Source organism: Dermacentor andersoni, chromosome 1 (genome assembly GCF_023375885.2).
Source record: "Dermacentor andersoni chromosome 1, qqDerAnde1_hic_scaffold, whole genome shotgun sequence".
NCBI classification, from domain to species: domain Eukaryota; kingdom Metazoa; phylum Arthropoda; class Arachnida; order Ixodida; family Ixodidae; genus Dermacentor; species Dermacentor andersoni.
In genome coordinates, this window is record NC_092814.1 from 167,410,199 (window position 1) to 167,482,287 (window position 72,089).

The window sequence follows — 72,089 nt, forward strand, 5'->3', positions numbered from 1 at the left end:
ATGGTGCGGAACTGCTATGCTACAAGCGCGTGCAACTTCCAGTGCTGCTGAGGCCATGTTGTTGATTACTCGCGTAAAAACGTACTTGAAAACGTTTCGTAATGAGAAGCGAGTCAACTCTCTATCTGGAAAACACTATGCTTACTTCACAAAGTTTTACACCAGTGAGAAAATATTGGTATCGATGGAGCGCTTTTCGCTATTGACCAAACAATTTTCGCTTCCACAATTGGCAGGTGCGTGTTCTGTCTAACGTCCAGACTAGGATCGAATTCGTAATGCTTTTTCTTCGTAAAAACCATGTTTCCTTGCCAGGCTCCCTCGAAAAATATTACGCTGACTACCGCAATGAGCCAGCGCCTTCTTCGATGCAGTGAAGAGCAGACATATCGTGCGGACTCCTTAGTGAATACTGGCCATGCGCTTGTATTCACTAGCGGTGTTACGATCGGCCAGGGGGGGGGGGGGGGGGGGCAGCGACCTTCAAACCTCTCTCCGATTTCCTGAGATGAATTGCCTAAGCTTTGTGAAATTAACGGTACATCCATCAGTCAGAGCAGTGGCGACACCATGGTGTGACACGTTTGACGGAAAACAGCGTGGTTGGTGGATGCTACCGGTCCCCCGACCACGAGGTTGAGACAAAGACACTCCCTGGAAAGTGCATTGTGGCCACATTTCGATACGGCCACAGCAAGTCGCTCAAACTAAAGCCCCTCCATCCACGCGCCACCGCTGCTTTTGGTCGGCGAAAATGTGTTTGGAGGGGCTTAAGCTCAGACCACCGTCCCAAGAAGCAGCCAACTGTGGGCCATTCCATGAGCCGAGAAGCGTCAATTGAGACAAGCGTGAACCCTCCTATAAACGTGTGTCTCCTCCTTCCTCTTGGGCAGTGAGCGGTGTGCGCCCGAGGGTACTTCTCTGATTGTGTTCACTGTACAAACCTGTCGGAGTGATTATGCGCACCCTCGCCCTCAAGACTTCGGACGCTCCGGTTGGAGGAAGATGTCCCTGCAAATTACCCTGACCTAGGGATATAGGGAGGACAAAAGGGACTTAAGGGGACTTTTTCGGCTCCTCTGGGGTGCTTCAATTCAGTCATGCTCGAATGTACTCTGGTGTGCTGGCGTGTCCCGACGTGCTCTCGTGGTGTGCTCTCCAGAAAGATGTAGTGTGGTCTGACCTGTAGCTCATGCTACGAGAACGATGTACTGCGCTCCATGCTTCGGCCTGTGCGAGTATTCCTTGACATGAGAACCATCTTGAAATACAGCGCAACGGGACGGCACAACAGAAAGGTAAACGAACACTGACGCAGCGGAAGACGAACATTGCCCCTCTGGTCGTCTTCCTTTCTGTTGCGCCGCCCCGTTGCGCTGTACTTCAAGATGGTTCTCATGTCAAAATACCAACTAGCCCAGCATTTAACTCTTTTGAGTATTACTTGTTCTCTAAATAAGTTTGCCTCTCCCATGTAAATAAATCCCCTGTTCCGTTTATCCAAGCTCTGTACCTCTTATCCCCTAAAGAAGCCACTCTCATCAAGTAGGCTCGGACGACGGCGTGGGCGCGCTTAGCCTCCGTGTGACGCCCCGGTAGCGTAGGCCAGCTACCTGTTACGAGACGCACCGGCGGCGTATACAGGCTTGAGAGCGACCCTTTGTGTGACCCCAGACTCCGAGGCCACGACCCCCGAATCCTACAGCGGCAAATTTTAGGCTATATCGGTACGTAACAACCTGCGCTAAGTTGGTGCCGTTGCTGAGTTATTAAAACAACCTGGATTTGGAACCTTGGCCGGCATTCACAAAAAAACCTCTTACACTAGAATTGTCCCTAAGAAAAAGTTCCAGCCATCGCTGATGCCGTACATACTATTAGTGAAGGCAGCTCCATTGGCAAAGAGCATGCACTTGCGAATTATAAGCTTCGTGTATTCAGTCCCTGATTTCGAACTCAACCGGCATCGCAAAATACTCGAATTTTCATTACCATTTCCATAACTCAGCCAAAGAGCCTCTTATTACTTTATGAAATATTTTACGAGAATAACTTTTCCGTTATGCCAGTAAATTATGCTCTTGAAGAAAGCTACGACAACTTTCGGCGTTCGGTTGAGCCAGGAGTAACATCGAGACCTAAGTTGTTACTTCCTCACCAATTGGAGGCAGTATATCTTCGACGTCAAACGAACGTATCACCGACCCACTGATCGTTGCTCTGATAACTGTGTTCCTTCACAGACCGTGCAGCATATATTGCTTGAATGCAACGTGCATCGCGAGGAAAGATCTTGTTTTGAGCGCCAAATGGGCATCATTCCTCACGCTCCCTTATCGTTTAGTGGCATCTCAGGCTCTTAGGTATATCGTGTCCTGCCCTTGGATACCACGGCAGGCCTTGAATTTCCTGTTCTCGAAGCTTTCTAAAGTTGACCATTGCGCAAACCTATAAGTGAAGCTCGCTTCATGTTACCTGAATGCGTGAAATATTAGCCATCATCTCGTCTATAAATATCAATATGAGAGTTATTGGCGCATTGCATTTTTCTGTATTTTATTTTTTTTCTTTCACTGTTCTAAAATAGTTATTCCTTCGACCCCTTCCATACATGCAGAGTAGCACGTCTGCGGTCATACACACGTCTGCAAAGCATACCTACCTTCCAGTAAAGAACTCCCTCTGTCTATCTTTCTGCATTAATTGTTGGAGAGACACGGATAGAAAACAGAGACTAACAATTCGCCGTCTTTATGGGTTCGCTTAAAATGCTTACTGCGTTGAATACAGCTTGCTTGGAACTGCCGAAAGTATTCTCTCTCGGTCGTTGATTTGGGTTTGATGTTGAACATAGTATAAGCTACGTTGTCCCGCAGAAATGAAATGAATGGAGGGAAAAGTGAAGACAACATGAGAGCAATGCGCAGCTCTAGCAACCAAGACAAGGAGCAGGATATAAATGCAACTAATACCTTTAAATGACTGACGACAACGGAGGGTTAAACATTAAATGAACAAATGAGGTACTACAGAAGAGGAGCTTTAGAAGGAGGAGAAATAATGAACGCATTTTTTTCTCTCTCTTTTCTTTAGCATCTCCTTGTGGAGAAACACGACGGATGTGGAACGAAGACAGCGCATGTGGCTCAACGCGCCTTCCGTGATTGCGGAAGAATTGGAAAACGAAAACAACGTGAGTACTTCACCTCAAAGGAGGTGACAAAATGTTAAAAGAAATAAAACACAGAATCGATGAAAGCAATATTGTGTCCAATGAATGCCCAATTGTGTACCGCACTTAGCAAACACTAACTAAAGCCTACACGCAACAGCAGCCGCATGTTTTCCCTGATTTGTTCCTGTACTACTTGGTGTGATGTTTCTGTGTTCATATATCATATTCAACGGATACTCATTAAAATGGTCGGCTCGGATAAATTAAAAAAAAAACATTGTCTATCTACAAACAAAACGCGAACAGGCGTGAAACCTGTGCCAACGAAATGTGCAAGAAATACCTTCGATATAATCTACTTAGGCATGCCTTATCCATTGGCTAGACAATTCCCCACAAACTTCTTTATTGCTTCATTTGCAAGAAAGGGGTAATTCCTATCTCTCTGCTTATTGTCAAACCCGAAATGAAAGCTGGGTACGCGTTCACGAATATATCCTTATCCTTCAGCTGCATTACTACGGGCTCATCAGTCTTGGCACACCCCCGCAACAATTCAAGGTCATCTTTGACACCGGTTCCGCGAACCTCTGGGTGCCATCGAGCAACTGCCCCGATACGCAAGACGGCTGCAGTAAGTACGCCGTCATAATCTTTTGTCTATTCCATAGTTGGTCGGAGTATCAGGACCGCGCTGCGTCACTTTTAAGCCAAGCCCCAGCCCTTCACATTCTTTTTGTTAATTGATTATAAAATATTTTGCGCACGTAACCGCTTAAATAATCCAGATATTACTCTTTGGTACCAGATATTACTATTTGGTATACGAGTGCATTTAAGGCACAGCACGAACATGCTCAATTACTCGCATGGAAATACTCTCTCGAGCAGCAGGTTTCCTGCTGCATTCACAAACCGTGCAGCTTAAGTAAATAACACTCAATAACAAATATTACGTGAAACTTCAATCCGTTTATATGTCACTTTTTTTTTGTCGCATTTGCTATAAGCGTGTTGCCCAATTTAGCCTAAGCTCAATCCCCCGAGCACTGGCAGCGGCTGGACGAGCCCGACGCTTTGTATAATCATCCCTCAGCTTTCGGCCCAGCCGTGTTCACGGTACCATTTCTAAGCAGCTGTATACATGTTAAGCTGCTTGGCAACAAGTAATAAACTTCTCACCGTCGTGGGGATCAAGCTGTGCCAGCAACAGACGTGCTAGCTTTGCAACGTGTCTTGAATGCAAGCTATAACATACGGACTGTAGCACGCTGCCCAGACGGCGTGGGTTTCTGTTGCACACTTGCCGTACACCGAGCTATGCCTGAAATATTGCAGTGTAGCCCGTATTTTCAGTACAGCACGCAGAAGCGTATGAATATTGCAAATTTGCAATTTTCTCCTCTGCATTTCATGCTTTTTAGGAAATTTGGGAGCAAAGAAGGCCCTGAATGGGGTGTTAAGGAATAAGGCTTTTTAAACATCCGAATAAATCTACTCACCCAGGATTCGCCTTATGAACAACAACAACAACAACAACAACAACAACAACAACAACAACAACAACAACAACAACAACAACAACAACAACAACAACAACAACAACAACAACAACAACAACAACAACAACAACAACAACAACAACAACAACAACAACAAAATATCAGGCGCGACGTCGTTATTTGAGAGGCTGGCAAACGGATGAATGGCGCACTTTTTCTGTTCTTCATTAGGAGGAAAGATTCAACACGTGCACTTGTGTTTGCTCTATGGGACTTAAGAACATCGTAGAAGATAACAAAAAAGAAAGAACAATCCAAGCATGAGTGCAGTTATACTTTTATGACGATTACCACCAACAGTTAATTATGTTCACGGGGCCTAGAGGCAGTAAGGAAACCGTTGGGATAGTTAACTAGAGTTAAAGCAATATGTTCGTCGATAGTAACTAAGCTTTGAAGACGTACTTCTTTTATTGGTCGCAGATAATCAAACTTCGCACTGCGATTACCTCACTGTCTTCGTAAAAGTGCATTATCCTGTAACTGACATATCCATCTCAGAGAGAAGAGAGAGAGAGAGAGAAAAGCTTAACTATATAGCTATACAGCCGGGCAAGGAGGTCTAAAAGTAACCGCTATGTCTTCTTTTCTTTGCGTCAACTATAGAGAACAAGAGAAAGTACAACAGCGCTCAGTCGAGCACTTACAAGAAGGACGGCCGCAAATTCCGTATCGAGTACGGAAGCGGTATTGTGGAGGGCATCTACAGCACCGACGTTCTAAGCGTGGGAAATGGCAAGGTTAACGCACAGACCTTTGCCGAGGCCACAAAGGCACAGGGTGCCATCTTCAAAGCAGCCAAGTTTGACGGGCTTTTGGGTCTCGGTTACCCAGCTCTCGCCGAAGACAACGTCGTACCAGTGTTCGACAACATGATTAAGCAGAACCTGCTGCCCCTGCCGGTCTTCTCCGTCTACCTCAACCGAAACCCCAAGGCCAGTCCCGGAGGAGAGATCTACTTCGGTGGCATCGACTCCAAGCGCTACACGGGAGCCATTACCTACACCAGTGTCACCAAGAAGAGCTACTGGCAGTTCAAAATGCAAGGGTACGTGCAAACAATGCATAGTGATGGCAGCCTGCAGATCCGCTCGAATATTACACGCGCAGAATCAGGCACTACAATACTTTATCCCTCACTCAGGGCCAACTGCATTAATTTCTTTCACCGATATGACGAGTTTTCGCTGAAACTGGTTAATAACTTTTTGAGTTGACTGTCGCTGACACGTTTTTATATAAAAAAAGAGAAGAAATAAAAATAATTATGCAAATACAACCCACACGTTGGAATCTATGAGAAGCAAAGCTTTCGTGAAGTGCCTAATTAAGGGATATACAACTGACTGTATTCTGCGCAGCGTTTTGGCCCATAGCGATTACGCGCCTGACAAGATTACAAGCAAGATAGCAAAACGCGGATACTCCACCACGTGACCGACGTGAACATGCATTATTCTGTCACGCTGTAGTGATGGTGAACTGCAGTCACAAAACCAACTGTTTATTCGGTGAACCTGTTCCCAGCAAAAACAAGTAACACTCAGCACAATTATAGCAGCGAGCAAACTCCTCAATGGTCGAAATCTGAAGTCCGGATCAGACGCGTCGGCTTTTATACACGACTCATTGAACCTATGAGCGCAATCGCTGGTGCTCGCACAAGTTCTAGAATATACACCAGTATTCTCGTCGCGGTCGTAATCTGATTGATGAAAGCTCGGCGACAACATAAACAACAAAGAGAACCAGCGATAACACTCGAGAAACTTCCGATACAGAAAGGCGCGTCTTGCTCTGGGCGATAAATTTATCATTATTTAGGTGATGAAACACGGTCACCGGAAAAGATAATTAAGTACGCGTGGCAATGCTCCCCCCCCCCCCTCTAAAAAAATGCGTGCAGCAACTCCTCTGGGAGTTGTCTAAGTATGCGTAAGCATTGTGCCACTTGCTCATCTCCACGCACTACGGTGTCATTATCAATGTTATGAAACTTGATCCGACCGGTATAAACGACAGCGCTGCGGCGAACCGCGGCGCAAGGTGAATAGATGGGGCGAGGAATCTACTGCAGGTGACGGCGCCAGGTGCGCTGATGACGTTACGATCATTATAAGCCGTTATTGCTCTTTAATACCTTATTAATCCGCGTCGACCCATTATCAACCGTGACCAACCGTACTCTGGCGGCGGCTGCGTACCGCGCGGGCGCGCAGACCTTTGTCTTGAAAGGGATCTGCTATTGCGACCCAGTGCGGCGAGTGCAGATAGGTTCGTGGGCGTTGTGTTCTCGCCGCTTAGTTCGCGTTGAAGCGAGAGGCAGCACGAAGGCGAATTACTCGCTTCTGCGGGCCCATCTAGAAAGCGATCCCCTTACGTGACAGAGGGACGGAGGGACGGATGTTCTTTCTCGTTGGATAGGCATAGGAATGCGTACGCATTTAAAAAGCCTCGTCCTGAAGCTGCATGCCGAACACGAAAGCGAAAACACAAAAGCCCACGTAGAAAAGAAAAATGACAAAGCCATAAAGTCCCAGAGGTCGTTAGCGCTGGCAGAATGGCTTAAAGCGCACAACATGGACTACCTCAGGTTGTGTGCGGCGCCACTGTGATTGCGCAATGCCGTCCGTTACGGCCTTATAGTCCAGAGCGCAAATACGCAGGATGATTTTGTGAGCTACGAAATAGGCGCCGCAAAAGCTGTACACTAAATCATCGTCGGCGTATCGGAGCCCAAACCCAAACACGATCACCAGAAAATATAAATAAGTTCGCGTGGCCATACTGTCTCCGGGATCTGCCCACTTTGTTATGCCTATCTCTAGGGTCGGTGCATCGACTACAGGGGGCATATCGTGGATATACTGCAATTGTAAACTGCGCAAATTACTCGGCGACATATCCAGCAAGCAGAGGCGCCACATCCTGGGAATGTAGGCCTAGAAAGGTTTAATTTAACAAGGCAATTTTTCTCTTGATGACGCATAGTTGTTGCAGTGAGGATACTTAGGTACCGTTTGTTGTATGCGTAATTCCGTAGAAAACAAGGCCACAAGCCAGCACATCTGTAGGAGTAGTAAAGACGGGAATAGTGTGCAGTGCGTGAGCTACACGACAAGACAGCGGCAGCGGCAGCGGAAAGGCCAAGGAAGAGGCAAAGAAAGTTTCGCTTTGAAAGTACGACCTGGAGGTGCCTATTCACGCGGCTCGTGGAACGGGCGGTGGTAGGCACGCGATGCCGTTTGAGCGACAGAGGAGAATAAAAAAATAAATAAAGAGAAAGCTTACAAGAACTACTGCAATTGAAATATGTTTACGCGTCTTGTATAGAACACCGCTGTCGGTTCCTTGTGGAATATTTTTACCCATGTAGAATAACTGCAGCGAGTTCGACAGCATTCATATCACATGGACGCCTGACGGCAGTCTCAAAGATGCACCATTCCTTTGTGTTGAATCGCTAACGACTTTGATATAGCATATCAAGTTTCTCTCGGTGTTTAACACAATTTAACATTTTAGCCTCAGAACTTCCCCAAGTAATTTGGGCCTTAGTCCCGGTTGTGCAAAAAAGGTCTACTGTACTTCTGTTTCCAAAGATGTTGAGAAATAGGCGCCAGTCAGCGTGTTATTACTTAAAATGGGAATGGGACAAGTAGGGCAGAAAGGAAGAGTTTAATGGCATGCACGAACCTTGGGAGGCATTCGAGATAAGGTAGCGCGCGCGTCATCTCGGAAGCCACGGAATGAACCGGGATCCTGACCTTCATACGTGTGCTGAAGCGCTATAATATAAAGCTACTCCAATCTGCTTCCATTCCTTTTCCTTGGTTAGCCTTCCGCAATTGGTCCAACGTTGTGGGGGCAATGTACGCACTTCGGCTGTATCACGACATGTCACGAAAACTCTGAGAACTCTCATCTCGAGGTGACGTGTACGCACGAATTTTGCGTGAATAGGTTGAACGAAAGAAAATCAGTTATTTCCGATTAGACTTGCACGATTGGTGAAAATGCTTTTTTTTATGTTTTCGGCTGCCTGCCACGCCACGTCACGTCACAAAATTGCGGAAACTCACCCCATCAAAGTGACCTGTACAAACTAAAGATGCATAAATATGCCGAACAAAACTGAACTTTTTTTTAGAATAGCCGGAGACTGGGCGAACTTGAACCCGCTCCGAAAGGACTAGAAGATGGCTGTTCAGTCAATGCTCCGGCACTGTGCACTCGGAGCTGCCGGCGAGAATTGATTTCTTTCCGCTAAATACAAATTTTGCGTGGCGGTTTAACGTAACCTCGGTACGTCTACGGCATCACTCTGCCAAATCTTCGATGGGCACTTGTATTGGCGGCATTTCTAACAGCCCGTTGCACACCGCAGTAATCATCGACGAGCCACCAGAATCTAAGCAAGGGGAAGCGGGCCGATCGGAGACGCCGGAACCGCTCTGTTCACCTGGTTAACTACGTTCACTGTGCTAGCTCGGCCCCATTGAAACTCTCTCCTCTTTTGCGCGCTCCTCGCTTCTCGTCAGTCATCCAAGTAAAAAAAAAAAAAAAAAAAAAACTGTGGCGGTAGGCAATACTGATCACTTTGAAAACAAGCAAAAGTGACCTTAAACTAAGGAGATCACTTGATTGGGTAGTTAAAACAACGTTGCGGGCCACCGCCCGGGCTTGCGTCGGCGGTTACGTAAATTTGACGCCAGGCGATTCGAACAAAAGGCAGTTTTAGAATAGCGTTTGTCGCTGTACGTACGTTAAACGTAAGCATCTTTGCGGGACGTTATGGTGCGCGTCCTTTCAAGTCTTTTAGTTTACTTTACGGAAACATAAACGTAACGAAAACGTTATAAAACAGGGCGCCGTCTGGTGCCTCATACCAAACGTATCCAAGCCAAGACGTTCCATTAGCAACCATCCTGCTGTTGCTATATGGACGCATCTCGTTAGGCGTACGGGCGCCAGAATCGCCGAACGATCTCAGAAAATGGACGCGCTATGCGCTCATGACTAACCTTTCAGGTGGGTTTAGAGAAAGCGAAAGCTCATTACAATAGTTACTGGCGATCAACGCGAGTGAGAGCGTAGCCATCACGAGAATTCACGCTGAAGCCATGGGTGCCGTCATGCTCAAAAATGCTCTTTCTTAGCGTCCGTAAACATTATGGACGTTAAACTTGCCAAATAACGTATGTTACCATAGCGCACGTAAACCGCAGAAACCCAATAAGGAAGGAAGGAAGGAAAAAGTGGAGAAGGAAAGGCAGGGAGGTTAACCAGTTTGGCTCAACCGGTTTGCTACCCTACACATGGGAGCGGGAGGGGATGAAACATGGGGAGGAGAGAGAGAGAAAGCACATAGCACAGCACACGCATTATCAGTTACAGTCCGTCACTCTTGCGTGGTACGTGACATCACTGTCACAGCCGCTTGTCCAAGCCCGTCTCTTTCAAAAACCGAAGTAGTCCCTTTGCCGCCTTCAGCTGCGACGTCTTCTGCCGGCGACATGTGAAAACAGTTTAAACTGACAATGGTCTATCGTCAAGGTTCACTAGAACGGAAGCCAGGGACTGTCTCTGAACATTATATTCAGGACAGTCACACAGAATGTGTTCTAGCGTCTCCTCGCAAAGACAGGCATTGCAGAGAGCGTTGTCGGCCATTCCAATGCGACATGAGTAAGATACTATGAAGGCCACCCCTAGCCATAAGCTTTTCTTTACGTACGTAATGCTTTTACGTTCGGTTGCAAACGCTATACTGAAACTGTCTAAAGTCAGAATGAAATAACGTTACGCTTTAGCCCTCCATGCCGGTCAACCGGCGCTACTGAACGAACGACAGTTCTTTCTGACTAGCACCTTACGTACTACTATGAATGTTGTGCAGGGAATATAGCTTGGGTTTCATGCTTTCATGCATATTGACCCTCCCCCTCCCTCCCCTTTCACTGTCTTTTTGTTCCACCGACAGCATGCAAGTGAAAAAGGACAAGAACTTCTGCGCTGGAGGGTGCGACGCTGTGGTTGACACGGGCAGCTCTTTCATTGAAGGCCCCAAGGACGAGATTGAGCGGCTGAACGCTTACCTGAGAGCCAAGGAGGAGCCTAGTGGAGAGGTGTGCACCCGTCTGACTTTGATTAACCACCCGCCGTGGTTGCTTAGAGGCTATGTTGTCTGACTGCTAAGTACAAGGTCGCGGGATCGAATTCCGGCCAAGGAGGCCGCATGTCGAGGGGGCGAAATGCGAAAACACCCGTGCACTTAGATTCAGGTGCACGTTAATGAACCCCAGGTGGTCCAAATTTCCGGAGTCCCCTACTACGGCGTGCCTCATAATTAGAACGTGGTTCTGGCACGTAATACCCGATAATTTAATTTAACTTAGAGTGACCAGATCAAAACTAGCAAACAATGGGGCTGATTCCACGGAGGTTTCCGTCATGATGAGTCAAGAGTGTGCTAAAACGGCGAGAATTGAAAAAACATTTTCTGTTACTATTGCAGTTTACCTTTACCTAATAGGTCACCGTCGAGTCGGCCAGAATTTACCGACTACTTGCCATCGAGTTGAAGGACGTACGCTGTAGATGGGCTTTTGTTAGCGCACCCTTTTTGTAAAATAATAGAAAAAGCCTTTTCCAATATTATAAGTTTTGGAGACATCTCTGAATGGTCGTCATAGGGTGCAACAATGAAGAGAAGCTTGTAAGCACAAGCAACGTGGCTAAATGGCCTGGCCATGGAGGCATTTCTTCCTATATCCCGAGAAAGTGATACGTCGCCCTGATCATCGTGCGTCTTACCTGATAGCCTCTCGCTATGCAATAATGTAGACGCCATATTTAAACTTGACAGGTGTTTTGTGGACGACACTGCAAGAAATATGAAAACACGAAAGTTAAAATTCATGATGTATCTCACTAATGACCCAAGAAAACAATTTTTTTCTTTGTGGCAATAAGCACGGCTTCCGAATTGTTTAGCCAGGTGGGATCCTTGCTAAAAAAATAAATCCACGATCTTATTATGAGCATGCCGTAGTGGGAAACTTCGGATTAATTCTGACCACCTGGGGTTCCTTAACGTGCACCCAATGGACGGTGCACGCACGTTTTCGCTTCTATGGGAATGCGGCCGCCGAGGCCGGAATTTGAACCCGTGCCCTCAATGTTAGCAGCGTAACACCGTAGCCACTACGCTACCATGAAGGCTTGCGGTCACTGTTGAGGCTACGAGAAACACCAAAGGGGACGGAACTGGAACTGGAAAAAAAAAAAAACAAGTGGGTCGTTTGGTTACGACGTACATCGACACGAAACTAAATTTTGAAGACCAATTAGTGTTGTCTGATGCGGGAAAATTTTTCTTTTTTTTGCGGATACCGACTCCGAAAAAATTTCGCTAAGATGCCAATGACACCATTACTGGATCATAGCCGGTATAATGTAGCGATTCCTTCCGCTAGATTCTAGTTTCCTTTCTTATCATACACCGCTCACGACGAGTCAATCGTTGCGATAACGTAGGCGGAGCGTAGTTTCAACCACTGATGAAGCGTGAAAAGGAGAAGAATTGCAATAAAGTCGTTACATTGTCCTGGCGTATAGATTGTAAAATGCACTAGCCTTTTTCCTCACGACAAACTAAGGGAAGACCGACATTTTGCTCAAGCTGTTGCTTTTGAGGACCAAATTTTAAAGCTTAATGCGAAGCTTCCTTTTCCTTCTTCTACGGCTTTCACACTGATGTTGCGGCTTCTGGCTGCTTTCTTGCCGAACAGCCCTTGCCGAATGCGTAGGTCATACTGAATGTAATGTCCTCGTCCCGCTACCGTCGTCATAAAACCGTCGTCCCTGCTGATTGCTGGCTGATGGCTGCAATCTTGGACTATTGGCCGGTACTGGACATGGTGCAAACAAACACCGGATATAGTGCAAATCGAGGCGACCCGCTGCGGCAGGGGATTCACGTAAGCGCGGATGTGGGTTGCAACACCAACTTCGTTGTCATGCCATCGTCGTCATTTTATCGTCTTTGTGCCATTCTCATCATTCTTTAGTCGTCATGTTATCGTCAACCTTCCGCCGTTTTCGCTCTCTCGCTGTCACTGCGTTGCCATATATTCGTCATCCCGTGGCCACCATCGAGCCGTCGTCGTCATACCGTCATCGTTGTGTTGTTCCAACGCCATGAATCCATCATTGCGTTGTCATCAAAGAGTCACCGTCATGCCGCCGTAGGCGTTCCATCGTTGCAATTTTGTCGTAGTGATTGCACATTCATCTTCTCAGTGTCGTCATGTCTTTGTCGTCATGCCGTCGTCGTCATTCAATCACCGGCGCTTCTTCGTCATACAGCAATCTTCATGCCATAGAGTTTTTCACTAGAACACCTAGAGGGAAAGCTGGCGCCACCGTCTATGGTAGTTTCCTAAGGGGAGGTGTGCCGTCATGGGAATGACGGGATATGTGTCTGCGAGGCTTGTGTTGGCTGGTGTTGTAAGAGGCTTCGTCTAAAACGTGGATATGGCTACACGAATAACGCGTTCCTCAAGTAAAATCTTCATGAAACGTTTCCATTCACTGATATTGCATTTCCCGTGAAGTTTACTCACCTGCAATGCATAACCAAACGAAGAAAAGCAAGAACAGATGACAAACTGTTCTAAAGTTAGCCCAAATCTTGTCGTCTGTCCTCCAACTTTATCGGCCCGCTGATACTTTTGACGTTTCGTATAATTGTACATACAATAACAAGTTCCCATAGTTAAACAAAACATGTTTTTCTGTAATAATAAAGATAAAACAGCTTTTTACGTGCTGTTTTAGTAGAAAATTAATCATTGTGGCAGACGGAACGATGCTTGCATGACTCTCCGAGAACGATGTCAATCTGAAGTCACAATATACCGGCATTCCCACGCATACCACAGCACAGCAGCGCCAGATTTCCCTCTAAGTAATATAGTGAGAAACTCTATGCTTCATGCCATCGTGGTCATTCCGTCATCGTCATTCGTCCATCGTCATGCGTGCCATGTGCTTGATCGAGCGCAATACGTTTATTTCACAATTTTGAGCCACGTGGTTCCAGTGAACATGTGCCCAACTGGGTCGTGTGGTCTCACCTGCAAATGGTCGTTAAGCCGGAGTAGCGTTCTTCACAAACACCAATGAAAGCTTCGCTTGAACCGATTCCCACAACGCGTGGAATACGCAGATCTTTTAAAGTATCAATCGGCCAGGTATGACTGACGCCAGAACGGAGAGCTGTATTTTAATTTCGGCCCGTTAGATTTTTTTAACGTTCATATAAATTAGGTACACGAGAATTTTCTATTGACATAATGTAAGAAGAGAGGTCGGCACCATTACGTGGTACAAGCTACTCATCGCCCCTTGGCAAACACAATGAAGTTACGAAATGTGTCGAAAAACATTCAATAAAGTCAGAGAGCATGAACACAACGTTCTGCACATGAGTCCAAGAAGTAATTAAAAATAAGCTTGCACCCCAGTTTCATAATGAAACACAAGTACTTCTAATTGTCCGAAAGCACATGCAAGAAGGAAGGAAGGAAACCAATAGGTGAAAGGTAGAGAGGTTAACCAAATGAAGTGTCCGGTTGGCTACTCTGCACAGGGGGATCGGGTAAGGGGCAGAAAAGATAGAAAATACAAAAGCACAGTTGTACAGGCGAGTGCGCAAAACGTAAGTACACCTACATAACATAAGACATAACTACTTGACATCACGACAAGCTTAGACTTACAGCACACACATGTTCTTTAGAGGACACTAAATTTTAGTTTAATCTTAGCGGTCTCTTCTAAGAAAACTTGCATAAGGAAGTGAACCTGCGATCTCCTGATCAGCACAGAGCAACTATTCCCTGAGGCAACACATTGCGTCTGATATTGGTCCACACGACAATGATGGTAAGAGTACTGAGCATGCTATATTAATTTTTTGCATTCATCTGTATGGTTACAAGGCTCTAGCTTTTGCAGTGTTGCACGATTCCACAATTTTGGCGGTTTAGGCGAAGTTAGGACACAGCCCTTCGTGAAGACAAAATGAAGAGAAGGCATGAACTAAGCGTCAAAGAAGGACCGCGAAGGCAACGCTCAGACCATTTTAAGAACAAAAACTAAAACAGAGGCACATGGAGAAAATAATTCTATTTTTAGAGTGGTGCTAACGGGTTCGTTTTCTCCTAATTTGCATGGACAGCTGCGAACTTTATATAACAACAACCCTATTATTCAATAGCATATCAATATCTATTATGAGAAGTCATATATATATATATATATAGTCTTCCATATGAGGTTTAGAAGAAAGCCTTATTCCCCGATGCATAATTTACGCTTTTTTTTCAATTTCAGTGGCGTGTGAAGTGCGCTAATATTCCGAAAATGCCAAAGATTTCCTTCACTATTAGTGGAAAGGAGTTCACCATGACTGCCGACCAGTACATCATCCAGGTGAGAGGCACAAACGTACTTATTTACAGAAATTTATTGGCCTCCTCACCCGCAAGGCTACCACCGGTCTGAACAGATCAGTTTTCCAATGCTTATGGGTCGAAGTTTATCGGCTCCTTCTAAGTGTTATTTGGTCCTGGGATGCAGTAAACCATTTCCTGGAATTTCGAATTCCTGTAGACTGCTGGATACATCTCACGATAAATTAAGGGCACCTCAAAGTCCCAAAGCAACTGTCGGGTCATAAGAGACGCCGTAGTGAGGAGCTCCGGATAAATTTAGGCCACCTCCGTTTCTTGAGCATGCACCCACCGCGTCGGTACGAGAGCGTTATTGCATTTCGTACTCATCGGAATGCGGCCGCCGCCGTGGGCATTCGAACCCACGGTGTCGTACTCAGCAGGACGATGCCGCAGCTACTGAGCCTCCGCGACTGGTGTTGTATCCTCTCATGAAAGGTTCTTCGAGAAAGAAAAATAAATCATTAAGTACGGCACAAGCTAGAGTTGTAACTGTGATAGCATTGTGAGATGATCTATTGATCTGTCAAGAGGTGCGCTTTACGGGCGGGTGTAGAGCGGCGAGATGATGAAGCTTATAATGATGAATTATTGGCATCTCCTTTGAAACGGGGCGGTGGCGAATAGTTATTTAGCCTGCTCGAGTTAATCAGATATGCTGTACATGCTTTTCATTCTAGATAAGAGGCGCAGCTTTTCCAGCACTCCTAGTGCACACATCTGTAGTGTGCGTTGAGTTCGAATGTCACGCTTGGAAGGACAAAGGTTTCTAAATGTGCATAACTACTCGAGCTTCTGACTACAGCGTCTTGTGGTGGTATAAGGTTCCGTGACCTGTGTTTCGTTCTCAGTGAAATGAACACAGATTTGACGGAACCCGCCGTGGTTGCTCAGTGGCTATGGTGTTGGGCTGCTGAGCACGAGGTCGCGGGATCGAATCCCGGCCACGGCGGCCGCATTTCGATGGGGGCGAAATGAGAAAACATCCGTGTACTTAAATTTAGGTGCACGTTAAAGAACGCCAGGTGGTCGAAATTTCCGAAGACCTCCACTACGGCGTGCCTCATAATCAGAAAGTGGTTTTGGCACGTAAAACCCCGCAATTTAATTTTTTTAACAGATTTGACGAACGCTTTGTAACGCAAGAAGTAAAAAGAAGGGCCCCTGAAGTTTTTCAACTTTCTAATTATACAATATTAGAAAATGCGTTTGCGTTAAAAACTCAAGGGATGCTGTACCGTGGTCCAGGGCCTATTTCCGCAGATAATGGTTTTCTTTGAACATTCTACTGCTATCAAATGTCACGGAAATAAAGAGAGTTTGCAACATTGTATACTCAAGGAACATTAAAAATTTTGCTCTTTCTTCTTGGCTTACTATACGTTGGCTTACTATACTATACGTTGGCCTACTATAGAAAAACGGCGACACAGGAAGAGGCAAGAAATGGAAGGTAAATGGAAGAAAATGACATGGCCCTTAAGTTTTACCTACTATGCACATAACTATCAAGTTAAGCACTCATTACCATTAACACGAGGGCTGCGATGTGATATGGCAATACAAACTCGCAATGACCCGCACTTTATCCATCTTTCGGATTTCAGCATTTTAACAGGCAGATTGCTGTTTCTTACAGATTGAAACTCCAAAGAAGTTGAAGTGCTTCAGCTCTTTCGCAGTCTCTGACACTCCTACGAAGAAATTCTGGGTTCTCGGCCAGGTGTTCATCGGAAGCTTCTACAGCATCTTCGACAGGGGCAGCGACCGCCTGGGATTCGCGATCGCCGCCTAACTGGCACTCCCGACGACAACCAGTGGCAAAGACAGACGACTTTAATAGCGTGCGCGTATAGTCCTATTAAAAAATATATTGTAATTGCAGAAAAGAGAGATAGAGAACACATTGACACGATGCTATTGCAAGAAATATATGGCCGCAAGATTGAAAGCATTGACTTTTGATTTCTGCAGTAAGAAGTACCCTAACTTTTCTGAAGTATGTTAGAAGCGTGAAGCAGCCGGTGTACATGTGAAATCTGTCACTTCTAAAGAAAAGTGATCTGTTACTTCACGTGCCACGTGGCGATCTGAGGTGTGCAAGTTCTACAATTTTCGACGTGTGCTCACATCGGCATTAGGAGAGTCGTTTTCTTTTTTCTCCTTTTTATTTCAGTTATGACTTGTGCGGATCAATTTAGTTACTGCACCACTCGGAGCGAGACCAATACACGCAGAAGATGTTTATTTCCTTATGTATTCCTAGCGATAATTTTCTGCTTCGAATGTCGCTAAAACGAATTCGAGCACCGCGTCACAATGGGTGCCCCGCCAATGTTGCAGGAAAGCTGCAAACAACTTAATCAATGGGAAGCCAGGGTGCAGCGATAGTTTGTAGACAAATTTAAGTATACCTCTAAAGAATTACAACTGCACTAAAAGAGACATTAGGCTACAATTTGTCTGGTCCATATTGATACTGTTGATACTAATTCTGGTGACTTTCAAGTTAAAAGTTTAGCGATTCGTTGGAGCCAAGAGGCATCGAGCACGACCACAGGATTGGCCGCTTCAAAAACAAACAAAAATAGGCCAATCATTGTCCGGTTTGCCCACTTTAAAGACAAAGAGCGCATCTTGTCACGAAGTGCGCAACTGAAGGGCATATACCATAGTATCACCGCAGATTTCTGGCCAAACACCCGACTTGCACGCAAAGAACTCGCCCAATTCGGGAAAACACAGCAAAAACTGTTCAAGTTTCGCTATAACAAACTAATAATTGCAAACACAACCTACCTTTTTGATCCAATTGAACATAAAGGCATTGCACATCCGTGATAGCTATCGCCTAATGCCAGATCTTCTGACAGAAGCCTTACGCATACTGCTGCATTTATACGAACATAATTTATACGAACATCAGAAGTATCTTGCCAAAGCGCGACTTTCTTTCACATATAGCCGAAACAACTGATTGTAACCTTATAATTTTAACCGAAGCTGGGCTGAATTCGTCAGTCCCCGATACTGATTTCGCTTCTGCTTTACCCGATTTCCGTATTTTCCGTCGTGACCAACTAAACAAACGGGGAGGTGGCGTACTGATAGCCGCTCGCAACAGCCTTATGTGTTCCACCATCACTCGCCGTGGTTGCTCAGTGGTTATTGTGTTGGGCTCCTGAGCACGAGTTCGCGGGATCGAATCCCGGCCATGGCGGCCGCATTTCGGTGCAGGCGAAATGCGAAAACACCCGTGTACTTAGATTTAGGCGCACGCTAAAGAACCCGAGGTGGTCGAAATTCCCGGAGTCCTCCACTACGGCGTGCCTCATAATCAGAAAGTGGTTTTGGCACGTAAAACCCCATAATTTAATTTAATGTGTTCCTCCATCAACGTTCCCCCCGCCCCCCTTAGAAATGTTATTCGTACGCTGCCACACGTCTAACCATTATAATCGTCGCGTGTTAGATGAAACTTTTGTTAGCCATTTCCACAACGCTATTCATTCCGTTACGACAGCATATCATAACGCTCCGTTAATCTTACTCGGTCTTAATCGTAATCTTACATTTATCAGCTATAAGTGATCACGATGTTCTTCACACAACATTCAACTGCTACCTACCTAACCCCCCAAAAATAAAGAAAACAATAACATTATATGATAAAGGTAATCACACTGCCATAAATAATGAACTGTCAATTTCTCAAAAATCATTTCTCCCCGGTTATGCCCTCCGCCCTATCGAAACTAACTGGCACCACTTTAAAACTAAACTGCAGCAACTAATCCGAAGTTATTCCCCCACCATCACAATCAGTGTGCAATCAGACTCCCCGTGGTTCAACGCTGCACTGAAACAACTTAAAACCAAAAAGAAGCGTCAATTCCGGTTCGCAAAGGTCTTAAATACTAGATACGCTTGGGACACGTACCGCACCACACAAAAGTTATTCAATTTTCCTGCGGCTGAAGCCAAGCTCTCATTCTACTCATTTACTTTACCCGGCATGCTACGCAATAACCTCAAACAATTCTGGAAAACTATCAACCCATCATGCACTACACTTTCATCGACCATTGTGCTCAGAGACGAACATAATTTAATCGCAGAACACAGCGTCGCGCAAGTACTAAATGATACTTTTTGTGCAGCTTTTACAGTAGAACCTGATAACGAACTACCTCATGCATTTCATGTGAATCACCCAATCAAGCTTGAAATCCGGTTCGACGCCAATGGCATTGCCAAAATCATCGATTCATTAAAGCTGATATCATCCACTGGTATAGATGAATTCAATGTTAAAGTACTGAAGAACACTAAAACCGCAACAAGCTTTCTCCTATCGCATATATTCCAGCAGTCTCTTTCATCTGTAGTAGTGCCACATGACTCGAAGGTGGGTAAGGTCATTCCAATCCTAAAGAAAGGTACGAAAATTTTTTTCGTTAAGTGTATGTACAAATGTATTTCTGTATTTAAATGTACTGAAATGTATATACCTGAGACAAGCGGGGAACAAATTGGCGCCGTTTGTTCCCTACGACCCCTAAGCTGCCCCTCCCGACGTCGTTTTCCAGCTATCGTAGCCATCTTGCGCGAGGCCATTAAATATATAGACGAGGTAGCATAATATTCAAGAGCTCACACTGACATACCGGAGGCCGTAAGGCGTCCAGAGCAACAACAAAAAGAGCAACTAAGCGGACGAACGCGCGCGTGTGTGTGTTTTGTTAATGCTGTCTTGCGGAAGCTGATAAAGTGCGCTGGCAAACAATTTGAACACTGTATCTGCAAATAACAATTTGAACAACTTGCTACAGGTGCGGAACGATCCCACGTCTTCACATTACGCGTAATACGAAGACGTGGGATCCTCCCCCACCTGCGGCAGGTTGTTTTTTCATTCGCTTTCATTGCCTTAAATTTATCATTTCTTTAATTCAATCAGTAAATACAAGTAATTTCTCCTGTTTTCCTTGGTTTCATTGTTTGTTGGCCTCTTATGATATGACTGTTAAAAATCGGACCCCTCGGTTAACCCCCTTCTCGTTTATATACACATCGCATCGGAAACACAATTTTATCCGTGTGAACGTTATCACAGGGAAGAGAAGAAAAGATCACTATCAGTGACGTTAACAACGTCGTCTCGAAGCCGGTTCCACTCCTGTGTTCTGTAAAAACACGAATTACCTCGACCGTATATTTTGTAAGGGTCTTCTAATATTTTCCGAGAAAAAAAATCCCGACGGAGCGAGACGTATATCTGTTCTAAGAGGTATTCGTGAGGATTAATGACTGTCTGATTATAATAGATACTGTGAGAAAATTTAAGCCGTAGTTTTTTCTTCTCACTGTCAACAGCTCCAATGCCAATGCCCTTTTTATTTCAGAAATACTCGAGAACGGATCATAGTTACTACGTGCAAATCCAGCTGCCTGATTTTGCTCTTTTTCTAGTCTATCGATGAGATACTGCTGATGAGGATCCCAAATTACACTAGCAGATTCTAGTATCGATCTAATATACAAAGGAAGAGTAAATTAGGCATCTATCTTGCGAATTTGTGAAGCTTCCCTAAAACTCCTTCGTATGAAATGTAGCATTTTACTCGTCCTTGTCACTACAACATCGATGTGGTTATTCCACTTAAACTTATCAAAAAAGTAGACACTTGTCCGTAATCTATGGACGCGTTTGGGATATGTTTTTTTATTAAATGTATTTAAGGAGAGGTTGATGCCTATGTGTAGCGCTGGCTACTCCTATTTCATTACATTATTACAGTACATACATTACATTACAGTTATTGTCGGAAAGTTGTCAACAATCACCAAACTGGACTAATAAAAACATGAACGAACGTCCACATACTAAGTCTCAGTACCGCAATATAATTAAATGTTCGCGCAACAGAAGAGTTCACATAGCTAAATCTTCACAAAACCAAGATGTTCACACAGAAGGTGTTGGACACTTCAATGCCGCACTCTAAATGCAACAAATACGAATGCTACATGAACACGAAGACACAATGAGCATCTAATTAAGGGTGTCTGTTAATAATAACAATGTGAGCAATAACTACTCTATGACTTAGTATATTTATTATTTTTTTATTCCTCCAGAAATTGTACTAAGGCGCGCGCAGCGATGGTTTGGAGTTTTTCTGTTGGCCATGGACCTAAAATTTTTCCTAAGGATAATGGCCGTCGATCCAAGCCATGTAGTTTTTTCGAGAGGTTCTTCCGGGGAGCATCATGATTTTTACAGTGTAGAAGAAGGTGTTGTATGTCTTCTTCGGCCTCTTCACATGAGAATGTAGCACTGTTAGTTTTTCTTATCCTATAACGGAAGCTTTTAGTATACGCAGTGCCTAGTCGAAGCCTATGCACTCTTGTTTCAACAGGCTGACTAATCTTAAACGGAATATTGAATTCTATTCCAGGATCTATATTATATAATTGAGAGTTCTGCGCATCATTTATGAACCAAGTTTCCTTGGACAATCTACCGCATAATTTGTTCAATAGACATCGCGCACCAATCGCCGCTAGAGGAAGTAGTGATAATTCATTCTCTTGATCTGCTGCGCGTGCCATGTGATCAGCTGTTACATTTTCTATGATTTCACAGTGACTTAATCCACTGGAAAGTTACGCCATGCTGTATATCTTTCGCTATGGCGTATGTCTTCTGTATTTCGTATGTCAAGGTGCTGTTTGCTTTTCTTAAGCTGATTTCATTTAAGTACAGCAATGATGCTTGTGAGTCGCTCAGAATTGCCCTGCGAAGTGATTCGGACTGCTGACATATGTAACGTAAAGCAGAAAGTATTGCGTAATGTTCTGCCGTTATGGACATTGCAAATTGGCAAAGCTTATAAGCTCTTCTCTCTTTGTATGCAGGTATATAAAACTCAGATGTAGAGCTTTCTTTCGAGCATGATACATCGGTTTACACGTGGATGTGATCTACGTACATAGTGTAAATACGTGATTAAGGTAATTGCTTTATCGCAACTACGGGCATATCACATTTGCGACCTACTCCAGGAATTGAAGTGACTATTTGTGGAATTGCTGGTCCCCATGGGGGATGAGCTGCGCAAGTAGGCCAGTATTCGTAAGCAGGCAATAAGTTTTTGCATTACTCTATTTCTTCATGTATGCGTGCAGTGGTTATATCCTGAAGGTCTTGGTAGAGTGGATGATTAGCGTGTTGTGGAGTCAAACGAAAAAAGTGACGACAAGTTTCCGTAAATCTTAGTGCATGAAAAGTTGGTTGGCGGGGCTCAGCAATTACCAAAGCACTGGCAGATGCACGTGGAACACCAAGACATACGCGAAGGCTTCTGGCCAGTAATCTTTGAATTATATCATCTAGATTACAGGATATTCCATGTAGCACAGAAAGAGAGTACGCTATTCTTTGTCTAATGATTGCAGAGTGAATGCACAATAAGGAAGAGGTTGAACTACCCCATCTCACTCCAGCAAATCGACGAAGAATGTTGATTAGGGAGTTGACTTTCTCCTCTAATGCTTTTATTTGGGGAGCCCATGACAGCCGTCAGTCTATGATAATACCAAAGAACTTGTGTTGTCGCACAAGTTGCAGACGCTGAGAGACGAGCTGGAATCTCTTGAGGCATTTCCTTGTAAAAGGAATTACAGCAGTTTTATCATGGGAAATAATCATACCAATGCTTTTCAAAAAATCAGTAATTAGTGTTAGGCCAGCTTGCAGCTTTTGCTAAGTGGCTTGAATACTCGAGTTAGATGCCCTTATGCACAAGTCGTCTGCATATAGTGAATAATTCAAGGTAGTAGGCAATAATTCAACTGTGTAGCATAACACAGTTAAATAGAAACAGATTGAGCACACTACCCTGGGGAACACCTTGATTCACTTTATGGTCTGCGCCTTTGCCATTAGCATTTTTCAGAAAGATTTATCTGTCGTTTAAGAAATCCGCAATAAATCTCAGTGTTTGGCCAACTACGCCCAGCTGAATTAACCCATGTAGTACGTGGATGTGGTTGGCTCTGTCAAATGCACGCTTTATGTCTAGAAACACTGCAATGGTGATTCTTCCACAGCTTCTCTCATGATCTACGTATGTAACAAGATCTAAAATAGCATCCATCCAATGCCGGCGCCTGCGGAAGCCCGTCATATTTTCGGGCAGTGCGTTGGTGCATTCTGTCCACCACTGAAGCCTATCGTCTATCATCTTTTCCTGAAGTTTTCATAAGCAACTTGTCAGACTGACCAGGCAGAAAGAATCTAACGATAAAGGAGTTCTACCCGGTTTTAGTATCGGAACCACTCGCGCAATTTTCCAGGAAAGAGGAAGACATTCCGATATCCACGCATCGTTCAGTCATTTTAACAAAGTTTCTGTAGCCACAGGACCCAGGTTTTTCGGGGAGCGTGCCGGTATGTGACCCCATCAGGACCAGCCGCTGTCCTCTGGCGACACGATACAAGTGCGTTCTTTAATTCTTCTAATGAAAACGGCTGATCTAGGTCATGGGGATGGCTATTGATAGAAAAATTTATCGATACTTTGACTTCTTCGACAGAGTTACTACATTCAGGTGAGTTTACTGCTGCACTTGGGCGTGAGAAAGGCCCGTCAATGTGGAAAGTGAAATATTTGTAGAGGGTTGTGATGAACACTGACTATAGTGATGTTTACTCGGCCCAACCGAACTTCCCATACAACGTTTTCTGGGATGTCTGACACTGCAACACTTAATAACGCACACGGCAGGTCTTTTCTAACACAGGTCATCGCTCTACTTAGTGCTGAAGATGCAGAGGACGTATAAACAACGTAGTTAGCTAGTCTGAAAGCGTCGTATACACCGGCCTCTGTAATACATAACACTGGAAAGGAGAACTGAGCCACCAGTTTTCTAAAAGCCGCACACTTAGAGCGAACATTATTCGCGTTCACCTGGAATATGGCAGCATTTTGACAGCAATTATTCATGTCCCGCCTGCGCAGGGGTTGATGTAGTGTTTTGCAATATCACTTGTTTCATCGACAATACGGCCTCGACCCCTGAGAAGTTATTAGCTTGTGGAATCGTGACAAGTATGGCTTTTAAAGCGCTAAACAACATTGGTACGATAAGTTCAGCAATAGACGCAGAGGAGTTCGTCTGTTTCGTTACACTTACTGGTTGCGGTGTGCTCGTATTATGTCGCATGTTAGCCATGTGGTTGCTCTTCTAACGAGATCCCTCCTGAACTTCTTGTCGAGCTTACTGTTGGATTGGTGATGTCCCAAAACTTTCCCTCGATGTTGTGGTCCCCTTGCGACTTTTGCACATTGCATAGAAAATGGCCTGATTCTTAGGCGCTTGTGGTCGAGGTGGCTGCGCTGGGTTCATCGTATTCATGCTTGGTTCCGGTGCACCGCGCTGTTTTGTGCTACCATAGATAATGTCGTGTTGGTATTGAAGAGAGGCCGCTTTGTTCTGCGGGCATCCAGAAAATCATGCAGTGTGGGGCCCGTTGCGATTCGCGCACTTAGGTTGTCATTAGACATGTAGTCTTTGTGATGGTGGTCTTCTGCACATATTCTGCAGCGCCTTGTTCCTCGGCACTTTTTCGCTAAGTGACCAAATCTCTGGCAGTTGTAGCAGCGTCTGGCTGGCCCCAGATATTCCTCGACTAGATGGCTAGTAAAGCCAAAATACACTCGCTCTGGGATTGGTAGGTCATAGCGAAATTGCAAAATTACGCTTCTCACAGGGCGCGATTCCACATTGCCATCTTCTTGACGTATGTAGCGGGTCTGGCCTCTAGCTGATGTCACTCCTGCCTCTCTTAAATATCCTGTTAATTGTTCTTTTGTGTATTCTAGAGGTACGTTTCTTATTTTGCCCACATTTCGTACGTACGTATGACTCCGGAATAAATGGCTTCACTAGTAAGCCAGCCACCTCCACACATGACAACAAACTCTTGGCTGAGGCGAGTGAACTCACAGTGACGGAGAAACTTCCGTCTTTGTTCAATCGGAAATAACCTACTTTCTCTTTTGATAGCCCAACGATTTCTGAGGTTACAACATTTGGGTTTACTTTCCAAAACGTTTCCATTTCTTCAATTGGTCGGGATACCACCAGAATTTCCTCGAACATTATTGTTTTATATGTCACAAGAGTAAAATAATCTGCCTCCTGATCACATTGAATGTCTTCTTCTTCGCTAAGGGAGTAGGTCGATGTTTTCTCCTTCATGTGGTCGATCTGAACTTCCACTCGCACCTTTTCGCTCAGCTTGCTTCCATCCGACGTACTCTCTGCTTTCCTCGTCGCTTCCAGGACGAGTTTTGGTGGTAGAACGTAGGAGACTCTGGCGGCTCCAGGCTGGCTCACAGGCTCGTCCGTTCCGAAGCCATGCTGCGGTAATGACGGCCCTTGCCACGCTTGCACGTCCCCGTTGCTGCCTTGTCCTTCCGCCCCGGTGGCAGTTGAACGACAGCGCTTGGTGCCGTCACGCCGCTCACCGGTATCAGTGATCGCTGCTGATGTTGTCCTCGAAGCCGTAAAAATTTTCCGCGATAGCCACGATAGTGTCGGATTAGCCTCGGCAGCTCAAAGAAGGTACGACATCCTTGTCTAAAAACTATCGCCCCATATCCCTCACATGTGCCTGCTCAAAAGTAATGGAAATTGGGATCTATTTAGTCAAATTTGTAACATCTCTAAATGTTTTTAATAAGAACCAACACGGTTTCCAGAAAGGTGTTTCCTGCGACACTCAAGTTTCACTGTTTATTAGTGACAGTAGCTCTAGTATTGACGTAAACATACCTGTCGACGCGCTTTTTTAGATTTCGAGAAAGCATTTGATATAGTTCGTCACAAACGCCTGTTTCTAAAGCTTTCAGGCCTTAATTTCGATTTCCTTGTTTTTTGAATGGATGTGTAACTTCCTAACTAACCGCCAGCATTCATAGTCAAATATTTAGCGCGCACAATCGACAAGGACACAGTAAAGGGAGACACACACGAGCGCTTACTCACAACTGTTTATTTTCGGAAAGATACAGAAAACAAAGTGAACATAAGTTGAAGTGGTTTTCAGCACTCCTAACAAGGTGCAAAAACTGTGCCAAGCTATTTTCAAATAAGTTTGACAATAGGGTAAAGAAATGCAGCTGCGGTCTTAAAGAAGATCAAAAATTCACAAAATGCGGAATAGGTGTTGTGTCCCTCAGTCCCCAGCAGCCGCGAAGAAACTGACCACGGCGGCGGTCAGATCTGTGACGCTGCAGAGGGTGCTAAGAATACCTGGCTCCGGACAGGCCGCCATTGGAATCTGAACCTGGCAACGTTTAACGTTAGAACGCTATCTAGTGAGGCGAGTCTAGCAGTGTTATTGGAGGAATTAGAGGGTAGTAAATGGGATATAATAGGGCTCAGTGAGGTTAGGAGGACAAAAGAAGCATATACAGTGCTAAAAAACGGGCATGTACTGTGTTACCGGGGCTTAGCGGAGAGACGAGAACTAGGAGTCGGATTCCTGATTAATAAGGAAATAGCTGGTAACATACAGGAATCCTATAGCATTAACGAGAGGGTGGCATGTCTTGTTGTGAAACTTAATAAGAGGTACAAAATGAAGGTTGTACAGGTCTACGCTCCTACATCTAGTCATGATGACCAGGAAGTCGAAAGCTTTTATGAAGACGTAGAATCGGCGATGGGTAAAGTCAAAACAAAATACACTATACTGATGGGCGACTTCAATGCCAGGGTAGGCAAGAAGGAGGCTGGAGACAAGTCAGTGGGGGAATATGGCATAGGCTCTAGGAATAGCAGAGGAGAATTATTAGTAGAGTTTGCAGAACAGAATAATATGCGGATAATGAATACCTTTTTCCGCAAGCGGGTTAGTCGAAAGTGGACGTGGAGGAGCCCGAATGGTGAGACTAGAAATGAAATCGACTTCATACTCTGCGCGAACCCTGGCATCATTCAAGATGTAGACGTGCTCGGCAAGGTACGCTGCAGTGACCACAGGATGGTAAGAACTCGAATTAGCCTAGACTTGAGGAGGGAACGAAAGAAACTGGTACACAAGAAGCCAATCAATGAGTTAGCGGTAAGAGGTAAACTAGAGGAATTCCGGATCAAACTACAGAACAGGTATTCGGCTTTAACTCAGGAAGAGGACCTTAGTGTTGAAGCAATGAACGACAATCTCATGGGCATCATTAACGAGTGCGCAATAGAAGTCGGTGGTAACGCCGTTAGACAGGAAACCAGTAAGCTATCGCAGGAGACGAAAGATCTGATCAAGAAACGCCAATGTATGAAAGCCTCTAATCCTACAGCTAGAATAGAACTGGCAGAACTTTCTAAGTTAATCAACAAGCGTAAGAGAGCGGACATCAGGAACTATAATATGGATAGAATTGAACAGGCTCTCAGGAACGGAGGAAGCCTAAAAACAGTGAAGAAGAAACTAGGAATAGGCAAGAATCAGATGTGTGCGTTAAGAGACAAAGCCGGCAATATCGTTACTAATATGGATGAGATAGTTCAAGTGGCTCAGGAGTTCTATAGAGATTTATACAGTACCAGTGGCACCCACGACGATAGTGGAAGAGAGAATAGCCTAGAGGAATTCGAAATCCCACAGGTAACGCCAGAAGAAGTAAAGAAAGCCTTAGGAGCTATGCAAAGGGGGAAGGCAGCTGGGGAGGATCAGGTAACAGCAGATTTGTTGCAGGATGGTGGTCAGATTGTTCTAGAGAAACTGGCCACCCTGTATACGCAATGCCTCATAACCTCGAGCGTACCGGAATCTTGGAAGAACGCTAACATAATCCTAATCCATAAGAAAGGGGACGCCAAAGACTTGAAAAATTATAGACCGATCAGCTTACTGTCCGTTGCCTACAATGTATTTACTAAGGTAATCGCAAATAGAATCAGGAACACCTTAGACTTCTGTCAACCAAAGGACCAGGCAGGATTCCGTAAAGGCTACTCAACAATAGACCATATTCACACTATCAATCAAGTGATAGAGAAATGTGCAGAATATAACCAACCCTTATATATAGCTTTCATTGATTACGAGAAAGCGTTTGATTCAGTCGAAACCTCAGCAGTCATGGAGGCATTACGGAATCAGGGTGTAGATGAGCCATATGTAAAAATACTGGAAGATATCTATAGCGGCTCCACAGCCACCGTAGTCCTCCACAAAAAAGCAACAAAATCCCTATAAAGAAAGGCGTCAGACAGGGAGATACGATATCTCCAATGCTATTCACAGCATGTTTACAGGAGGTATTCAGAGGCCTGGAGTGGGAAGAATTGGGGATAAAAGTTGATGGAGAATACCTTAGCAACTTGCGATTCGCTGATGATATTGCCTTGCTTAGTAACTCAGGAGACCAATTGCAATGCATGCTCACTGACCTGGAGATTCAAAGCAGAAGGGTGGGTCTAAAAATTAATCTGCAGAAAACTAAAGTATTGTTTAACAGTCTCGGAAGAGAACAGCAGTTTACGATAGGTAGCGAAGCACTGGAAGTGGTAAGGGAATACATCTACTTAGGGCAGGTAGTGACCACGGATCCGGATCATGAGACTGAAATAACCAGAAGAATAAGAATGGGCTGGGGTGCGTTTGGCAGGCATTCTCAAATCATGAACAGCAGGTTGCCACTATCCCTCAAAAGGAAAGTGTACAACAGCTGTGTGTTACCAGTACTCACATATGGGGCAGAAACCTGGAGGCTTACGAAAAGTGTTCTGCTGAAATTGAGGACGACGCAACGAGCTATAGAAAGAAGAATGATGGGTGTAACGTTAAGGGATAAGAAAAGAGCAGATTGGGTGAGGCAACAAACGCGGGTAAACGACATCTTAGTTGAAATCAAGAAAAAGAAATGGGCATGGGCCGGACATGTAATGAGGAGGGAAGATAACCGATGGTCACTAAGAGTTACGGACTGGATTCCAAGGGAAGGGAAGCGTAGCAGGGGGCGGCAGAAAGTTAGGTGGGCGGATGACATTAAGACGTTTGCAGGGACAACATGGCCACAATTAGTACATGACCGGGGTAGTTGGAGAAGTATGGGAGAGGCCTTTGCCCTGCAGTGGGCGTAACTAGGCTGATGATGATGATGATGATGATGATGATGATGATGATGATGATGATGACCGGCTTCCGTTAACCTGTGGCAACATATACATAGGACAAACCGCTCGGTGCATAAACACCCATCTAAAAGAACATGAACGTTCTCTCGGTAAAGAAAACTATTCGCACTTGTCGAACCACTGTAATCTATGTCATTGTGATCCGGTATTTTTTGACACTGATATGTTGTTTTCATATAAAAACAAACTAACACGCGAAATTACAGAAGCGTTTCATATCAAAAAGTGTGCTGAAATATGCATAAGCCAACCATCAGTTGCAATGACTGACAATGAATCTGCTTTTTTAAATACTGGTTGAACCTTTTTAATCTGTTTTTAATTTGTTTCTGTTTATACTGACGACTCTGCTTGCACATGCTCAGTGCTGATAGCTGGGGTATTTATGTTCTGTATCTTTCAGAAAATAAACAGTTGTGAGTAAGCGCTCGTGTGTCCCCCTTCACTGTGTCCTTGTCGATTGTGCGCGCTAAATATTTCACTATAAATTTGTACGAACTCGCCCAACTATCAGTTCTGCAACCGCCAGCAATTCGTGCACGACAATAATCAGTCTTCTGCCTACCATCCTGTTATCTCAGGCTTGCCTCAGGGCACGGTCTTAGGCCCACTATTATTCCTAGTATATATCAACGATTTACCGAGTAGCATTTCTTCTAACATCAAACTTTTCGCAGACGACTGCGTCCTATATCGTCAAATTAACACCCTGCCTGAGATTCATTCACTTCAGTTTGATCTTCATTGAATCGAAATCTAGTGCAAGTGACTCACGTCATCAAACACAAATAAAACACCACCACTTTCTTTTCATCGCAGGCAATATTACCCACCGCCAAATTATCTGATCTATAACTCCGAAATTTCATTTGTAATTGCATACAAGTACCTAGGTGCTCATTTGTCGTCAGATTTAACATGGGCGCTTCACATAACACACGTTACTATAAAGCTAACTGCGTTCTTGGTTGTCTACGTCGTAACCTTCATCTAGCACTTCCTTCTTCCTACTTCCCGACTATCAGACATTAATCTGACCAAAGCTTGAATGCGCATGCGCTGTTTGAGACCCTCACCGAGGTAACCTCAATAAAATAGGTAGAATCTGTACAGAACTGTACAGCCGATTAATTTTCTCAGAAGACTTATATCATTCTACTTTCCCCGAACTAAAATCTCGTGAAAACCTTGCTAGTCTTTCAGCACGCCGCCGACTAGCACATTTGTGCATATTCTTCAAGTTTTAACACACGTTACCCTGTACTCCTGCCATCAAGCCAGCCCATCGTCATTCAGATAGCACCAATCACAAAAATACTGTATACCCGCCATCTGCTCGAACCACTGCGCACCTTTTTTTTTCATTTGTTGTCAAAACATCACAAGATTGGAATGATCTTCCCTCTGAACGTATAACGGTTTCCAGCAAGTACGGACGCGAGTACAAGTAAGTAGAAACGGACAGGACAACGCTGGACTTACAACTGAAGTTTATTGTGAATACATTCCACAAATCTCCGCCACGGATGCGTATACACGCAAGAACAATAACAAGGTTTCTAGTCAAATATCAACAAAAGATATACACGTAGACAAAAACCAAGTCACACCCCTTCCCGACAAAGGCAACAACACTTGGATTAACATGATAAATTTAGAAATTGAAGTTCTTTATAATTGATATGAACCGAAGGTTCACTCACACATGCATGCGCGCCCAACATTTTCATGTGGAACGCTTCGCTAATATCTCTTTCCAGTTTACTGCGCTCTCTCCCCACTATCGATACACTATCAAAAACTAGTCGGCATTCGTGCTTTTTGCAATGCAATGGCAAGTTCCCTCCTGTACATGTAGGTAGCAAATAGCGATGCTCTCGCCTGCGTTCATTAATGCAACGACCTGTCTGGCCAATATAGGACAGTCCGCATGAGAGAGGTATGCGATACACAACCGAAGATGCACACTGTTTGTGAAAAAAAGTGGTGTGCTTTTTTTCGATCCACAGCCACTAGTAGCATCTTTCTTCTCTTCTGTGATGCTTTTGCACAACATAACCAGTTGGCTCGGCGCCGAAAACACTAGTGTGACGCCATTCCTAGTGGACATCCTCTGAAGATTATGAGACAAGTCATGCAAATACGGCATCACTACGACCTTCTTTCTTGTTGAAGATTCATTGTCGTCCGAGGTTTCCGCGGTTTTATTTTTTGTGAACTTTTTAAACAAGGTTTCTGACACAGCCATCAAAAGTGAGGCGGGGTACCCTGCCGACATTGACCTCGCCTTCTGGGCTTCAAAACTCTCCTGCAATGAGTGGGTCCAACTCTTTTGAAGAGCATTCATCAAGTCAAAGGAAACTATGCCACGTTTTATTAATTTGGAATGGGACGATTCGTACAGGAGACGCGATTTTTTCGATCAGTGGACATCATGGACGATTTTCGGTCAGTGGACATCGAAAAATCGCCGTCGTTGCCCTTTAATACAGTCAGCGTTAAACAGGATTAAAAACAAATAAAGCGCGTGATAGTCAACTTGCGATGGTTAGTGCACTTTCTTTTATCAGAAATACAACTTGCTTACGACATCAGTATTAATAGAACCTTGCGTTAATGGTGATAGCGATGCCGCGGGCCTCTCAATGAGTTCCTGGGCTCCAGAAATGCTGCCACGCAGATAAGAATGGCATCGATTCACTACATTGACAAAAGCATCCAAGATCAACAAAAAGTAAAAAAAGAAATACAAATACAAGATGATCTAGAAAAAACTAAAAGTACAAAAATGTTCTGCGGCGTCTGTTTTACTCTTCAAGTACAGTAAGCATTAATTGCTTTGGCCGAGGGAGAAGCTTGTTACCCCTTACCTAACAGGCACCCCTGAAACATCCTGTGGCGATTTGTCTGTCGATTTGTTTTACAATGCGTACGTCTACCAAGCGCGCCCCTCACATGCCTTCTACAGGCACCAAACAGGCATGCCGGAAGGGCAGTTACCAGCGTTTCAGTGGACTTGGAGCGGGGGACATTCCGTACAGAACACGCCATGTCCGCCTTGTATGTTGGAGAGCCGAGTCTTACATCCGCGTCAGCTTCAAAACCCGGCTAGCCTTTTACGTCCTGGCGGGTTCTCAGTGAATTCTGAGGTTTTACATGCCAAAACCACGATTTGATCATGGGGCAGGCCATAGTGGCGGACTCCGGATTACTTTCGATCTGCAGGGGATCGTTAACGTGCCCCAATGCACGGTACGCGAGCTTTTTTGCATTTCGCCCCCACTGAAATGCACCGCCACAGCCGGGATGTGATCCCGCGACCTCGTGCTTAGCAGCGCAGCACCACAGCCGCTAAGCCACCACGGCTGGTATGGCGGCTTCTCTTCAATAATCAATACACTTTTCTTGTCTCCCCAGAGGAAAAGAACAGTAACAGCTGAGAAGAGAGACTTCATTAGTTTGTTACGTGTAATACGCTGGCGCTGCGCCACCGAAATTTAAGGGTGGGAGAGGGGTGAGGCGAGGGTTTAGAAACATCCGGACATCTCCCCTTTATCATGCCGTGAGCGGAACAACCGGCTTAATTATCATGAGCGACCGCAGCATTACCCAGTTTGAACGAAATAATCAAACGCCTGGTTTCGCCACGGATCCCGCTCATATACGCGCGTACGAATCAAATGCCTTAATGTACGGGGACAGTTGCAAATCATCGCATGCTTCGCATAACATCAATTCTGACAGTGGGTGGGATCTGAAGACCTTTTTATGTTCTGGCTTTCAGGGATCCAATAACTGGGCACTTCAGTCATTTCACGAGCTCACCTCGATCGACGAGCTTTTGCTAAGAACTTATATATAATGCAATGGGCGTTTAGTTGTTTGTTGTTTGTTTTCACCGACTTACACATTTATTTTCTGCTCATAGTAGATAGTTACGGATGGCATACGTGTTTGACTAGGCTTCTTTGTAGTTTACCTTCGAGGGATTAGGAGGGCGGGGCCAGTCAAGCTGCTTAATCTGCAGCTTTTACCTCGCGCTGTATACTGTAGTAATAGGCGACTTCAATGTAAAAGTAGGGAAAAAGAAGGCTGGTGAACAAGCAATTGGCAACTACGGCGTGAATTCTAGGAACGCTAGAGGAGAGATGCTGGGAGAATTCGCAGAAAGGAATAGGCTTCGAATAATGAACAACTTTTTCAGGAAGCGTAGCAACAGAAAGTGGACCTGGAAAAGCCCTAATGGTGAAACAAGAAATGAAACTGACTTCATACTTTCTGCTGATCCCAGCACAGTGCAGGATGTAGAAGTGATAGGTAGGGTAAAGTGCAGTGATCATAGGTTAGTGAGGGCTAGGATACACCTCAATTTGAAGACAGAAAGAGCAAAATTGGTCAAGAAGAAACAGGTCAACCTAGAGGCAGTAAGGGCAAAAGCAGACAAATTCAGGCTAGTACTTGCAAACAATTATGCAGCCTTAGAACAGAGACATGATGATGACATAGAGCTAATGAATGAAACCGTAACTAGGTTGGCTTCAAAGGAAGCAATTGAAGTGGTAGGCAAGGCACCAAGGCAACCAGTAGGTAAGCTCTCCCAAGTGACGAAGGACCTTATAAAGAAACGACAAAAAATGAAAGTGTCCAACTCAAGAGATAAGATAGAATTCACGGAAGTGTCAAAACTGATCAACAAGACGAAAATAAGTGATATTAGAAACTATAACGTGAGAAAGACTGAAGAAGCCGTAAAAAATGGACGCAGCCTGAAATCAGTGAGAAAGAAACTTGGCGTAGGATAAACCAAGGTGTATGCACTAAAAGATAAGCAGGGTAATATCATCAGCAATCTCGAAGATATAGTAAAAGAAGCGCTAGAATTCCATACTGACCTGTACAGTACCCAGAGGAGTCAGGATACCTCAATTAGAAACAGCAATGAGCAGGATACAGAAACTCCTCCTATAACTAGCGATGAGGTCAGAAGGGCCTTGCAAGACATGAAACGAGGAAGAGCAGCAGGAGAAGATGGAATAACAGTCGATTTAATCAAAGATGGAGGAGACATAATGCTTGGAAAACTGGCGGCTGTTTATACGAAGTGTCTATCGACTGCAGGGGTCCCAGAAAACTGGAAGAATGCAAACATTGTACTAATCCACAAAAAGGCAGACGTGGAAGAATTGAAAAATTATATGCCCATTAGCTTACTCCCAGTATTATATAAAATATTTACAAAAATAATCTCCAATAGAATAAGGGCAACACTGGACTTTAATCAACCAAGGGAACCAAGGCTTTAGGAAGGGATACTCTACAATGTATCACATCCATGTCATTAATCAGGTTATCGAGAAATCCGCAGAGTATAATAAGCCTCTCTATATGGCTTTCATAGATTACGAAAAGGCATTTGATTCAGTAGAGATACCAACAGTCATAGCGGCATTACGAATTGAAGGAGTACAGAACGCTTACGTAAATAGCTTGGAAGATATCTACTGAGGTTCTACAGCTACCTTAATTCTACACAAGAAAAGCAGGAAGGTACGTATAAAGAAAGGGTCAGTCAGGGAGACACAATCTCTCCAATGCTATTCACTGCGTGCTTGGAAGAAGCATTCAAGCTATTAAACTGGGAAGGCTTAGGAGTAAAGATCGACGGCGAATATCTCAGCAACCTTCGGTTTGCCGATGACATTGTTCTATTCAGCAACAATGCAGACGACTTACAACAAATGATTGAGGACCTTAACAGAGGGAGTGTAAGAGTGGGATTGAAAATTAATATGCAGAAGACAAAGATCATGATAAATAGCCGGCCAAAGGAACAAGAGTTCAGGATCACCAGTCCACCTCTAGAGTCTGTGAAGGAGTATGTTTACCTAGGTCAATTAATCACAGGGAACACTGATAATGAAAAGGAATTTCACACAAGAATAAAAATGGGTTGGATCGCATGCGGCAGGCATTGCAAGCTCCTGACTGGAGGCTTACCATTATAATTGAAAAGGAAGGTGTACAATCAGTGTATTGTAACAGTGCTGACATATGGGGCAGAGACTTGGAGACTGACAAAGAAGCTTGAGAACAAGTTAAGGACCGCGCAAAGAGCGATGGAACGAAGATTGCTAGGCATAACGTTAAGAGACAGAAAGAGAGCGGTTTGGATCAGAGAGCAAACTGGTATAGAGAATATTCTAATTGACATCAAGAGAAAAAAATGGAGCTGGGCAGGTCATGTAATGCGCAGGTTAGATAACCGTTGGACCATTAGGGTTACAGAATGGGTACCAAGAGAAGGGACGCACAATCGAGGACGACCGAAGACTAGGCGGAGCGATGAAATTAGGAAATTCGCGGGCGCTAGTTGGAATCGGTTGGCGCAGGACAAGGGCTTTTGGAGATCGCAGGGAGAGGCCTTCGTCCTGCAGTGGACATAAAACAGGCTGATGATGATGATGATCACTCATCACAAAGTGTACGTTGTACTTTTGTGAGAAATAAAACCATCTTCAAAGCAAACCATAATTACATAGCCTGGCACTTTAAAAAATGATATTACGCTCGTTTGTTTGCAATGCGCCACGTGCAGCATGACGCAGTTCTCCCAGGTAATTAAAAAAAATTGTGATGCATGATGACTTCAGGAAATTTATCACAAGCAGGGGGCTATTCTTCCCAGTGGCGATACGAAATGAATGAATCCTATCTCTTGGTACTTTGGAAAAGCAGACCCTTTCTAGGCTAAGTACTTGCTGAAACCTATGGCCTGCTTCTGAAGTGTAGAAGAAATTTATAGTTGGAGTAGACAACGCCGTAGATTGAAGCAAACTCCTTTTTTCATCCGGCCTAAGAACAGTGTACCGGGCTGAACATCTCCAAAGACGGTGTCAAAATCTTGAGTGGCTCGTTCGGCCACGGAAAAGAAATTTTCAAATATTTTAGGATGTCAAGGTAAAATTTTGGCAGGTGCCATGGCCCTCGATTCCATAATAATATAACAGTAAGAAAAAAATAACATGAATAAACTGCTGCATCTGATGGGCAGTTAGATTACACATCGGATATGTACTGACCTTTAAATTTACCTCCTTCTCTGGCACCACACAGAGGCCCGGCTTTTGCCGCCGCCTAGCGATAGCGAGCAAAACTATACCCTAACGGGTGATTGCGAATAGATGTCGCCACAAGAACGGCAGACTGGCGTTCAACCTGGCGCCAAAATGAAAGCAGAGCGGTGCGCTCGGAGATTCTTACCTTGACGAAATTGTTCGCGTGCTGGAGCACGTAAAATATGACGAAGTTATTCGAGAAACCATTGTCCAGAGGCTGAATTCACGGACCTGCTTGTTCGCATAAGAAAGCCGATACGATTGGCGGACAGCGGTAGCTAATATAATGTCTGTTATCATGATTGGCCATTGCCTGTTCTTGCAAAGCTCACCTTAGTGTAAGAAACGCTTTGGGAATACGACCGCCGAACCACCGAACACATTCTTTTCTCCCTTCGCCAATAGATCGCATGGCGCAGCGACGCCGTTAGTGCCGGAATAGGCCAGCGAAATCAAAGGGTGCAACCTCGGTTCATGGAGAAGTAGCAGTATAAGTGTGGTACAGGTTAGCTTGTCGCGTTGTTAATCGCTTGGAGGCACCAGCACACGTTTCACTTATAGCAGCTTATCGGTTCTTCTTTCCGGCCAAATTCCATGTACTCTTCCGTGTACCTATCGAGTGCTGCTGGGCAGATACAGTTTCACGATTCGCCATCGAGAAGCGTTGGACTGCGTTAGAGCGAGTTTTTTTTTCTTTCGATATGATGCGAAGCCCCAGGAAGCTGCGCCTACTGACGTAGCCTTCAACCAGTAATCCTGCGCGACAACACCACCTAGGTTCCTTGCCCGCGCCGTACTTGCTGTGACTGCACCGTGAATGCAGAAGCGTACGTTTCGAAGTCTACGGCATTTACGACCATACAGATATACAAACACCAAGCTTTAGGTTCCCAAGGATAACGTCTAATGGTTCCGAGAAACATGAAATTAAACAAATACGAAAGTTGCAGCAGTGGGAGCACTATTAAAGAGTATTTTATAATATTGACAAGCGACATAACAAGGAAATACCAGTCATTTTTTTTTTTTTTGGTTTTACGTTAACGCTTATAGTGATCAATAGAGATGGTGCACATAGAATAACGCCAAGTGGCGTGACGACCTCCAATCAATGTCATTATCTCTGACAATTCCCTGTTTCCATCCCTTTCCCTCCTCTTTACCGATCCTTCCAGAATGCTGACTGAGGGAAAGAGAGATGGAAAAAAAAAAACTTTTACGCCCACGTCCGGTGCAATGCCGACCGACGTTCAGGTCCTCGAGGTGCTCTCCTCGAGCCGCTACTTCTGGTCGCTGTCGTAAATTTATACTCCGCTCTTCCTATGGCAGTCAAAACGGAACGCGTGACTTTCAAGGTTTGCACATATTAACGTGCTTTACTACTCGTGAGTGACTATTTTGTAGTACAACCAGTGAGAACCATGCAGGACGTACATGCATGCTTTCATTTACTTTCCAAGCCATTCTTTATTCACGCTGAGGTTCACTCACCACCTTTCTCTTTATGGCATTTGCGGAGACATGAAAGTGAACTCTGGAATATAACAAAGCAATATGAATGAGCAGAGGCTTCGAAGGCATGCAGGCAACTTGTCTAAAGAAAGATTCCGCAGCTCTGTACGCGCCACATTTGCACGACTTTAACGCGCGCCCTTTTTGGAGAAACAGTGCGTTCAAACCGATACTTATTAAAAAAAAAGAAAAAGAAAGCCTAATGTTAGGTGGCTAGCCACACTGCCATCGAACTGACGTTTTTTTTTTTTTTCTGCATTCGATTGCGGTCGCTATTTTCCAGTTTGCTGTACGTGTGACACATCTAAGGAGTTCAGTCGAACTCTACATGACTTTCTGGGGGTGCTAGACAGCGAAAAGGGGTGTCGTCAGACTCCGATAGAGACTAGCCGCTAAGATTAATCTGTGTGCGTGTGTGTGTGCCATTGTTTGTTCCATGAAATTGTTTCAACGCGGTACGCGTGGACTGAGGTGTCGTTACTTGATGTGCGCGATAGAATCTTATAATAATGCGAAAACATTACATGTCCCATGATGCAGAAAATGCGGCGCAATCAAGCAATGGTACGAAAGATCATCATCATCAGTGACGTCATCAGCATCTTGTATGACGCCAGTAGTAATAGAAAAGATAGTAAATGCTATAAGAGCGTTAATTAGTAGCCATTATGGGTAATTCATGTAAACTGAAGTGAATAAAAGGAATTAAAGGGAAGTAAAGTGAAATAATGTGAATTGAGGTGAATTAGAGTGAAGTGAATCAAAGTTAGAACAAGTTAGAGTAAGGTTTCTTTGGGGGGAGTAAAGTGAAGTAAGGTGAAGTAAAGTGAATGAAGTTGAATTAAGGTGGATTCATCATCATCATCATCATCATCAGCCTAGTTACGCCCACTGCAGGGCAAAGGCCTCTCCCATACTTCTCCAACTACCCCGGTCATGTACTAATTGTGGCCATGTTGTCCCTGCAAACGTCTTAATGTCATCTGCCCACCTAACTCTCTGCCGCCCCCTGCTACGCTTCCCTTCTCTTGGAATCCAGTCCGTAGCTCTTAGTGACCATCGGTTATCTTCCCTCCTCATTACATGTCCGGCCCATGCCCATTTCTTTTTCTTGATTTCAACTAAGATGTCGTTTACCCGCGTTTGTTGCCTCACCCAATCTGCTCTTTTCTTATCCCTTAACGTTACACCCATCATTCTTCTTTCCATAGCTCGTTGCGTCGTTCTCAATTTCAGCAGAACCCTTTTCGTAAGCCTCCAGGTTTCTGCCCCATATGTGAGTACTGGTAACACACAGCTGTTGTACACTTTCCTTTTGAGGGATAGTGGCAACCTACTGTTCATGATTTGAGAATGCCTGCCAAACGCACCCCAACCCATTCTTATTCTTCTGGTTATTTCAGTCTCATGATCCGGATCCGTGGTCACTACCTGCCCTAAGTAGATGTATTCCCTTACCACTTCCAGTGTTTCGCTACCTATCGTAAACTGCTGTTCTCTTCCGAGACTGTTAAACAGTACTTTAGTTTTCTGCAGATTAATTTTCAGACCCACCCTTCTGCTTTGCCTCTCCAGGTCAGTGAGCATGCATTGCAATTGGTCTCCTGAGTTACTAAGCAAGGCAATATCATCAGCGAATCGCAAGTTGCTAAGGTATTCTCCATCGACTTTTATCCCCAATTCTTCCCACTCCAGGCCTCTGAATACCTCCTGTAAACATGCTGTGAATAGCATTGGAGATATCGTATCTCCCTGTCTGACGCCTTTCTTTATAGGGATTTTGTTGCTTTCTTTGTGGAGGACTACGGTGGCTGTGGAGCCGCTATAGATATCTTCCAGTATTTTTACATATGGCTCATCTACACCCTGATTCCGTAATGCCTCCATGACTGCTGAGGTTTCGACTGAATCAAACGCTTTCTCGTAATCAATGAAAGCTATATATAAGGGTTGGTTATATTCTGCACATTTCTCTATCACTTGATTGATAGTGTGAATATGGTCTATTGTTGAGTAGCCTTTACGGAATCCTGCCTGGTCCTTTGGCTGACAGAAGTCTAAGGTGTTCCTGATTCTATTTGCGATTACCTTAGTAAATACTTTGTAGGCAACGGACAGTAAGCTGATCGGTCTATAATTTTTCAAGTCTTTGGCGTCCCCTTTCTTATGGATTAGGATTATGTTAGCGTTCTTCCAAGATTCCGGTACGCTCGAGGTTATGAGGCATTGCGTATACAGGGTGGCCAGTTTCTCTAGAACAATCTGACCACCATCCTTCAACAAATCTGCTGTTACCTGATCCTCCCCAGCTGCCTTCCCCTTTTGCATAGCTCCTAAGGCTTTGTTTACTTCTTCTGGCGTTACCTGTGGGATTTCGAATTCCTCTAGGCTATTCTCTCTTCCACTATCGTCGTGGGTGCCACTGGTACTGTATAAATCTCTATAGAACTCCTCAGCCACTTGAACTATCTCGTCCATATTAGTAACGATATTGCCGGCTTTGTCTCTTAACGCACACATCTGATTCTTGCCTATTCCTAGTTTCTTCTTCACTGTTTTTAGGCTTCCTCCGTTCCTGAGAGCCTGTTCAATTCTATCCATATTATAGTTCCTGATGTCCGCTGTCTTACGCTTGTTGATTAACTTAGAAAGTTCTGCCAGTTCTATTCTAGCTGTAGGATTAGAGGCTTTCATACATTGGCGTTTCTTGATCAGATCTTTCGTCTCCTGCGATAGCTTACTGGTTTCCTGTCTAACGGCGTTACCACCGACTTCTATTGCGCACTCCTTAATGATGCCCATGAGATTGTCGTTCATTGCTTCAACACTAAGGTCCTCTTCCTGAGTTAAAGCCGAATACCTGTTCTGTAGTTTGATCCGGAATTCCTCTAGTTTCCCTCTTACCGCTAACTCATTGATTGGCTTCTTGTGTACCAGTTTCTTTCGTTCCCTCCTCAAGTCTAGGCTAATTCGAGTTCTTACCATCCTGTGGTCACTGCAGCGTACCTTGCCGAGCACGTCTACATCTTGAATGATGCCAGGGTTCGCGCAGAGTATGAAGTCGATTTCATTTCTAGTCTCACCATTCGGGCTCCTCCACGTCCACTTTCGGCTAACCCGCTTGCGGAAAAAGGTATTCATTATACGCATATTATTCTGTTCTGCAAACTCTACTAATAATTCTCCTCTGCTATTCCTAGAGCCTATGCCATATTCCCCCACTGACTTGTCTCCAGCCTGCTTCTTGCCTACCCTGGCATTGAAGTCGCCCATCAGTATAGTGTATTTTGTTTTGACTTTACCCATCGCCGATTCTACGTCTTCATAAAAGCTTTCGACTTCCTGGTCATCATGACTAGATGTAGGAGCGTAGACCTGAACAACCTTCATTTTGTACCTCTTATTAAGTTTCACAACAAGACATGCCACCCTCTCGTTAATGCTATAGAATTCCTGTATGTTACCAGCTATTTCCTTATTAATCAGGAATCCGACTCCTAGTTCTCGTCTCTCCGCTAGGCCTCGGTAGCACAGTACATGCCCGCTTTTTAGCACTGTATATGCTTCTTTTGTCCTCCTAACCTCACTGAGCCCTATTATATCCCATTTACTACCCTCTAATTCCTCCAATAACACTGCTAGACTCGCCTCACTAGATAGCGTTCTAACGTTAAACGTTGCCAGGTTCAGATTCCAATGGCGGCCTGTCCGGAGCCAGGTATTCTTAGCACCCTCTGCAGCGTCACAGATCTGACCGCCGCCGTGGTCAGTTGCTTCGCGGCTGCTGGGGACTGAGGGCCGGGGTTTGATTGTTGTATTCATATAGGAGGTTGTGGCCAAGTACTGCACCAGGGTGGCCAATCCTGCTCTGGTGAGAGAGTGCGTTACCGGTTCTGGTCACCGGGATCAGGCCGCACTCCAGGCCTGTTTGTGCAATTTTCTCAACACACGTTTATTTTTTTTTGTATTTTCCGGTGGAGAATAGCGCGGCACCGGGATTTGAATCACGGTCCTCTTGCACTGGAGACGGATACTCTACCGTCCCCGTAGGAGTTAAATTAAAAATTAATTTATGGGGTTTTACGTGACAAAACCACTTTCTGATTATGCACGCCGTAGTGGAGGACTCCGAAAATTTCGACCACCTGGGGTTCTTTAACGTGCACCTAATTCTAAGTACACGGGTGTTTTCGCATTTCGCCCCCATCGAAATGCGGCCGCCGTGGTCGGGGTCCGATCCCGCGACCTCGTGCTCAGCAGTCTAACACCATAACCACTGAGCAACCACGGCGGGTCCCGCAGGAGTTGTACGCCTCATTTAACCTACAGTGGTGCCCTACTTGGTCAGTCAAGGTGGACCAATCTGAGCTCGGTTATACCGCATGGATGGCACTCGGCTAGAGAACCTGGTATTTATGACCTGCACATGTGAGTGTGAGGCCATAAATATTTGAAGATCTATATAAATATATATATTTTTTTTTTTTAGGAGGGTTCCCGTACAGTGATAAAATAAAGGAAAAGACATTAAAAGAAAGAAAAAAAAGAAAAAAAAAGAAAGAAAAAGGGGCAGAAAAAAAAGGAACATAACAGGTGATTTGAACTCGTGACCCTTCGATGTTGCCCAGAAAGATAGCTCAGGCGGTTGGTTCGTCAGGTCCCAGGCTACTTTCAAGCGCCACAGCTCCTGCTCCGAGCCTCACACTTACGTGGAAAGAGACTCATGTTGTCCGCGATAGTCGGTTCATCTCATCTCATCTATGGGATCTAATGCGCGCGCTGTTGCTTTGTCTCTGCGTGTAGTAGTTGAGAGAGCCAGTTTAAGGGCGGAGAAGAAGAAAGAAGAGAAAAGCAAAAACTGCAGCGCCGTGGTTTTAAAGCGCACCCGTGGTAGAGAAACGGAATGCGATATAAGCGTGCGTAGCCATGATACGCACACGACAAACTGCCTTAATATATTTAGACTTGAGGGAAAGCTTCGTTAGCAAACGATAGCACGGCAATCAGCACTCGAATATAATTATAACCCTAATACTAATTGTAAATATTCATCTCATCTATGGGATCTAATGCGCGCGCTGTTGCTTTGTCTCTGCGTGTAGTAGTTGAGAGAGCCAGTTTAAGGGCGGAGAAGAAGAAAGAAGAGAAAAGCAAAAACAGCAGCGCCGTGGTTTTAAAGCGCACCCGTGGTAGAGAAACGGAATGCGATATAAGCGTGCGTAGCCATGATACGCACACGACAAACTGCCTTAATATATTTAGACTTGAGGGAAAGCTTCGTTAGCAAACGATAGCACGGCAATCAGCACTCGAATATAATTATAACCCTAATACTAATTGTAAATATTTATCTCATCTATGGGATCTAATGCGCGCGCTGTTGCTTTGTCTCTGCGTGTAGTAGTTGTGAGAGCCAGTTTAAGGGCGGAGTAGTTGGAAGGCATACTTTCTAGGAAAAATGGCCGCTCAAGGAGAAGAGCCAACTCGAGCGGCTTTAGAGGCTAGGAAAACTGCCTTAAAATATTTAGACTTGAGGGAAAGCTTCGTTAACAAACTATAACACGGCAATCAGCACTCGAATACGACGAGAGAAATTACTGAGACGTGGAAAATTCCCTTGAAAAAAAAAAAATCTGGTTTGCTAGGCAAATGCTTGTATGTATTGAACCTCTTAAAAGATGAGGGGTGAAATATGCGCTCACCGAGAGGGCATCTTCGGCACGAGACATCCCCAAGGCACCTTACAGAGATGTGGAGAGCTTCGCGGCCGGAACGAAGCTTCCCTTCTCCGCCGGCCAAGAGGGGGAAACGCGCTTTCCGATCGCTCAAGGTTGCGCGGACAAAGCCTAACTCTAGCGTCTAGGAAAAGCTTAACCAGGTGCGATGGCGGCACGCATAGCGTGGGAAGCTAGCCGCCAGAATAACTATACCAAGGACTGCTGCTGATGAGGGCGAAATACCTTCGTGTAATTATAATAACCCTAATAGGACTACTTTCGGAAAAAAAAGGAAACGGCCCAGAGGGCTATACTACGAGAGCTATGACTGATAGTTTTCTCTCTCTCTCTCTCTATATATATATATATATATATATATTCATCTCATCTATGGGATCGCATGCGCGCGCTGTTTCTTTGTCTCTGCGTGTAGTACAGTGAAGAGAGCCAGTTTAAGGGCGGAGAAGAAGAAAGAAGAGAAAAGCAAAAACTGCAGCGCCGTGGTTTTAAAGCGCACCCGTGGTAGAGAAACGGAATGCGATATAAGCGTGCGTAGCCATGATACGCACACGACAAACTGCCTTAAAATATTTAGACTTGAGGGAAAGCTTCGTTAGCAAACGATAGCAGGGCAATCAGCACTCGAATATAATTATAACCCTAATACTAATTGTAAATATTCATCTCATCTATGGGATCTAATGCGCGCGCTGTTGCTTTGTCTCTGCGTGTAGTAGTTGAGAGAGCCAGTTTAAGGGCGGAGAAGAAGAAAGAAGAGAAAAGCAAAAACTGCAGCGCCGTGGTTTTAAAGCGCACCCGTGGTAGAGAAACGGAATGCGATATAAGCGTGCGTAGCCATGATACGCACACGACAAACTGCCTTAATATATTTAGACTTGAGGGAAAGCTTCGTTAGCAAACGATAGCACGGCAATCAGCACTCGAATATAATTATAACCCTAATACTAATTGTAAATATTCATCTCATCTATGGGATCTAATGCGCGCGCTGTTGCTTTGTCTCTGCGTGTAGTAGTTGAGAGAGCCAGTTTAAGGGCGGAGAAGAAGAAAGAAGAGAAAAGCAAAAACTGCAGCGCCGTGGTTTTAAAGCGCACCCGTGGTAGAGAAACGGAATGCGATATAAGCGTGCGTAGCCATGATACGCACACGACAAACTGCCTTAATATATTTAGACTTGAGGGAAAGCTTCGTTAGCAAACGATAGCACGGCAATCAGCACTCGAATATAATTATAACCCTAATACTAATTGTAAATATTCATCTCATCTATGGGATCTAATGCGCGCGCTGTTGCTTTGTCTCTGCGTGTAGTAGTTGAGAGAGCCAGTTTAAGGGCGGAGAAGAAGAAAGAAGAGAAAAGCAAAAACTGCAGCGCCGTGGTTTTAAAGCGCACCCGTGGTAGAGAAACGGAATGCGATATAAGCGTGCGTAGGCATGATACGCACACGACAAACTGCCTTAATATATTTAGACTTGAGGGAAAGCTTCGTTAGCAAACGATAGCACGGCAATCAGCACTCGAATATAATTATAACCCTAATACTAATTGTAAATATTCATCTCATCTATGGGATCTAATGCGCGCGCTGTTGCTTTGTCTCTGCGTGTAGTAGTTGAGAGAGCCAGTTTAAGGGCGGAGAAGAAGAAAGAAGAGAAAAGCAAAAACTGCAGCGCCGTGGTTTTAAAGCGCACCCGTGGTAGAGAAACGGAATGCGATATAAGCGTGCGTAGCCATGATACGCACACGACAAACTGCCTTAATATATTTAGACTTGAGGGAAAGCTTCGTTAGCAAACGATAGCACGGCAATCAGCACTCGAATATAATTATAACCCTAATACTAATTGTAAATATTTATCTCATCTATGGGATCTAATGCGCGCGCTGTTGCTTTGTCTCTGCGTGTAGTAGTTGTGAGAGCCAGTTTAAGGGCGGAGTAGTTGGAAGGCATACTTTCTAGGAAAAATGGCCGCTCAAGGAGAAGAGCCAACTCGAGCGGCTTTAGAGGCTAGGAAAACTGCCTTAAAATATTTAGACTTGAGGGAAAGCTTCGTTAACAAACTATAACACGGCAATCAGCACTCGAATACGACGAGAGAAATTACTGAGACGTGGAAAATTCCCTTGAAAAAAAAAAAATCTGGTTTGCTAGGCAAATGCTTGTATGTATTGAACCTCTTAAAAGATGAGGGGTGAAATATGCGCTCACCGAGAGGGCATCTTCGGCACGAGACATCCCCAAGGCACCTTACAGAGATGTGGAGAGCTTCGCGGCCGGAACGAAGCTTCCCTTCTCCGCCGGCCAAGAGGGGGAAACGCGCTTTCCGATCGCTCAAGGTTGCGCGGACAAAGCCTAACTCTAGCGTCTAGGAAAAGCTTAACCAGGTGCGATGGCGGCACGCATAGCGTGGGAAGCTAGCCGCCAGAATAACTATACCAAGGACTGCTGCTGATGAGGGCGAAATACCTTCGTGTAATTATAATAACCCTAATAGGACTACTTTCGGAAAAAAAAGGAAACGGCCCAGAGGGCTATACTACGAGAGCTATGACTGATAGTTTTCTCTCTCTCTCTCTATATATATATATATATATATATATATTCATCTCATCTATGGGATCGCATGCGCGCGCTGTTTCTTTGTCTCTGCGTGTAGTACAGTGAAGAGAGCCAGTTTAAGGGCGGAGAAGAAGAAAGAAGAGAAAAGCAAAAAACTGCAGCGCCGTGGTTTTAAAGCGCACCCGTGGTAGAGAAACGGAATGCGATATAAGCGTGCGTAGCCATGATACGCACACGACAAACTGCCTTAAAATATTTAGACTTGAGGGAAAGCTTCGTTAGCAAACGATAGCAGGTCAATCAGCACTCGAATATAATTATAACCCTAATACTAATTGTAAATATTCATCTCATCTATGGGATCTAATGCGCGCGCTGTTGCTTTGTCTCTGCGTGTAGTAGTTGAGAGAGCCAGTTTAAGGGCGGAGAAGAAGAAAGAAGAGAAAAGCAAAAACTGCAGCGCCGTGGTTTTAAAGCGCACCCGTGGTAGAGAAACGGAATGCGATATAAGCGTGCGTAGCCATGATACGCACACGACAAACTGCCTTAATATATTTAGACTTGAGGGAAAGCTTCGTTAGCAAACGATAGCACGGCAATCAGCACTCGAATATAATTATAACCCTAATACTAATTGTAAATATTCATCTCATCTATGGGATCTAATGCGCGCGCTGTTGCTTTGTCTCTGCGTGTAGTAGTTGAGAGAGCCAGTTTAAGGGCGGAGAAGAAGAAAGAAGAGAAAAGCAAAAACTGCAGCGCCGTGGTTTTAAAGCGCACCCGTGGTAGAGAAACGGAATGCGATATAAGCGTGCGTAGCCATGATACGCACACGACAAACTGCCTTAATATATTTAGACTTGAGGGAAAGCTTCGTTAGCAAACGATAGCACGGCAATCAGCACTCGAATATAATTATAACCCTAATACTAATTGTAAATATTCATCTCATCTATGGGATCTAATGCGCGCGCTGTTGCTTTGTCTCTGCGTGTAGTAGTTGAGAGAGCCAGTTTAAGGGCGGAGAAGAAGAAAGAAGAGAAAAGCAAAAACTGCAGCGCCGTGGTTTTAAAGCGCACCCGTGGTAGAGAAACGGAATGCGATATAAGCGTGCGTAGCCATGATACGCACACGACAAACTGCCTTAATATATTTAGACTTGAGGGAAAGCTTCGTTAGCAAACGATAGCACGGCAATCAGCACTCGAATATAATTATAACCCTAATACTAATTGTAAATATTCATCTCATCTATGGGATCTAATGCGCGCGCTGTTGCTTTGTCTCTGCGTGTAGTAGTTGAGAGAGCCAGTTTAAGGGCGGAGAAGAAGAAAGAAGAGAAAAGCAAAAACTGCAGCGCCGTGGTTTTAAAGCGCACCCGTGGTAGAGAAACGGAATGCGATATAAGCGTGCGTAGCCATGATACGCACACGACAAACTGCCTTAATATATTTAGACTTGAGGGAAAGCTTCGTTAGCAAACGATAGCACGGCAATCAGCACTCGAATATAATTATAACCCTAATACTAATTGTAAATATTTATCTCATCTATGGGATCTAATGCGCGCGCTGTTGCTTTGTCTCTGCGTGTAGTAGTTGTGAGAGCCAGTTTAAGGGCGGAGTAGTTGGAAGGCATACTTTCTAGGAAAAATGGCCGCTCAAGGAGAAGAGCCAACTCGAGCGGCTTTAGAGGCTAGGAAAACTGCCTTAAAATATTTAGACTTGAGGGAAAGCTTCGTTAACAAACTATAACACGGCAATCAGCACTCGAATACGACGAGAGAAATTACTGAGACGTGGAAAATTCCCTTGAAAAAAAAAAAATCTGGTTTGCTAGGCAAATGCTTGTATGTATTGAACCTCTTAAAAGATGAGGGGTGAAATATGCGCTCACCGAGAGGGCATCTTCGGCACGAGACATCCCCAAGGCACCTTACAGAGATGTGGAGAGCTTCGCGGCCGGAACGAAGCTTCCCTTCTCCGCCGGCCAAGAGGGGGAAACGCGCTTTCCGATCGCTCAAGGTTGCGCGGACAAAGCCTAACTCTAGCGTCTAGGAAAAGCTTAACCAGGTGCGATGGCGGCACGCATAGCGTGGGAAGCTAGCCGCCAGAATAACTATACCAAGGACTGCTGCTGATGAGGGCGAAATACCTTCGTGTAAATATAATAACCCTAATAGGACTACTTTCGGAAAAAAAAGGAAACGGCCCAGAGGGCTATACTACGAGAGCTATGACTGATAGTTTTCTCTCTCTCTCTATATATATATATATATATATATATATATATTCATCTCATCTATGGGATCGCATGCGCGCGCTGTTTCTTTGTCTCTGCGTGTAGTACAGTGAAGAGAGCCAGTTTAAGGGCGGAGAAGAAGAAAGAAGAGAAAAGCAAAAACTGCAGCGCCGTGGTTTTAAAGCGCACCCGTGGTAGAGAAACGGAATGCGATATAAGCGTGCGTAGCCATGATACGCACACGACAAACTGCCTTAAAATATTTAGACTTGAGGGAAAGCTTCGTTAGCAAACGATAGCAGGGCAATCAGCACTCGAATATAATTATAACCCTAATACTAATTGTAAATATTCATCTCATCTATGGGATCTAATGCGCGCGCTGTTGCTTTGTCTCTGCGTGTAGTAGTTGAGAGAGCCAGTTTAAGGGCGGAGAAGAAGAAAGAAGAGAAAAGCAAAAACTGCAGCGCCGTGGTTTTAAAGCGCACCCGTGGTAGAGAAACGGAATGCGATATAAGCGTGCGTAGCCATGATACGCACACGACAAACTGCCTTAATATATTTAGACTTGAGGGAAAGCTTCGTTAGCAAACGATAGCACGGCAATCAGCACTCGAATATAATTATAACCCTAATACTAATTGTAAATATTCATCTCATCTATGGGATCTAATGCGCGCGCTGTTGCTTTGTCTCTGCGTGTAGTAGTTGAGAGAGCCAGTTTAAGGGCGGAGAAGAAGAAAGAAGAGAAAAGCAAAAACTGCAGCGCCGTGGTTTTAAAGCGCACCCGTGGTAGAGAAACGGAATGCGATATAAGCGTGCGTAGCCATGATACGCACACGACAAACTGCCTTAATATATTTAGACTTGAGGGAAAGCTTCGTTAGCAAACGATAGCACGGCAATCAGCACTCGAATATAATTATAACCCTAATACTAATTGTAAATATTCATCTCATCTATGGGATCTAATGCGCGCGCTGTTGCTTTGTCTCTGCGTGTAGTAGTTGAGAGAGCCAGTTTAAGGGCGGAGAAGAAGAAAGAAGAGAAAAGCAAAAACTGCAGCGCCGTGGTTTTAAAGCGCACCCGTGGTAGAGAAACGGAATGCGATATAAGCGTGCGTAGCCATGATACGCACACGACAAACTGCCTTAATATATTTAGACTTGAGGGAAAGCTTCGTTAGCAAACGATAGCACGGCAATCAGCACTCGAATATAATTATAACCCTAATACTAATTGTAAATATTTATCTCATCTATGGGATCTAATGCGCGCGCTGTTGCTTTGTCTCTGCGTGTAGTAGTTGTGAGAGCCAGTTTAAGGGCGGAGTAGTTGGAAGGCGTACTTTCTAGGAAAAATGGCCGCTCAAGGAGAAGAGCCAACTCGAGCGGCTTTAGAGGCTAGGAAAACTGCCTTAAAATATTTAGACTTGAGGGAAAGCTTCGTTAACAAACTATAACACGGCAATCAGCACTCGAATACGACGAGAGAAATTACTGAGACGTGGAAAATTCCCTTGAAAAAAAAAAAAATCTGGTTTGCTAGGCAAATGCTTGTATGTATTGAACCTCTTAAAAGATGAGGGGTGAAATATGCGCTCACCGAGAGGGCATCTTCGGCACGAGACATCCCCAAGGCACCTTAAAGAGATGTGGAGAGCTTCGCGGCCGGAACGAAGCTTCCCTTCTCCGCCGGCCAAGAGGGGGAAACGCGCTTTCCGATCGCTCAAGGTTGCGCGGACAAAGCCTAACTCTAGCGTCTAGGAAAAGCTTAACCAGGTGCGATGGCGGCACGCATAGCGTGGGAAGCTAGCCGCCAGAATAACTATACCAAGGACTGCTGCTGATGAGGGCGAAATACCTTCGTGTAATTATAATAACCCTAATAGGACTACTTTCGGAAAAAAAAGGAAACGGCCCAGAGGGCTATACTACGAGAGCTATGACTGATAGTTTTCTCTCTCTCTCTCTATATATATATATATATATATATATATATTCATCTCATCTATGGGATCGCATGCGCGCGCTGTTTCTTTGTCTCTGCGTGTAGTACAGTGAAGAGAGCCAGTTTAAGGGCGGAGAAGAAGAAAGAAGAGAAAAGCAAAAAAAACTGCAGCGCCGTGGTTTTAAAGCGCACCCGTGGTAGAGAAACGGAATGCGATATAAGCGTGCGTAGCCATGATACGCACACGACAAACTGCCTTAAAATATTTAGACTTGAGGGAAAGCTTCGTTAGCAAACGATAGCAGGGCAATCAGCACTCGAATATAATTATAACCCTAATACTAATTGTAAATATTCATCAGGTGGATTAAGGTGGACTAAAGTCGACTAAGGTGGATTAACGTGGATTCATGGGGATTAAGGTTGGTAAAAATTAGAAAAAGGTGGATCAAAGTTGATTAACGTGCAGAAGAGAGGACTAAGGTGGATGATTTTATTTTATATTCCAGCGGTAATATAACTGCGCGTTACAATGGGGGGCGTGGTAGAATCGTACAAATGCGGTAAGTACGTTGGTCATCATTTACGCGAGAGCAGGAGCATCTCTATGGCGGTATTTGCGGGTGCTTTACTTTAAAAGCCATATCCCACTTCAGTAACATTAGTCTCAAATAAAGATAGGTATGCAGAGCGAGTAGCGTTAACGAAAGCAACGTCAGCCCTTTATGGTGTGTGACAGGAGCTTTGGATGCCGTACCAATATCTAACTACATCGGTTCGCGGTTCTTTTAGTTAAGCATCGGGGATTGCGCACTCTGCGCTAAACGAGTTACTTAGATTTATTTACGCATGCTTAAGCGCAATAATAAAGAACCGCAAGCCCAAAGTGTTCCCTTTGTTTTCCTTGTAATTTCTTTCATAGGATAAGATTCGATGCCGTGTAATCGCGTTCTGGTTGTTAGTGACTCCATAGATTTCGAGGTATGTCGGCAACAGTGAGAGGTAATAGCAGTTGATAATAAAAAAGGAGGAAACCAATGCCATTGAAACTTTGCACTTGAGGGGACGGGATGTGTCAGATGTGAATTTGTAGGTGTAAGGGGGCAGTGTGATTACCTGCAGTTCTTATGGGGCTGAAACTGATGCACAATATTTTATCGACACGACCGCCCTCCGAATAGATGCCCAACAGCGCAGTCTGTCACTGCGTTCATTCCAGCAGCAAACTCTGACACTGCAAGGCGCTAAAGAGGATTTGGTGCGCCCAGAGTGCTGCTCAATTGGTAAGCCATCAGTGCTAGGGCTAGGGCGAGTTGATCATTACGACATCGACTTACGTAGAGACGGCGAACAACTTGCTGGTCTCGGTGGCCCGATCAGCTCCGAGGCAACCATTATTACGTTGTGCAATGGGGGTCAATCCAGCAACGAGAGATTACAAACGACTGAGAAGAAATGATGATTGCAGAGGAGGACTTCGCGCGTACTAACGACGGTTTCCTTTTGTCACTTTTTCGTTAAGAGATCATTGCTTTCTCCTCAAGGCGATAGGGAGGGAAAACGACCACAAACATTTATTCAATAGAAAAACGTCATTCTCTCGGCACAGAACTTTCCTATTTTGTTTGCCCGTGCGCAGAAAATTTATTCGGCTTAAGTACGAGTATTTCATTAATTATCGCAGGAAAGCTTAATAAAGTGCAGACGACCAATATTTTGTTGAGTAGTGCGTCTACATTAGGGGGTGAGGAGGACGAAGGAACGCTCAACATTACTGGAAACGTAAGGTTGTCAGAATATATATTCGCTTCTTGTTGACATCTGCAAGATGCTTTTTTATCTGAAATCTACTCAATCTTAGGACGAAATGTTACTGATATAGTTCCGCATCCTTTTGCTTCGGTTAGTCGGCGGCAGTCAGTCAGCGTCCTCAAAGTTGATGTATAAAAGCAAGTGCTCCGTTCTTAGACAAAACAGGAAAGAAGATACAGGTTCTCTTCGATTCATCTGTACAGTAGGAGTCACTTTTGGTTTCGAGAATAAAAGAAAAAAGAGATTACATCTGATTTAGTGGAATGATGACTAAATCAGGAAGCAATATTTTTTTCCACCCAGTTGTATCAAAAAGTGAGCGTTCCCTGTTCATGACACATTGTCGCTTCCGCGGAGCTGTGTAGCAGCGTTTTCAAGATTCGTCCCTTGTATTTGGCGTAAGTTTGGCGATGCCCAGCGCGCACAGTAGTGGGTTGCCGAACCTGACTGGCGTTATACAGCAATGTGCTTCACAAAGAGGTATAACAAGCTGGTCGCAGAAGTCGTGTCTCTCCGTTTTTTCGCCTGTAGTAATCTTAACTGCATTTCGAAGTACCGTGTAACGCTGTTTGCGCATTGTAACGTCACTCGCAGACAGGTCGTGCTCAGCAAGGCGTGGAACACGCGCTCGAGCCATAGCGTTAGATAAACGGAGAAGGTGCAGCAGGAGAGGCGAAATAGAAAAGAAAGGAAGACGCGGAAGGAAAATAAGAATAACACTACTGAACAATGCGCTGCTCTGACTGTATATGGCTGGGTCGGTGGTACGGAGATGAAGGTCGTATCGCGAACTGGTGGGAATTTTTGTATCACCAGGAACCGGAGAACGCGAGAAAGGGAAGAAATATTTAACGTTGCATAAGCCTACTCATGTATGACGTTCTGAAACGCAATAAGAACAAAGCAAAATATAATTTTTTCGGAAGCGTGTTTCTTGAATGATAGCCTTGAACGTACGCAGCCACAGCGGTGGATGGAACGATTGAAATGACCCTTCGCCTTGCACATTTACGGCATGAATATATAGACTTGTCTGCATGCCATCGTCGAATCCACGTGGACCCGCTGCAAAAATATAAGAAGCCAACGATGGACTTGGCTACCTCATTGCACGCAGAAGCAGTGGCGGATGGAACGACTGAAATAACTCTTCGCCTTGTGCGTTCGCAGGTTGGTCTGCGTATTTCCTATATTTTGGCCGCTATGGCCTACGTTATTTTCTGTGTGCTGCTGTTGTTGCTGCTGCGTCTTTTCTTGTAGCACTGATTTTCCAAGAGACACCCTGTCGCACAAAACTGAAATCTGTTTATCGTGTCACAAAGCCGTCACGAAATATTCGGTTGATATCAGCTGTTCTGGAACTGCTCGAGAGTGATAGAGACAGCACTAAAAATAAAACCGGACATCGCATAAACGTGGCCTATGCTCTGCAGGCAAAGCTTCGGAGTTCAGGGGCAGTCACAAAAATGCGTATAAACTAAACCCGATGAAGACGCTCACATCACGGTAAAGATAGGCGTCATGAATAAGAGAATAGCCTTTGCTGCTTCCACTCCTGAATAAAATTGATGATCTGATAGTCATGAAAGAGACTGTTCAATGTATCCATATAGCATTACCTTTCTTATCCTCAATATATCATACACTGATGACGCGGTCACTGCGCAGTCAGAGGAAGTTGCTGAACTTCGGACAAGAGTCGATAAAACAACAGGAAGGGAAGGAACTAAAAAAAAACGAACTCACTAACTTGATCAGTACAGCCGGTTACAAGATGTAGAAATGGATATACCAGAGCAGCATGAGGGTGAACACATTTTAGGCAAAGTCATTTTTGTAGCCAGGACACTCAACTTGGCTCAACTGACGTCAGAAGCTGTTGACGCAGTACGCTGATTATCTTCTAAAAGCAATAAAATCCCTCTTGTTCTAGTAGGATTCATGTTGCGCTCAATGAAGGAGCAGTGGTCATAGCAGGAAGCACTCTTGGGAAGTAAGCATCCTGGCACTCGCTTCTTTGACAACCTGCCCAAAATAGGAAACTGTTGCGGTTGACTAAAGCGCAGGCTGCTGAAAAGGCGTGATAATATGTGTGGCAGAGGAATGGCAAAATTCTTAGTTAGGAAAATTCAGGGTGACCGTGCCATTCAAATAAGGACAAAATACGAATGAACGAACATGTTGTAAAGGCAGTATCTCATTGGGCATACCGCCGCACATTTATGGTCTCTGTCTACGGACCACCTTTGAATTACCGTTACCTCGAGACTGTCTCATTCAAGAGCGCCATGCACAACATACAAACAGGACAATGCTTTTTTTTTCTGTACACGTAGTTTACGGAACAAATGCAATGAAGTTGCCTCTTACTTGGTAGCGTTACGGCACGCGTTTGATGTTCTAGGTTTTACGGATGTTCGGTCGAGTGATTGGTCTGATACAGGGCAGCTTAATAATCATCAGTGAGAATCCTTGTGTCACGGCAGTTGTCGTGCAGGAGGCGTTGCAGTTAATACGTAGAAAAGACTTTCGTATGATTCCATCATCACTCCACCAATTCATGTAAAATTTGATAATGACACATTCATAGACTTCTGCTTTACAGAGAGAGAGATAGAGAGAGATAGAGGAACTCCTTAAGTGATAATGCGTGTACAGCTGTCTTCACGACAGGAAAAGGTGACCACATGCATGTACTCTTTTATTGCCAATTACAGCCTGGAAAAAGCATCGAGACGATATTTCCCTAGTAGGCTTAAAATTACTAGAATAATGTCTGCAACGCAAAAAACCCGAATATTGCGTACAACTTATTTCTTAACGAGCCGCACGGATAGAATGAGGTGGCATTTTGAAAATGTAACGCAAAAGTATACAAAATTTTGAGAAAACTGCATCACAAAGGACTTTCTAGACAGGATAAAGAATCGCGATACGGTTTTTCAGACAAATGCAGTTAAGAGAGACATTGGAATGCTTTCTGTATATCAAAAATTAGAAACATGCTAAACTATGATTTAAATAAAGGATGTGCGGCGTATTTTACGTACAAAAGTTTAATGGAAGTTCAAACAATAAAAGAAAAAGAATATCTTGCCTTTTCGTATCTTATAGCGCAAAAACACAATGATGTATGCGAAGTATTGAGAATTGGTGGAATCACCTATTCTAGCGCAATTCTGACAGACAAATTCAACAGTCATTTTTTATCTTCTTTAAAAGTAAAATATAACCAGCAATGGCAATAAAAAAGTAACACTTATCGGAAAGAAATTAGGTCTATTTTTGTCACCCACCAGGTGAAGTAGAAAGTTTCATCAAAACTTTGAAAGACGCTTGTGCAAGTGCTTACTACGAAATAATAGTGACACCAGTAAAAGCGTGCTCTGATATTTTATGTACACCTTTCTCCCACATTTGCAATATCGTGATTGAGCATGGCAGCTTTCCTGAAAAAAAAAAAAAAAAAAGAGCATAGCCCACGTGTGCGCATCACAAGAAGGTGGAGACAAAACTATTCTTGGCAACTGTCAGCCGATATCAGTTGCGCCCGTCTTTTTTTTTTTTTTTTTTCAAAAATCCCAGTGCATGGGTCCTATAGCGTAAAACTACTGCAGTCTGATTTTATTCCAATCTTCTACCGTGAAATTTGCGTAACCACCGACGCAAGCATCGGGCGGTGACCCGTAGTGTTGTTTGAACCGCCCAATCACACGCTCTTCTTGTTTACAGATCACTTTGCTCTTAAAGCGAATAGCATTGCCTACCTTGCCAGGTTTTTCTGATCTGTTTGGCTGACAAGAGGCAAGAAGCAGGCAAACGTGGAGGGTTTCGGAGGCACTAAGCTTGGCTAAGCTAGCGCATTGAAAGTAGATAACCGGATGAGGATGGTGCCGGTGTCTGCGATTCGTCCACTTCCCTTTACTTAGCTTGCGGTGTCTGGTCGAAAATCGTGGCGGCGTGCAACGGTAGGTTAAAAATGTCGCTAAAACGGAACTTCAGCGAATAATAGTTTGTAGAGCGTTGTCGCAAACGGGACGAATGGGCTCCACAGCGTTATACACGCATTTTATGACACGCGTTTTATGACACGCAAATAAGTCGATTCTCCCAGGCTGCTCCGAGTAGCCAGTGCCAGAGTGATAGCTGGGAATACATCTTCTATACCTTTTAGAATGGGGCAGTCTCTGGCTATTTAGAAAAAGAAAATAGTTTTGTTCGGCATATTAATGCATCTTTAATGCCGACACCTCACTTTGACGTGGTGAGTTTTCGTGGTATTGTGACGTGGCGTGACAGACAGGCGCAGTGGACGCAGCGCGAAAACATTTAGACAAATCGCAAGAGGCTGATGCTAAGAAAGACGTAGAATTGACAAAAAAGAAAAATAAAAGAAAAAACAGCGCTATAACGTAAAGCTGTTCCAAACTTTTCTATTCCAATTCTGCAATCAGCCCTCCACGATTGGTCAAAAATATTTAGTGCCACCTTCATTTCGCCTGCCTCCCACGCGACGTCACGAAAACCGCGAAAACACTCATCTGATGTGTGCACACTGATTGTGCATGATTGGACCGAACGAAAGAAAAATAATTATTTCTGATTCGACGCCTTTTTCTCCTATTACTCTACCATTGACGAAACGTTTTCGGGCTGCGCCCACTTCACCTGTCTGTCACGCGACGTCACAAAATCATGAAAACTAACCGTGTCAATGTGACGTGTGCGTGTTAAAGACGCATTAATATGCCGAACAAAACTGAATTTTTTTCTGAATAGCCGGAGACTGCCCCGTTCCGAAAGGAATAGAAGATGGCTGCCCGGCGATTGCTCTGGCACTAGCTCCGCGGAACGGCCAGGGAGCACTGATTTATTAGCTTATAATAAACATTTTTCCGTGACAGTATAACGTTAACGAGACCTTTTGGCACGTATGTGACATCACTTTGCCAGCTTCCTTTTGCTGAGGATCCATCCTGGCAACATTTTTAACGTTCCGTTGCACGCCGTCGCGATTTTCGACCAGCCACGTCAAGCTAAGTAAGGGGAAGCGGATCAATCGCAGGCGCCGGCACCACCCTCGTCATCCGGTTATGTGCTTTCCCTGCGATGGCTGGGCCCCATCGAAACCCTCTCCACTTGAGCGTACTCCTCGCCTCTTACCAGTCATTTAGATAAGACAAGCCGCTCAGTGTAGGCAATGCTATTCGTTTTTAAAGCAAACAAAAGTGACCTCCTATAAACAAGGAGCACGTGTGCTTAGGGTTTTCAAACTACCGTGCTGATTACCGCCCGTGGCTTGCGTCGGGGGTTGCGTAAATTTGACGTCAGGAGATTGGAATAAAACAGATTGGAATAGTTTTAAGTTACAGGGCCCCATACGTTTTTCTATTGTTCGGTCTAATTATGCATACTTAGTGTGTACACGTCGTATGACAGACAGGCGAAGGGCAGAAAACTTTTTGACCAATCGTAGAGGGCTGATTGCAGAAATGGCATAGAAACAGTTTGGAATAGCTTTACTTGTAGCGCCCCATGTTATCAACCGCAGAGTTCTGACGTTCTTAAAATAAAAATCATAATCACGGAACACCACTTTGGTTTCTAGAATGGAAAGTTGGTGGAAAACGCTCTTCTAAGCAAATAAAGCATAGGTAAAAACACTGAAAATAATATATATAGTGTTAGCTTATTCCCAGATTTCTGAAAAGCTTTCGGATTCCCCTATTAAATGCGGCCTTCTGTTTAAATAAACTATATCAGTAGGGAATCCGTGGTTGCGCGCTTCAAATAATTAAAACTTTTTGAAGAAACCATCTAAAATCCATCAGTCTCGAAAACACAAATTCGATCTTGGATCTTACAAAGTTTAGATTACGTTAGAGCTAAATTTTAGGCTTCTCCTTGTTCTTTGTATATATTGATGACATTGTATCAAAACCTTGTGGGGTCTCGCGGTCTCACAGGAGTACCGACCACCGCGGTTTCGAGCTTAGCGAGCCACAGGGCCGTGCCAGCCATCAGCCTCTAGCGCCGCTGCGCGTGATCTCAGATCGCAAGGAGCTACCGAGCGACGCACGCAAGAACACAGTATTGCCCTGAGTTAACTGATACCGTTTATTGTATCCGACGGCACCCGACACTGCACAAACGCCCGGTCCCGGCGCGGCGGGGAATCAAAGGCCACCCGCACCAAGGGCGGAACAGTCAGGGGCGCCTGTAGCACGTCGCTGCGAGAGCACAGCTAGGCTCACGCTGGGACACGCAGCTAGGAAAAGTCCAGGCGGCTATGCTACTTGCTCTCGCGATAACCAATGGGCCAACTCGCGAGAGTTCGGGCAATCTGCTTCGGCTTAGGCCTCCGATAAGTGCGGCTTGGCGCGGTACAACCTCGCGCGAGCACTAGGCACCCGTTCTTCGGGTAAACGTCCGAACAGGCAAAGGCACCGTGCGTGAGCTCAAGTCCTAGTCACAAAGGTGTCGGCGGACGAGAGGAAGCATGTCGGTACCCGGCGCAGTTCCAAGGGAGAAGAGACACGAGAGTAGACGTCGTAGCCCCGCCCTCACCGCGAACCACTGCGAGTGGAGCGCCACCGTTGACAAGCGGTTCGGAGTAAAAAGGGGTGAGGGGTAATTCCCGAATCCCCACATCCAAATACACCTGAAATTCTTCTGTATGCCAAGGACACCAACCTCTTCTTTCACAGCGCTAACTTCATTAATGTCATGCATGCGGCAAAGACGCGGCTGACATAACTCTCCTAATGACTTTCCGATAATCTTTAAAGTCTTAATGTCGAGAAAATCGAATACATAATACTCTGAGATAACAATAAATCAGTTGACAATAATTTAACAATGGTCTTTCAAGACAGCTGATAGAACGAGTGACCTCCTGTAAGTCTTTGGGGGGCTTACTTCGAACAGCATTAAATGAGTAAAACCATGTCACTACTTTGAAAACAGATTCGTTGAAAATAAATTGTGCTTCAAATCTATGAAAGTCTTTTCTTCCCAGGCGGTCTGAGCCTCAGCTATACTACTCGATGATATTCTCTAGGTTATGCTACGGCACATTGATATGGGTTACCACAACCAAAGGTGACCTAGAACAACAATACATTCTGCAAAAGAAGGCTCTGACTTTCATTGAAAATATAGGATGGTACGATCACACAGTGCATTTTTTCTTTATCAAAAATTTTGCCCATTATTGACCTATTCAGTGCTTAGTGATATTCATATTTAACCACAATAAAAATACGCAAGTGCATTTTCGGATTGCTATATTTGCCCAGAGTGCGGCTACCAATTAAGGCAGGGAGCATTTATATGGAAACAGATCAGAACTTATTACGGTCTGCAATCACTTAATTGTCACATAGCAGGTTTCCTTAACATTCATTATAAAATTGTTGAACTGCCTTTGCCTACAAGATATCATGCGTCGGCAAAAAAAAAAGAAGAAAAAAAAAGCCGCCAAATGTTTTACAGTTAGTAGCTTAGCTAATTAACTTGAGATTTTTGTTTGATTTTCCGAACGTGTAAAACCTCTATAATGTTTAGATTTTTTACAAGACAGTGCACTGTATTATTTTTATACAAGTTGCATCTTAGTTTTGTTCAAATTTGTATTGATGTGGTCTTTAAATAAAGTACGAGGTAATCTAATACTCTAGTCATGTTTCTCTTTTTGCTCTCTCCTTGCTCCCCACTTGATACACGTTCTTCCTCAACGTTAACTGCTGTTTGTAATGGACGAGAACGAGTCCCGTCAGGTGACATATCACCTTTAACCTCAATCCCCTGGCGGAAGTATATTGTAAAGAAAATGATTAATGCCGTGAACGTCATGTAATCTTCTGTTTCAAGTAAGTATGTAATATTTATTATTTATTTCGATGCTTTTTCGGTGACTATTCAAAGGGCATTTCAAAATTTCAAGGCCGTACTTAGGGTAGCTTTACATTCACAATTTTCTTACTACCAGGTAGTAATTTTCAACTGAACGCATCGGCAGCAATAACTACCTGTAGAAAGAGAAAAATGAATGGTGCCAGGAAAAATATGGAGATAGCATGAGCGATGCATTTCACGCGTGGTACCAAATATCACAAAAACTGTATAAAATATCTGTCTTCATGTCCATTATACGCAAGAAACCTCGTCTCAAATTCCTGTATCACACCTGCAATGTATCACTTTCAGTGGTTACGCAATACAAGTATTTAGGTCTCTGAATAACTAATAATCTCAGATAAACTAAACACACAGACACACTAACAGGAAATGCTAATAGTAAACTATTTTTTCTACGAAGAGCGTTTAAGCTTTCCCCTCCCTCCGTGAGACTTCCTGCCTCCACACCTGTAGTTTTATCAATAATCCGGAATATGTACACTAAAACTAACATAGATAAACTTGAACGAGTGCAAAAGAAAGCTGTTTACTTTATGTTCAATAATTTCGAATGTAGCTCAATAACACTTATGAGAAAGATATAAACTTGAGCCCCCAGCGCAAGGAAATCGTAAGTACAGACTAAAATGTCTGTACCAATTAATTAAAAGAGACTATAAAACTGCCATCTAAAACATTATATCTTTTTCTTCTTGATACGTTACAAGGGAAAGCCACGAGCTGACTATAACATATTTCCGAACCAAAAACAGTTGCTCCAAATATTAAAGACAAGGTCCTTCTTAGCGAATTAACACCCTGTACCCTACCGGGTGTGTCTCTAGCCTTTTATCGTGCGTCGATCCCGGAGGCATTTTTACAATTGCTAGTAGGTACAGCAAGGCGTGGCGTCTCTCGCGGTGCTCGACGTTTCTGCGCAGGCGCGAGTAAGAGCGGGTGCGAGAGAGAAAGTCTGGGGGCCTTTGCTCCTTGATTATATCACTCTGCCTAGGCACTACGGAGGAAGTTTCTTAGCGCGTGTTGTATGCGTTTGTCTTTAGGCGTGCCGGCAGAAGTCGCGGGGCACGCTAGTGCTGGACTTAGCGTCGCAAGCTGGCGGCTGGACGTAATTACATTTATTCGATCGTCTTTTTTACCAATTGAAACAGCGCGTCATTATTTCGCATTATTGGCAGCGCCTCCGGAACACCAAAGCGGCAACGGGGATATCAAAGCTAGAACCCGGACTGGTCCGATGTGTGCCCCCGATAGCGGACGCACATCGGGCCCGCCGGGAGCATTCCGCAGTGCAGGAACGCAAGGCCGAGGCAAGACTACAACGCCGACAAGACCTGCAGTTGTAGCCGCTGATGTTCGAAGGGATGGAGTTATTTCTGCGCATGTGTGTCTGCGCACGTCACGCCACACGTGTTTACTTAGCCGGCTTAAATTTAGTGAAATTGGTACTGTCACTAAGACTACGACTTCGTGTAATATTCGAACATGTTGCTATGGAATTCATTGTTTCACCGTTATGGCGAAATTGTGAGTTGTTAAATAGATAAATCAGCAAAATTGTCCAACGACCACATTCGAACTGACGACCTCGAGCCCAGAAGCCCAATGGTGTACCCATTGCGCCGCGGATACTTTTCCTCCATAACGGCGTGCATCATAATCGGATCGGAGTTTTGACTTGTTAAATCCAGGGAATTATTTAGAATAGTTTAACACGTACGTCATCATATGTCAAAATGTGAGCCTGTCCAAAAGACAGCGCAGTAAAAAAGTCCGACGCTCCTCATACTTCCCTCAAGCGAGGAGTGACGCCATGAAGTGCGGTGCGCAGTGGCTCCACCAGTATCTCTCCAGGAAGACGTTTGGCGTTCACCGACTTCAACCGGAGGTTTAATCACCTTCCAACTTTTCTTTTTTCCCGAGAACTGTCAATGATTGAAATGGTCTCACAAACATTCAAGTCCTACAACCTACAGTAACATTACTTGTTTCGCATTTAGCGAAACAAGTAAACTATTCCTTTTTTTTACCGTACACTGAAGTTTGTTTCTTTCGTACTATTTACATTTTTTTTAGGTTGCAGTAATCTGCACTTACTTTGTAATGTGCTATATGTAAACTATGTATGTATTTCTAAAAGTGCTAAAGTGCTAGAATTATTAATGGAAATTGCAGTATGAATGAATGAATGAATGAATGAATCAATCAATCAATCAATCAATCAATCAATCAATCAATCAATCAATCAATCAATCAATCAATCAATCAATCAATCAATCAACCAATCACTCAATCAATCAATCACTCAATCAATCAATCAATCAATCACAAGATGCAATATAGTACACTCATCCAACACAAGAAGTTATCAAATGCAGGAAGCTTTTAGCCCAGTGCGGAAAAATTGACTTAAGAAAAAAACTTTCAAATCAAAACAGCTCTGCAGAAACGGTCGACAATGTGAATGCAAGAGAATAGTTGAATGCTTCAAGAAAGTTATTCGATTTATGAACGGGATGGGGCGCTTGAAGACATATGGGGTGTTTTTTTAGGCTATAGAGATTTTTCAAGATCGCCTGTCGCAGATGGCGTAATTGTAGTCCTCGAGCTGGATTACTCAAAGCGGTGGGCATTATTCGCACAAGAAATCGATATGTATAATGGATTATTTTTTAAACATTAATTACGTTACGGCACATATTGCTATGCACGAATTGTAGCCGGTGATTTGCAAATCATATCCACTATGAATCAATTCCAAGGATTTCACGGGCTCGAAGATATGCGTGGCGATACTTGCGGTGCGGTAAAAATGCACTATTGTTGCTTACTGTTTTTGTGACAGAGAGAGTGATGGAGTCTTTCTAGATTGAGTCTGCGGTTTTTTCTGTGTGCAATGTTGTGCTTTTTTAGCGATAAACGACTGACTAGAACAGAGTGGACGCTGTCAAAGTTAGTGACGCCACGTCGAGCTGGTGCGGGAACTGCTGAGCGGCGTTACCGCCAGTTCTTATCAAGCTTCCTCTCACGGGATGAGTAGCCACTGTGCCATTGCAGCAGCAGTGGAGTGTGCAAATGCCGCTCAATTTATTATTCATCTTAGTATCCACTCAGGCGAGAGAGTTGTGGCTTCTGTGGCAGGAGATTCCCTCCCTGCCTTCCTAGAAATCCCCCTCCTTCTCCTGATGATACAATCAGTTCACCGTCAGAAATGAGTTGGTTCAGGTTTAATACAGCCTAACGTGAATGTGTTTATTCTTTATTTCAATAAATAAATAAATAAATAAATAAATAAATAAATAAATAAATAAATAAATAAATAAATAAATAAATCTGTCAATCAATCTGTCAATTATACTTTATTCTTCACCATTCGTTGAAGAACACGCTTTTTCGCATCTTGATCAGTAAGGAATTTCGCAGGAGGTCTTGTTTCGTGAAATTTCAACAAGGCTGGCGGTTGAGGGAAAGGTTAGCCCATATAATGTCAGAATATATGTTAAGTATCTCTGTATAAACGGGTGATAAATTAATCGTACTGTATTTCTGAATGGATGCCTAAGCTTATGGACTAACGGCTACTGGACTAGAAAACTTTATTGTGGTCCTGCACGACACGGTTAGCGCGTAGCGGGCGTCTCCCACCTAAGGACCGGCAGCGAGTACCTGGCGGCCGCTTCGCGGGCCTGCTGGACGGCCCATTGCTGGTCGGCGAGTAGTGAGCTTCTGAGGGACTTCTCCCACTTGTCCGAGGTAGAGTCGGGAAGAGCGTTCCCACACTCCCAGAGCATGTGTGCGAGTGTCGCCATGTGTTCGCTTGAGGGGCACGCGTCGCTGGGGTACGCGTCGGGATAGAAAGCGTCTAATTTGGCAGGGTTTGGCTACATGTGCGTGTGTAGTCAGCACAGCTTTAGCGCCTGCGGCCTGTTAAGTTTGGGGTGTGGTGGGGGAAATATGCGGCGCCCCAGGTAGAAGCGCGTAATTTCGCTGTACGTAATGAGCGCGTCCCGAGTGTCCTCTAGCTCGACGAGATGGGCTTGCCCGGGGACGGCGCGGTCGGTAAGCGCGCACGCTGCGTCGTGGGCGATATCGTTGAGGTTGGCTGGGGCGCTCGGCTATCTTCTACATTTCTTAGCTCAATCTGACGAAATGTACGTATGATATGAAGTCAGCAAATGCAGTCTCCTTAACACTTTATAATTCCCTATTTCGACTTGGTTATGTCTTTCTGACTTGTGGCAATGGACAATGGCTTTCTCTTTTATAGCCATGTTCATACTTTTCCAGCCATGATTTTCTACCGCTCTCATAAGGCGAAATGCACTAGTGCGTTTCGCCTTATGCTACAGTGTGGTATTATTACCTATAAAAAAGTGTGTCAACTTAGTGAAGAATGGGCCCTTTTAATGAAGAATGTAATGAAGAAGAATGAACTTTTTTAATGAACAATCAACTTAGTGACGAATGGGTTCATTTAATGCTCCCGTCTTTGTAAACGAGCATCTGACCCCATCTAAAAAGGCTCTTTTTTCTAAAGCCCTAACTTTGAAGAAAGAAAGGAACTGGATGTTTCTTTGTACGGACAACTGCCAAATCAAGGCAAGGAAGACCACTAACAGCAAAGTTCTCCGCATTCGAGACGAATCTGACCTAACCAAAATAGACTAGAGCTCATTATTTAACCAATTGACATAACAATTATGGCTTCCCTACTGAAACACCATCAAGTGAATTCCTTTTTAAGCGGATTTCATTCCATCGTTCATTTTAACGCGAGGAGTCTTCGTAAGCACTTCGATGCAATCGATAATTTCCTCACATCACTAACTAGTTCGTTTTCACTAATTGCCATTACGGAAACTTGGTTATCTGACGACGACAACAATTTGTATTGCTTCCCTAACTATATATCGGAATACCGCCATAGATTAACGAGCTGTCATGGTGGTGCGGCCATATATGTTTCTCCTAATATTGCTTATCGAAGAAGACACGACCGATCCTTAACCATTACTAATTGCGAGTCTGTTTGGATTGAATTCAGTAACTGCTTTCTTGCTCAGGACAACAAGAATTTCATATTTGGCGGCATTACCGTTCTCCTTCGTCATCAGTTAATAATTTCTGTACCAATCTTGATCATATCTTACACACTATATCAGTAGAAAATAAAAAAATGTTGTTATAATGGGTGATACAAATATTAATTTATTTGATGAAACATCACCCATATATATTCACTATACTAGTTTGTTCCAAAGCTATGGATATGATTGAATTGATGTCCCCACACGCGAAGTTTCTAACGGCACAGGTACACTTATTGATCATGCACTTTCTAACCTGCTTCATTCACCAGAGGCAAAAGTTTTCCACATCGACATCACTGATCATTATCCCCTGCTCTTACGCTTCAATACCAACGTACGACCTTGCCCACCTTCACATACTACAGATGTTCTGGACAAAGTCGGCTTCATAACTGCTGTTGCTAATACAAATTGGTCTGAGATTAAATCACTAAACGACCCACAGAAAGGCTTTTCCACATTTTTTTCACGTATCACGTAACTTCGACAGTTCAGGCGACATGCGAAAACACCCGAGTACTTAGATTTAGGTGCACGTTAAAGAACCCCAGGTGGTCGAAATTTCCGGAGTCCTCCACTACGGCGTCCCTCATAATCAGAAAGTGGTTTGGGCACGTAAAACCCCACAATTTAGTTTTTTTTACAAACAGTTCACCTCAAAAAAGAAATGTAAATAAACTGTAGCATTTTCTCACAATCCATGGATCTCGCAGCAGTTATTAACAGCATTGCGTAAACGGGATAACTTATATAGGAAAACCAAAAGGCGACCATTTAACATGAACTTACGTGCCCGATATAAAAACTACTGTAACACTCTTACCTGCAAATTAAAATCAGCTAAACGACCGTATTCCGAGCAAAACATTTTACAGGCGGCTAATAACACTAAAAAAAGGGAGATTGTCAACTCTTTCTTAAACAGGAACACACGACTAAGCCAAGTATCCAGAATTTTAAATGATGGAGTGGAGCTCAATTCCCCTGCTGATATGGCAGACGCTTTTAGTAGTTTTTTCTTTCCGAACAGTTTACCTTCTCCTACACTGACCATCAGCACGAACCGTCTACCTCATTCGTTCTTTTTATTTCCTACAACGCCAGTAGAAATAACTGCTGTTATAAATCATCTAAAAGTGACAAGCGCTGGAATTGATGAGGTCCACCCTGCTAACATTAAATTAATTGTGCACTTAATTTCAGATATACTATCATATATTGTTAATTATTCAAGACTGGTTTATTTCCTTCTGAACTTAAGCGTGGCAAATCGTCCCAGTTAAAAAAGAGAAATCCAAAAGAAATCCTTGTGAGCCACGCACGCATGCAAGATGGCACGACATTTAAGGCACCATACCAGTAACGTTATCGCAAGATCACATGAGTGAATTGCCTGCAAATGATGACCCTGGTAGCTATCTGAAATGTCAGACGGATCCAGCTGCCGGCTGCCTGGCGACACAGACTGAACAATTGCACGCATGCACACGCATTGAAAGAACTGCGCGTTAACGCTTTCTTGTATCAAGTTCCGTTGGGAGCCATCGCGCGTATTCAGTCTCATAAAAGTTTTTCTTTCTTCACGCGATATACCTTTGTTGTTAGGCTGACAGACCTCCTGTAAAATACAACACCATTAAGATGGCAACTAAGGTTTAAATTAAATTATGGGGTTTAACGAGCCAAAACCACTTTCTGATTATGAGGCACGTCATAGTGGAGGACACCGTAAATTTCGACCACCTGGGGTCCTTTAACGTGCACCTAAATCTAAGTGCGCGGGCGTTTTTGCATTTCGCCCCCATCGAAATGCGGCCGCCGCGGCCGGGATTCAATCCCGCGACCATGTGCTCAGCAGCCCAACACCATAGCCACTGAGTAAGCACGGCGGGTGCACTTAAGGTTTAAAGCAGCAGAAGTATACACATCAGGATATTAGAAGCAGTGAAACAACACATCAGATAGTCCAAGATTACACAGGAAGGAGCAATAAATATATTGTTTTTGGATTAGGCAATTGATTACAATCAATTTACAGTAATTAGTAGCATTGTAGTTATATAAAAGCATGAGTACATCAAAACGCAGCAACTAATTAGATAGGATGATTGTACGTGAACAGTAAGTTGCTAATAAGAGGGAAACAGAGGCGCACATTTATTATTGTTTAAATAAGCTAACGTAAGCAGTTAGCAAAAACGGTTTTAGAAGCCGTCCGAAACAATATTGCGAATTGGGATAACTTAATGTTCTATGGTAGAGAATTCCAAAGCGACATGGCTGAGAAGGCGGCTGTCATTTTACCAAAGTTTGTGTTTATTTTTGGTAGTAAAACGTGGTTCTAGTCAGAAAAGCGCGTGTTATTGATATTATACAGTTTCATTGGGATAAGTAGCTCCCTGGGAATGTCCCCATTGCAGCAACTAAGCAATTAGAGACCTAGCTTAAGATTAAATGTGCAAGTTAATGATAAAATGTCAATATTGTGGTATATGGGTGATATGGATGCCATGTACGAGCTATTAGTGATTATTCGGACTGCCCTGTTCAGAAAGTCGATGAGCGATGACAGGTGTGTGTGGTACGTGTGGCCCCTTGATGAAAGACAGTAGGTGAGATGACTGTTAATGAAAGCGTAGTAAAGCAATTTCAGAATATTTCTTGACTAATGTTGGTAAATATGAAGCGTTCGTTCAGGGAAAGATTCTGGCTAGCGAGAGAGAGAAAGATATGCAAGGAGCAGGGAAGATGCCACCTACTCAAGAACCACGACGCGGAGAAGCCCGCGTAGGCGAGGAAAAGAATGGACGAAAGCTGGATCAAAGTTAAATGTGAGCAGCAAACTCCTCTTTGTGATAGAAAATTATCCGAGGCTATAGGAAAACCAGTACACCGCCCACCGTGACATTTCTGTATCAAACACTGCTTCGCCCGAAAGGTCCGCAATTTTATAATGCCTTCTTTTTGTTTCATTTTCGATGTTCGTGTCTCGTCATGCGAGACAGTGCAAGCAAAGCAAGACAGAAGTTAAAAGGAACATGGAGACTTGAAATGATGATTAGTCGAACAAGGAAACAGGCTTATATCCGTGAGGGGACTTGTCTTCAGAACGTAAACAATCTGAGGGCAACACCAACTGAAAGAAATTACCCGCAAGAAAGCACCCTAAATCAGGCCTACATGGATACGCTTGCGTTGGAGAGGAGCTCCGCGTCAGCTAGAAAAGGGTCTGCAACACAGTCCAACCAACCACTAGCATTCATAATAAAATATTCCAATACGCTTCAAAGCGTATATTTGTTCAACTCGGGATATTTAGGTGGTGAAACTGATTTCTTGCACAGCCGCTATTGTATTCAACGTCATCATCCTCACCTTACTCCGTAATATCGCCATTTTTTTTCATCGACCCCTTTTTCTGTGTGGTCCTTTGCGGGTTTCTACAAAACTGCGCCCTGAGACCCGGGAGTTGTATTAAATAATCAACGACCTAAGCGCCGCCCGGACTGCGTACGACGACCCACAGCATGAATTAGCCGTGAATAATGGCGGAGTCAACGCAACTGATTGTCCTCATTCACAGCCGCCGGCAACAAGGAGGCCGAGCTCCGCACGGACACTTACCTGAACTACGCGGCATACCCAGCGGCTCACTAACATACCCAGCGCTACATACCCAATGGTCTTAGTGTAATTTATAAATAGAGTGCACATTCTTTGGGATCGGCCCACGAAAGAGGCTAGAAACAGACGTCAGAAACAACACACCTGATGCGGAAAAGTGGCGTTAACTCTCCAAGGAAGACATTGTCTTCAATAACGGGGCCTTCAGAAACATGCATAAATGAGATAAACAAGATTTCTCACTTCGGTATCATAGCCACGTGAGGCCACGGCGCGCGCGTGGCCGCGCTGCGTGCGCCATGCATTGCCACAGTTTTCCGCACTCGGCTTTGAAACACCATCAAACACCTCGCGTGAAGAAAGCTTTAACCGAGGGAGCGGCCACGACGGAGGCAAGAAGAAGCGTGGCCCTAGCGGCCGCAACTTGGAGGCGGCAGCAGCTGCGGTGTTTGTCCCACGGCACCCGCCGCTCCGCCGCCTCCAACATTGCATCAAAAAACAGTGATCAAAGATACCCCACTCTGAGAGGGCGGCCTGATCGGCGTCGCGCCGTCTATTACGTGTACATAGGCGGCGCTCGCGATGACTCTTGCAAGCTTCGTTGGCATCGCATGTATGGCGGGAACCACTTTTCCACCAGTTCTTTTGGTGGGCCATCATGTGACGAGCATGCTATGGCTTAGCTGCGCGCTTTGGCTGTTACGTTATCTAATCGGTGTCGCACTGTATATACTGATTTCTTAACTGTTTGCTTATCTTCGTTCAGCAAATATGTTCAGTCACATAAAACTAGCTTTTAGTGTGCGCCCATGTGTTTTCTTTCTTGCCCCGTATAGTTTTGCGCTCTTCCCACGCCCATGCTCATATCGGAAGCAGTTAAACACATCAGATAGTTCAAGATTATAAAGGAATGAGCAAGAAATACATCTTTTGTGATTAGGCAATTGATTACAATCAATTTACAGTAATTATGAACATTATAAATATATAAAAGCGTGAGTACATCAAAACGCCGCAACTAATTGCATAGGATGTTTATACGTGAACACTAATTTGCTAATAAGAATCAAACAGAGGCGCACAATTATTACTGCTTAAATAAGGTAACGTAAATAGTTAGCAAAAACTGCTTTAGAAGCCGTCGGAAACAATATTGCGATGGGCAGAATTTAACGTTCCATTGTAGAGAATTCCAAAGCGACATGGCTGAGAAGGGGGCTGTCATTTCACCATAGTTTGTGTTTACTTTTGTTAGTAACAGGTTGTTCTGGGCCTGAAAAGCCCGTGTTATTCGTATTATACAGTTGCGTTGGGCTTAGTAGCTCCGTGAGAATGTCACCATTACGTCAACTAAGCAATAAGAGACCTGGCTTAAGTTTAAATGTGCAAGTTAATGGTAAAATCTTAATATCGTGGTAGGTGGGGGATACGGATGCCATGTACGAACTTTGAGCGATTATTAAGACTGCCCTGTTCGGAAGGTGGATGAGCGATGACATTTGTGTGTGGTACATGTGGCCCCATGATGAAATATAGTAGATGAAGTGACTGTTTAATGAAAGTGCAGTAAAGCGATGTAAGGATATGTTGCTGCAAGCAGTCCCTTGTTCGAATGAGTACACGGTGCGAAAAGCGATCTTCTTATTGCCTGATTTTACATGAATATTGAATTTGAGTTCAAGGTCTAGTCAAACACCTGTAAAGTGATAGAATTTGACAGAAGAATGATTCAGTTATTTACGTGTAGTTCAGGAGTTATTCCAGGCGTTTTTCGCCACGAATGAAATAACAGAAAGCTTGTCCTAACGGGGTTAGTTTTTAGCAAATTGTTCCTGCGTCATAAGGTAATATTCGTGATTTCAGTGTTTAACTTCGTTAGTAGACAGTTAATATCTTTTTCAGTGTAAGATATGGTTATGTTGTCGGCATAGCAGATGAAATCGGAATATTTAAGAGATGAGGGAGAGTCACTGATATAGATAAGCAACAACAGCGCACGCAGGATTGATCCTAGAGGAACACCTTGGTTAATTGATATCATCATCATCATCATCATCATCATCATCATCATCATCATCATCTTTTATGTCTACCGCAGGATGAAGGCCTTTCCCTGCGATCTCCAATTACCTCTGTCCTGCGCCAACCGATTCCAACTAGCACCCACGAATTTCCCAATTTCATCGTGCCACCTACTCTTCTGCCGTCCTCGACTGCACTTTTCTTCTCTATGTACCCATTCTGTAACCCTGATGGTTCAACGGTTATCTAACCGGCGCATTAACGTGACCTGCCCAGCTCAATTCTTTTTTTCTTAATGTCAATTAGAATATTGGCTATAGACCCTTTTTATGCTTACAAGCAGGCTTCCTAGAAAACTTCCGGTTAAGTCATCTGGAACAACACAAGTTACAATAGCCTATAAATTTACAGAAACCTTGAGCTGGCATCAGTCTTGCTGTAAAGTTGGAATGTTCGGCAAGTGAATTTTACCGTTCAGTGCAACAAAAAAAAGCCCATACATGAGATCGACGCATGACGCACTTTCTTTATACCTGAATACATGAAGAATAAGGGCCTATAGTAAACTTTTCGACAAAATACTTCCGTTTTTTTGGCTAACTCGACTGTGAGAAATGCATGACCGGAAGTTTTCTGGGGTCATGAATGCACTGCTGCCACAGTGTGGACAAAGAGGGTCTATACCCGTTTGCTCTCTGATCCAAACCACTCTCTTTGTCTCTTAACGTTATGCCTAGCAATCTTCGTTCCATCACTCTTTGCGCGGTCTTGAACTTGTTCTCAAGCTTCATCGTCAGTCGCCAAGTCTCTGCCCAATATGTCGGCACCGGTAATATGCATTGATTGTACACCATCCTTTTCAATGATAATGGTAAGCTTCCAGTCAGGAGCTGGCAATGTCTGCCGTATGCGATCCAACCAATTTTTATTCTTCTGTGAATTTCCTTCTCATGATCAGGATTCCTTGTGATTAATTGACCTAGGTAAACGTACTCCTTCACAGACTAGAGGCTGACTGGCGATCACGAACTCT

The 72,089-nt window shown here is 44.2% G+C and overlaps 1 protein-coding gene across 1 annotated transcript; it reads left to right on the forward strand.

Annotated features, from left to right (window-relative positions):
* The first annotated feature begins 3,139 nt into the window (after positions 1 to 3,139).
* On the forward strand, positions 3,140 to 17,052 carry LOC126547067 (lysosomal aspartic protease-like). Its single transcript, XM_055063029.2, has 6 exons — positions 3,140 to 3,193; positions 3,539 to 3,809; positions 5,344 to 5,785; positions 10,721 to 10,865; positions 15,139 to 15,237; positions 16,897 to 17,052. Exons 1-6 carry the CDS (start codon positions 3,140 to 3,142, stop codon positions 17,050 to 17,052), a joined length of 1,167 nt encoding a protein of 388 aa, XP_054919004.1.
* The last annotated feature ends 55,037 nt before the right edge of the window (positions 17,053 to 72,089 follow it).

What these genes read in the sequence shown, in the direction of transcription:
- LOC126547067 (XM_055063029.2), top strand. Translation starts at nt 3,140, where the DNA reads ATGTGGCTCAACGCGCCTTCCGTGATTGCGGAAGAATTGGAAAACGAA. An exon ending in AATTGGAAAACGAAAACAAC is followed by an intron (nt 3,194 to 3,538) that starts GTGAGTACTTCA and finishes TAATCTACTTAG; the next exon opens with GCATGCCTTATCCATTGGCT. An exon ending in CCGACCAGTACATCATCCAG is followed by an intron (nt 15,238 to 16,896) that starts GTGAGAGGCACA and finishes TGTTTCTTACAG; the next exon opens with ATTGAAACTCCAAAGAAGTT.